This window comes from Rhinolophus hipposideros (assembly GCF_964194185.1).
Source record: "Rhinolophus hipposideros genome assembly, chromosome: 19".
NCBI classification, from domain to species: Eukaryota; Metazoa; Chordata; class Mammalia; order Chiroptera; family Rhinolophidae; genus Rhinolophus; species Rhinolophus hipposideros.
In genome coordinates this window covers 27,614,022-27,686,110 of record NC_138065.1, presented here as the reverse complement: position 1 = coordinate 27,686,110, position 72,089 = coordinate 27,614,022, and positions in this window count along the sequence as shown.

Below are 72,089 nucleotides of genomic sequence, written 5' to 3'. Positions count from 1 at the left end.
TTTTATTCTGTTAACATGGTGTATCATGTTAATTGATCTGTGGATGTTGAATCAACCTTGCATACCAGGAATGAATTCCACTTGATTGTGGTGTATGATCTTTTTAATGTTTTGGTAAATCCGGTTTGCCTGTATTTTGTTGAGGATCTTTGCTTCTATGTTCATTAGAGATATCAGTCTGTGGTGTTTTTGTTTGTTTGTTTGTTTTTTATTTTGTAATGTCTTTGTCTGGTTTTGGGATCAGAGTAAGAGTGGCTTCCTAAAATGTGTTTGGGAGCCTTCCCTCTTTCTGGATTTTTTGGAATAGCTTGAGAAGAATAGGTGTTAATTCTTTTTTGAATGTTTTATAAAATTCACCTGTAACGCCATCTGTCCCAGGTCCTTTGCTTGTTGGGATCTTGTTGATTACTGATTCAATTTGTTTGGTAGTAATCAGTCTGTTCAGAGTTTCTGTTTCTTCTTGATTCATTCTTGGAAGATAGTATGCCTTTAGAAATCTATCCATTTCTTCCAGACTGTCTAATTTTTTGGCATATAGTTGCTCATATAGTATTTTCTTAATTTTTTTTTTTTTTTGTATTTCTGTGGTATGTGTTGTCAGTTTTCCTTTTTCATTTCTGATTTTATTAATTTGAGTCACCTCTCTCTTTTTCTTGGTGAGTCTGGCTAAAGGCTTGTCAATTTTGTTTATCTTTTCAAAAACCAGCCAGATCTTGGTTTCATTGATCTTCTGTATTTTTGTTTTGTTTTGGTTTTTTTTTTTGGTCTCTATTTCTTTTATTTCTGCTCTGATCTCCATCCTTGTGCTCCTTTTGAACTTGTTTTGGTGTTCATTTTCCCTTAGGTGTAAAACTAGCCTGTTGAGTTGAGATTTTTCTTGTTTCTTTAGGTAGGCCCGCATTGCTATGAATTTTCCTCTTAGGACTGCTTTTGCTTCATCCCATAGATGTTGGGTAGTTATATTTTCATTTTTGTTTGTCTCAAGGTATCTTTTGATTTCTTTTGTGATCTCATTATTGACCCACTCACTATTTAGTATCATGTTATTCAGTCTCCATTATATGTGCTTCTGGGTTTCTTCTTCTGGATTTCTTCTTATGATTAATTTTTAGTTTCACATCATTGTAGTCAGAGAAGATGCTTAATATGATTTCAATCTTAAATTTATTAAGACTTGTTTTGTCACCAGTATGTGGTCTATCTTGGAAAATGTTCCATGTGCACTTAAGAAGAATGTATATTCTGCTTCTTTGGAGTGAAATGCTCTAAAAATATCAGTTAAATCTAACTGGTCTAAAGTGTCACTTGAGGCTGCTGTTTCTGTGTTGACTTTCTATCTGGAGGATCTGTCCATTGGTGACAATGGGGTGTTAAAATCCCCTAGTATGATAGTGCTACTGTCGATCTCTGATTTTATATCAGTCATAAAGTGTTTTATACATTTAGGAGCTCCTATGTTGGGTGCACAGATGTTTACTAGAGTTATGTCCTCTTGTTGGATCGATCACTTTATAATTATGTAGTGCCCTTCTTTGTCTTTTATTTTAGTCTTTATTTTAAAGTCTATTTTGTCTGAAATAAGTATTGCTACCCCAGTTTTTTCTCATTTTCATTTGCATGAAATATCTTACTCCATCCCTTTACTTTCAGTCTCCGTGTGTCTTTTGATCTTAGATGAGTCTCTTGTAAACAGCATATGCATGGGTCCTGTTTTCTTATCCACTCAGCCACTCTATGTCTTTTGACTAGAACATTTAGCCCATTCACATTTAAAGTGATTATTGATAAGTACATATTTATTGCCATTTTGTTATTCATATTTCTGGTCTTCCTTTATTAGTTTGTTTTCCTTTTTCTTGTGTTTAGAAAAGCCCTTTTAACATTTCCTGCTATGTTGATTTGGTGGTAATGAATTCCTTTAGCTTATTCTTTTCTGAGAAGCTTTTTGTCTCTCCCTCAATTTTAAGTGATATCCTTGCTGGGTAGAGCAATCTTGGTTGTAGGCCTTCGTTTTTCATCACTTTGAATATTTCCTGCCACTCCCTTCTGGCCTGCAAAGCTTCTGTAGAAAAGTCAGCTGATAGTCTTATAGGAGTTACCTTGTATGTAACCCACTGTCTTTCTCTTACTGCTCTTAGGATTCTCTCTTTGTCTTTAACCTTTGCCATTTTAACTATAATGTGTCTTGGTGTGGGCCTGTTTGGGTTCATATTGTTTGGAACTCTCTGCACTTCCTGGGCTTGTATGTTGATTTCGTTCACCAGGCTGGGGAAGTTTTAAGTCATTATTTCTTCAAATATGTTCTCGATTTCTTGCTTTTTCTCTTCTCCTTCTGGTATTCCTATGTTGTGAATATTGTTGTGCTTGATGTTGTCCCACAGGTCTCTTAAACTATTTTATTGTTTATTATTCCTTTTGTTGTTCTGATTGGGTGATTTCTGTTATCTTGTCTTCTAAATCACTGACCCGATCTTCTGCTTCATCTAATCTACTGGTGATTACTTCGAGTGTGTTCTTCTTTCAGTTATTGTAGTCTTTATTTCTAACATGTTTTTTTTTATGATTTCTCTATCCTTCTTTATGTTCTAAGTTCCTTAAACATTCTTATCATCAGTGTTCTAAACGCTGTCTCTGATAGGTTGGATGCCTCTGTTTCATTTAGTTCCATTTCTAGAGATTTCTTCTGTTCTTTTATTTGGGACATATTTCTTTGTTTCCTTATTCTGGCTGTCACTCTATGATTGCTTCAATGTATTAGGTAGATCACCTATGTCTCTCAGTCATTGCTGGGTGGTCTTATGTAGTATGTGTCTTTTATATTCAGATTACACAGTCTCCCTATTCTCCTATCCCAGGTGTTTCAGAAGTGTTGATTTAGTTGGTCTTTAATGCTTTTGGCTTGTCAAAGGGTGGGACTGACTCTCAGGCTGATCAGTTGGGTGTATTAGCTCTGTTCATAGTGTATGAGCTGCTGTGTGGAGGTTGACCCCCTCAGAGGAGGTATGGTCCTTGTGGGCTCTTGTGCCTGTGGAAAATTTCCTTTGAGGGTGCTGCTTGTAGGTTCAATCAGGTAGTGCTTTGGTTTGGTCTGACACTGGCCTCTGGGTGTATTGGTTCTTGTGTCTCTTGGGTGGGGCTCCTTAGGGCCATTTCAGCCCTGTCTGTTACTGGCCCATGGCTACCTAGTAAGTGCCTCATAGCTGTATGCAGTTGGCTGCTGCCCATGCTAGACCTGGAGTCATGTGGGGGTGGTCTCTGTGAATTGAAGCTGGCTGCTACCAGTGTTGGTCCTGAGGCAGTTTAGCAAAAGGTCCAGAGCCTCCTAGGCCTATTGCCACCTGACAGTTGCCTGTGAGGCCCAACTATTGAAAGAGGCTCTTTAGGAGTGTGTGTCTGGCTATTTGACCCAGTGTTGAGGGTGCTCTTGGTGATGTAGCACTAACTGGGCAGGATTGAGTTCAAGTGAGTTACGAGACGTGATTGGTGGTTTTTAAGACATTAATGCAGATTCAGATCTTACACCAATACCTGACCCCCTTGTACAGTATCCCAAAGGCACTACAGCCAGCTTCCACCTCAAGCTCACAAACTCCTGAGAGCTGCTCCAGAGTGGGTGTGGTGCAGGTTTGGGGTCACTGAACACCACGAAGATGCCCCCAGGGCTCTGTGGACTGTTTGCTGTTGCTAAAAACCTTTTTCACAGTTTGTGGGTGTGGGTTCAATCACCCAGGCACCCAGAGTGCCCCTGGCAATGCAGCTATAAGTGGGCGAGGTGGTGTTACAAATGGGTAATGGTTGTGGTCAGTAGTTTCTACAAATTCAGTGTAGTCTGAGCTGGACAAGTGCTAGGCCCACATCCACTTCAAAAAACAAAAACAAAGCAGGGCAAACCAACAACACCAAAAAACAAATACACCCCCACAAAAACACAATAAACAATGATCAGACAGGAGAAACAAAAATATATAAAGGAGACAAAAACAGCAGAACAAGACAGAAAAACAGTAACCAAAGCAATAACAAGACAAACAAACCTGGGAAAACGACAACAAAAAGAAAACAGACGAAAGAAAATGAAGAAAAAGGAACAAAAAGATGAAAGACAAAGAAAAGAAAAAAAGGATAAAAAGAAAAAGGAAAAAACAGTAATAATAATTTTAAAAGGGTGGGGGAAAGAAAAAAGAGAAGGACTAAAAGAAAAGAACTTCCCTCCCCCCAAAAAGCCTCTCCACCCGCTTTAATGTGCAGGACGCTTTCTCAGCAATAGTCTCCAAGCGACTCTGCACCAACTGTGTTGAGGGGAAGATCTCAGCACGTTGCGAGTCCGCCTCCCTCTCAGACTCGCAGTGAGCTGCCTGAAATTGACTGCCATGGGCTCTGGGGTTGTGCTCACCACCAAAAATTCCCACAGGTTGTTGTGGGCTGTCCTCTGCTGCAAAACCCCTTTGTGGCCTGTGGAGGTGGGGGCCGGGCACTGGAGGCCCAGGGTGCCCCAAACAATGCAGCTCTAGGTGGGCAAGGCACCACCCCAGTGCACCACGAGGTGTGGTCATTGGCTCCCACCAAGTTCAAGCAGTGTGTGCTCCTGCACTGGCAACCAGTCAGCAAAAACATACCACGAATGCCTTGGCCAGATCGCACCGCCATGCAGCTCCCGGCCCAACACTATCAGCAAAACTCTCAGTCTCTGCCTGTCCCAATCAGCAGCTCACAGGCCACAAAGGGGTTTTGCAGCAGAGGACAGATCAGGCAGAGCAGCCTGACAGCCAGGCACCACCTTGGCAATGCTGCACACGCAGTGTATAGAGTGGGGACTCCAGGCAGCCAGCGTGCACGCGAGCCCGCGTGTCAATCAGCAGCCTGTCAGAGCCAGAGTGCGCCCAACATTCAGGCCACTCCCTGGCAATGGATCACAAGCCCTGTGCAGAGCCCAGACCCAAGGTAGCATGTGCATGCACACACGCATGCCTTTGCCGATTCCACCAAGCCAATGCGGTCCAAAACCTGACCCTCTCTGGGAGGGCTTAACCCTGAAAATATGATACCCTCCTGTACACCACTCTTATGTAAGCTCCACACAGGGAGGACAGTAGTCCCAAAACCTCCAGCTCTTGCGCCACAGGCACTCAGTTCAGTCCTTCCCCCAGGCTCCTGGGACCCCATCTGGGAGCCACTCCCTCCGCCAGGGACCTGGTGAGTGCTCGCCAGCGAGCAAGCCTGTGTGCTGGCTCCACAGGAGGGCAACTGAGTCTCTAGTCTCCTTCCGCCCCACTAAGTTGAACAAAGAGAGTCCTCACTGATTTCTACTGCCAGCTATCATGGAATTCCCCATCCCAGCAAAGGGACTCTGGGCTGGGGATCCCGGCATGGGGCCCGAGGGTCCCTCCCCCAACAGAGGAAGCCTCCACCACTGAGATGCCCCTCGCAGGGTTCACCCTCTCTCTATGGGCCCAGAGTCAGCCTGCCTCACATCTCTGCCTCTCCTACAATTCTCAAGGTGGTGGACTCTTCTTTAAATCCTTAGTTTAGAGGTTTTGTTCAGCTGGTGTTCAGATGAACTCCAAGGTTGAATGTTGTATAAATTATTTGTAATTTTGGTGTGATCCTTGGAGGCAGTTGGCACAGCACCCATCTATTTCACCATCTTAGCTCCCTGACCCAGTCGTTCGTTAAAAGTATGCTATTTAATCTCCATATATTTGTGTTTTTTTACTGCTTTCTTTTTGCAGTTGATATCCAATTTCAAAGCTTTTTGATCAGAGAATATGCTTGGTAAGAAGATTTCAATCTTTTTAAATTTGCTGAGGCTAGTTTTATGTCCCAATATATGGTCTATCCTTGAGAATGTTCCATGTACACTAGAAAAAATGTATAGTCTGGTGTTCTAGAATGAAGTGTTTTGTAAATGTCGGTCATGTCCATTTCGTCTGATGTGTCATTTAGGACTGATATTTTCTTATTTTCTGTTTGGATGATCTGTCCATAGCTGTCAATGATGTATTTAGGTCCCCTACTATAATTGTGTTTTGGTCAATTTCTCCCTTTAGTTCTGTTAGTTGTTGCTTTGTATATTTTTGTGCTCCCTGATTGGAGGCATACATATTGATGAATGCTATGTCTTCTTGTTGTACTGTTCCCTTTATCATGGTGAGGGCCCTCGCCATTTTACCTATGTTCATTAACCGCTATACTTATACTTATATCAAATAAGTTATACTTATTTATACTTATTTGATATAAGTATAACTACACCCACTTTTCTCTGGATACGATTAATTGGAGTATCCATTTTCACACTTTCACTTTGAGTCCATATTTGTCCTTGAGGCTGAGGTGCATCTCTTGGAAGCAGCTATGTAACAGCAAGGGCTATGTTTTATGTGTCCACAGAATTTGGATGTTGAATAAGCATTCACGATGCACACTGAGATGGAGTTGAGGCAGCAAAACACTATTTATTGAGGCAATATGTAAGATAGACAAAATGAAGTAAAGTAAGACAAACAGCAACAGTGAGTTCTCACCACCTGAAGAGTGTTTCCAAGGCGCTGGAGAACCAAGACGACGTCTTGGCTTCAGGTGTGTCTGTTGAGCATCCCTGTCGGAGAGAGTTCCGACTAGGGCTTCCCCAGGACACTAATTATATAGGTTTTTTTCCCGATAGGTTACCAGTCAGGAAAGAATGCTAGGCCATGATGATTGCAATCAGCAAGCATGGAGACAATGAATCACAAGTTTCAGGATAATTATATAGGGTAGAAGGCAGGGGACATGATTCTGGCAGTTTCACAATGTACATGAAGTTACTATGGCCACAGGGCAACCTATGTGATGCTATTCATGCGTTCCACCCGCGGGTCAGCTATTGTTCAACCAGGGAGGCTGGCGAGGCCTTCCCAAGTTTACTTCTGCTGATGGGGGAGTCAATGTCCAGGTGCCACCCGAACAGAGTGTTCCCCTGATGCAACAAGTGGAAGGCACAAAGGGGCACCTAACTCACATTATATTTACTTTACAGCATATGATTGAGTTTTGTTCTTTGATCCAATTTGCTACTCTGCCTTTTTATTGGTGAGTTCAGCCCATTTACATTTAAAGTGATTATTGATATATGAGGATTTCCTCTATCCATTTTTTCTTTTTTTGTATCTCAGTGTCTCCATTATTTCTTTGCCTTTTTCTTGCTGTCTGTTTTAGTGTGGTTGTGGGGACATAGTCCCAGAGAGCAGTTTCCAGGCTCTTGGCTCAAGTGGCAAGATGCCAGCTCGGGTGGTAGATGGCCATCAGCTGTAACCAGTTAGCCAATTGGCCACTGATGTAACTACCATGACTATGTTGGTTGTTTGGTTGGCAGGCAGAGAAGCGGACAGCGGATTTTGCATCGTGTGGCTCCTACTTCATGTGTCTTGCCCAGCCGCCAGTGAGACTGGGGTACAGGAAGACACCTTGTTAGGGTACTGGTGGATGTTTTCTCCCTGTGTCTCAATCAGCTGCCATCGAGAATATAGTGGTATGATTCCCCTATCTATGGCTCCATTGGCGTTCCTTTTGGCCTCACCATATCCTGCGTTCTTGTACCACCAGAGACCCTGCGTGACAGTGGTGGTATTCTATGATTTTTCCCTCTGTTTCTTCTCTTTTTTCCCCCCCTTCTTTCACCTACCCACCCTATGGGGACAGTTTCCAGGCTCTTGGCCTCACGTGGAGGTGTGCTGGCTTGGGTAGTAGATGGCCGTCAACTGTGGCTAGTTGGCCGTCAGCTGTAACCATTGAGCCACTGGCCACTGATATAACTGCCACCGCTGCATTGGGGAATCGAGGAGAGTTGAGGGAAGTCAGAGGGTTGGTCGATTGGCAGAAAAGTGGACAGCAGTTTGCACGTCGTGTGAATCCAGCCTCCAGTGAGACTATAGTGGTATGATTCCCCTAACTATGGCTCCGTGGGTGTTCCTTTTTGGCCTCACCATATCCTGTGTTCTTGTGTGGAGAGCGGGAGCTGAGACCCCCGCAGGTCGCCCCACATGACCGGAGCTCTTTCACTTTGCTGGTGTGCCCTTTTGACATACTCCTAACATTGTGGGTTATTATTTATTTATTTTTGAGCATTTCCTTAGTTTCTAGATTCCATTGGCTTTTAAGAAATAGAAACCTACTCCATTTACCTCAAGTTTGAGTGGGAAGATTAAATTCTATGTTAGAAAGTACATAAAGATTTAGTCTCCTTTTCTCAGCTAATGAAATGTGATGGCTAACTTTGCTTGACCTCTTAAACCTCTAAGGTAGCAACACCTCTGCATGTCCTGTCTATTTCTCTGAATTATGCTTAAAAAAACTTTATTAAATCACTATTAATTTTGTCTATTACCTTTTAGAAGTATCTGTGTAACCTGATATATGTAGAAAGGTTTAGAAAAATTTGAATATTAATTTACCTTTGTTAATATCATATTTTAATAACATACATTTATTCTATACTTTTTGTGGGGAATTAAAAAATCCTAGCTCTGGAGATTTAACTCAGTTTATGGAAATTATCCACTATATAACCTAATGTTGGTAAGCTACTGATTATCATGCCAGGACAACAGGCATGCACAGTGACTGCCCTGGGTGAACAGAGATATATATTTACATTTTTTAATGAGTAAAACCAATATTCATTGTCAAACCAATCAGTCAAATCAACTTGTTTTCTGTCATAAAAAGTCTGGCTTCATATTCAATCCAAATAAACATGTTATGATGCATTCCATGACAACCAGCTAACTTGTGAACACAATGACTTGCTAGGGATGAGATGATCCCATTTCCTCACATATCAGTTTAAAGAGATGCAAGTTTAACTCCCTTGGTTTAATAGTATTTGTAATTTAAATGGCAACATTCAAGAGTACGTATAAGGCAGAACTCTACTTTTTACAACCAATGCTTGCTTAGTAATAAAATTATATTCCCAAGCTAAAGCAAGTTTTAATGCACAGATAAAGAAATCAAACTTAATTTCTGCATAGTCATTGTGACAATCAGGACTGGTTACATAATTTTCAGGGTCCAGTGGAAAATGAAAATGTAGGGTCCCTTGTTAAAATATTAAGTGTTTCAAGATGGCATCATCAGAGCCTTAAAATCAATGCAGGCCCTTCTAAGAGCAGAGCTCTGTGTGATTACACAGGTCATGCACCCATGATGCTGGCCCAGACAGCAATTTTGTTTTGAGAGATCCTTATGTGCCATTCTTAGTAAAAGCCAAATATGAGTAAATGTGAATAAAATTTCAAAATTTTAAAAATAACATCACTCTTTGCATGTCTTTTCTATAAATGTGGACATAATTTATTAACTGGAAACATCTGAGGATTTGCCTGTCTGTATAGCATAGGAAATTTATCTACCAAAATCTTTACTGTAATCTGGTGAACGATTTCTCTGTGCCTCAGATTCCTTATCTGTAAAATGGGGATAACGTACTTATCCTGAACTGTAAGAACTAATTGAGTTAATTTGGGAATGCCCTTAGAACAGTGTCTGGTATATGAGTGCTATAAAATTGTTTGCTGTTACCATTATTATTATCATTACTATTATTATTCCGTCATTTATTATACAAACTACAATAATATTAGAATAAGGAATTGATTTAATGTCAGTGACAGCCTTGGCATGTAAAATCTTTTTTCTATTAACAGTGTACCAGGTGTCATAACCCTTTCAACATTTATGTCAGATTTCCTGTTTTTCACTAGAAAAATAGTGACACTAGTGAGCAATGCTAATTCTTATAAGGCTCTCTAAACCAACCCTGATAACAGTTTCAATGTTAGTTTACTGGTAATTTTACCAGTGCCCTTACCTTTCCTCACAAAGAATTAATTGATTTAATTTTAGAGTCTGAATGTTCTGTAAATAAATTATTGTACACTGAATAAGAAAATTTTTCATACTATTGTTTGACAATGTTTTATGATGACGGTCTAAAAGCAGAATTGTTGTTAGAGACCCCACTCCACACCCAAGGATGGCTTCTGACAACTGTGTTTCTATTATATTCTATCAAATCACTGAATATACTTAATTTGGTCCAATGATGATCTCCTAACTTAATCTGGACTGGGTGTATTATTCCTCTATTTATACTTTTGAATTAAGACTGAGAAATTCTCTTTCAGTTTGAGCAGAGTTGAAAGATGCTTGGATTCTTGGTTCTAGTTCTTGATGAAGCAAAAATCCTTTCAGATTTATGCTACCTGCTACTGGAAAAGTTTTTACTGATGACTCCTACACAATGTTTCTTCTTAGTATTGTCCCATCAACAGACTTAAATTAGCAGGTTTCAGGTGAAAAACTGTATTTGTTGATTCCCTCCCCTGTACTATAGTTTCTGCATTGTCAGAATTGGCCTAAGTGTTTGCCCCAATTTTTTTAAATTAAAATTTATTGGGGTGACAATAGTTAGTAAAATTACATAGGTTTCAACTGTACAATTCTGTAATACATTTTCTATATATCACATTGTATGTTCACCACCCAAAGTCAATTCTCCTTCCATCACTATATATTTGACCCCCTTTACCTTCTACCACACACCCCCTTTACCCTCTGGTACCACTAAACTATTGTTTCTGTTATGAGTTTTTGATTGTTTGTTCCTTCATGAGTAAAAGGTTCTCAACTTTTTCTGTCTGACTTATTTTGCTTAGTATCTACAGATCCATCCATGTTGTCACAAATGGCAGTATTTCATCTTTTCTTATGGCACAGTAATATTACTTTGTACCACATCTTCCTTATCTAATCATCTATCAAGGGACACTTTCATTGTTTCCATGTCTTGGCCACAATGAATAATGAATGAACATAGGGGTACATATATCTTTATAGATAAATTTTTTTCAGATATTTAGGGTAGATACCCAAAAGAGGAATTGCTGAGTCATATGGTAATTCTATTCTTAATTTTTTGAGGAACCTCCAAACTGTTTTCCATAGTAGCTATACCCATTTACATTCCCACCAACAGGATATGAGGGTTCTTTTTTCTCCAGAAGTTCTCCAACACTTGTTATTACTTGCCTTGTTGATAATAGCTATTCTAACAGTTGTGAGGTGATATCTCATTGTGGTTCTGATTTGCATTCCCCTAACAGCTAGTGAAGTTGAGCTTTTTTTTTTTTTTTTTTTTTTTTTTCCTGTATCTGTTGGCCATTTGTCTTTTTGGGACAAGTGTCTATTTAGGTCCTATTCCCATGTTTTAATTGGATTGTTGTTGTTGAGTTTTGTGAGTTCTTTATATATTTTGGATATTAACCCCTTATCATAGGTGTTGTTTGCAAATATCTTCTCCCATTCAGTTGGTTGCCTCTTTGTTTTGCTGATGGTTTGTAGAAGCTTTTTAGTATGATATAGTCAAACTCATTTATTTTAGCTTTTACTTCCCTTTGAGGTCAAATTCATAAAATCCTCTTTGAACCCAAGGTCCATAAGTTTAGTACCTATGCTTTCTTCCATACAGTTTATTGTTTCAGGTCTTTTGTTTAGGTCTTTGATCCATTTTGAATTAATTTTGGTACATGGTGACAGCATTCTGATTTTCTTTATTTTTTCTTTTTTAAAACTTTATTGGGGTGACAATTATTAGTGAAATTACATAGATTTCAGGTGTACAATTCTGTATTACATCATCTATAAATGCCATATTCTTTATCATGTGGCTTTCCAATATTCCCAGCACCATTTATTGAAGAGGCTTTTTTTCTCCTTTGTATGTTTTTGGTCCCTTTGTCGAAAATTATCAACCCATATGTATGTGGGTTTATTTCTGGGTTCTTTTTCCTTTTATTTTTTTATTTTTATTTTTAAAAAAAATTATTGGAGAAGGGGAACATGACTTTTATTGGGGAACAGTGTGTACTTCTAGGACTTTTTTTTTTCAAGTCAATTTGTTGTCCTTTCAATCTTAGTTGTGGAGGGTACACCTCAGCTCCAGATCTAGTTGCTGTTGCTAGTTACAGGGGACGCAGCCCACCATTCCTTGTGGGAGTCGAACCAGCATCCTTGTGGTTGAGAGAACACGCTCCAACCAACTGAGCCATCTGGGAGCTCAGCGGCAGCTCAGCTCAAGGTGCCCTGTTCAATCTTAGTTTCAGGGGGCGCTGGCCACCATCCCTTGCAGGACTCGAGGAATCGAACTGGCAACCTTGTGGTTGAGAGCCCACTGGCCCATGTGGGAATCGAACCGGCAGTCTTGGGAGTTAGGAGCATGGAGATCCAACTGCCTGAGCCACCGGACTGGCCCTATTTATTGGTTCTTAATTGTATTTCATCTGTGTGTGTGTCTGTGTGTCTGTTTTACTGCCAATACCATGCTGTTTTGATTATTCTTGCCCTGCAGTACAAGCTAAAGTCAGGGAGTGTGATACCTCCAGTATTGTTCTTTTTTCTTAAGATTGCTTTCGCTATTCAGGGTCTTTTGTGGTTCCAGACAAATCTGATGATTTTTTGTTCTATTTCTTTAAAAAATGCCATTGAGATTTTGATGGGGATCGCATTAAATCTGTATATTGCTTTGGGTAATACGACCATTTTAACTATGTTGATTCTTCCAACCCATGAGCACAAATGTCTTTCCATTTCTTTGTGTCTTCTTCAATTTCTTTCAAAAATGTCCTATAGTTTTCAGCATATAGTTCTTTCACATCCTTGGTTAAGTTTATTCCTAGGTATTTTATTATGTTTGCTGCAATTGCAAAAGGAATTGTTTTTTTATTTCTTTTTCTGAGATTTCATTGTTAGCATATAGGAATGCAATGGACTTTTGCTTGGTGATTTTGTAGCCGGCAACTTTACTGTATTCATTGTTTCTAATAGCTTTTTGGTGGAGTCTTTAAGGTTTTCTATATATAGCATCATGTCATCTGCAAAGAGTGACAATTTAACTTTTCCATTCCCAATTTGGATGCCTTTTATTTTTTTCTCTTGCCTGATTGCTCTGGCGAGGACTTCCAACACTATATTCAAAAGCAGAGGAGATAGGGGACAGCTCTGTCGTGTTCCTGAACGTAGAGCAAAGGGCTTCAGTTTTTCACCGTTAATTATGAGATTAGCTGAGGACTTGTCATATATGGCCTTTATTATGTTATTTTCCTACTATACCTATTGTATTAAGTGTTTTAATCATAAATGGATGTTGTATCTTGTCAAATGCCTTTTCTGCATCAATTGATATAAGCATATGATTTTTGTTCTTTATTTTGTTTATGTGATGTATCACATTGATGGATTTGCGGATGTTGCACCATCCTTGTTCCCCTGGCATGAACCCCACTTGGTCGTGATGAATAATCTTTTTAATGCATTGTTGCATTCAATTTGCTAGAATTTTGTTTAGGATTTTTGCATCTGTGTTCATCAGAGATATTGGTCTGTAGTTTTCTTTTTTTGTGTTGTTCTTACCAGGTTTTGGTATCAGGGTGATGTTGGCCTCATAAAATAAGTTATGGAGTACTGTTTCTTCTTCCATTTTTTGGAAGAGTTTGAGCAGGATTGGTATTAGATCCCCTTTGAAGGTTTGGTAGAATTCACTAGTGAAGCCATCTTGTCCTGGACTTTTGCTTATGGGAAGGTTTTGGATGACTAATTCAATTTCGTTACTGGTGATCAGTCTTTTTAGATTTTCCAGTTCTTCATGGTTCATCCTAGGAAGGCTATATGTTTCTAAGAACTTGTCCATTTCTTCTAGGTTATTGAATTTGGTGGCATATAGTTCTTCACAGTATTCTAGTTGATCCTTTGTATTTCTGTGGCATCAGTGATAACTTTCCCTTTTTCATTTCTGATTTTGTTTATTAGTGTCTTCTCTCTTTTTATCTTAGTGAGTCTAGCCAAGGGTTCGTCAATTTTGTTAATCTTTTCAAAGAACCAGCTTTTTGTCACATTAATTTTTTTCTATTGTCTTTCTGTTCTCTATTTCATTTAGTTCTGCTCTGATTTTTATTATTTCCTTTTTTTCTGCTGACATTGAGTTTCATTTGTTCTTCCTTTTCTAGTTCTTTAAGGTGTAACATGAGGTTATTTATTTGGGATTTTTTTTGTTTCTTGAGATAGACCTGTAATTATATAAATTTCCCTCTTAAAACTGCTTTTGTTGCATCCCAAAAAGTTTGGAAGGATGTGTTTTCATCCTCATTTGTTTCTATGTGTCTTTTCATCTCTCCTCCAATTTCTTCTTTGACCCGGTGGTTCTTTAAAAGTATGTTGTTTAATCTCTAGGTGTTTGTGGTTTTTCCTGCTTTCTTTTGCAGTTGATATCCAATTTCAAAGTTTTGTGATCAGAGAATATGCTTGGTATGAATTCAATCTTCTTAAATTTTCTGAAGCTAGTTTTATGTCCCAATATATGGTGAATCCTTAAAAATGTTCCATGTACACAAGAAAAAAATGTATAGGATAATGCTTTATAAATGTCAATTATGTCCATTTCATCTAATGTGTCATTTGGTTCTGCTTTTTCTTTATTTATTTTCTGTTTGGATGATCTATCCATAGCTGTCAATGATGTATTTAGGTCCCCTAGTATAATTGTGTTTTGGTCAATTTCTCCCTTTAGTTCTGTTAGTAGTTGCTTGGTATATTTCTGTGCTCCCTGATTTGGGGCCTAAATATTGATGACTGTTATGTCTTCTTGTTGTATAGTCCTTGTTGCTATTATGAAATGTCCATCTTTGTCTCTTGTTACCTTTCCGCCCTGAAGTCTGTTTCATCTGATATCAGTATGGATATACCTGATTTTCTCTTGATACCATTTGCTTGGAGTGTCAATTTCCACCCTTTCACTTTGAGCCTATGGTTGTCCTTGTAGCTGAGATGTGTCTCTTGGAGACAGCATATGGTTGGGTTTAGTTTTTCGATCCAGTCTTCTACTCTGTGCCTTTTTATTGGTGAGTTCATTTCATTTACACTTAGTATGATTATTGATATGTGAGGATTTCCTATCATTCTATCGTTAGTTTTCTGGTAAGACTGTCTCCATTGTTTCTTTGCCTTTTTGTTGTTGTCTATTATTTCTGTGTGGTGGTATTCTATGATTTTTCCCCTCTGTTTCTTTTTTTATTACAGTATATATTTTGGTTCTGGATTTTTTTTTGAGTGTTTACCATTAAGTTTATGTAAAAGAAAGTTTGATATTTAGAGTATTCCAGTTTCTTCAGCATGCTTACTTTCTCCATTCCCATATTCAGGTTCAGGGCATCTTTTGATATGACCATATGACTTTTAATTTTTTTATGTGGTGTATCACATTATTTGATTTGCAGATATTGAACCAATTTTGCATACTAGGAATGAATTCTGTTGATCGTGGTGTATGATCCTTTTAATATATTGCTGAATTCAGTTTGCTAATATTTTGCTGAGGATTTTTGCATCTATGTTCATTTGAGATATTGGCCTATAGTTTTCTTTTCTTGTAATATCTTTGTATAGTTTTGAAATCAGGGTAATTGTGGCCTCATAAAATGAGCTTGGGAGCCTTCCCTTTTTCTGGATTTTTTTGTATAGTTTGAGAAGAATAGGCGATATTTCTTTTTTGAATTTTTGGTAAAATTCTCCTGTAAAGCCATCTGGTCCAGGGCTTTTGTTTTTTTTGGAGCTTGTTGATTATTGATTTAATTTTGTTGTTAGTTATGGTCTGTTCAGATTTTCTGTATCCCCTTGATTCAGCCGTGGAAGATGTATGCTGCTAGGAATTTATCCATTTCTCCCAGATTATCTAATTTGTTGGTGTACATTTGCTCATAGTATTTTCTTAAATTTTTTTGTATTTCTGTGGTGTCTGTTGTCACTTCTCTTTCATTTCTGATTTTATTAATTTGGGTCCTCACTCTTTTTTTCTTGATGAGTTTGGTTAAATATTTGTCAATTTTATTTATGGTTTTAAAAAGCCAATTCTTGTTTTCATGATTCTTTTTATTGTTTTTTCAGTCTTTAGATTTTTTATTTCCACTCTGATCTTTATTGTTTCCTTCCTTGTACTCACTCTGGGCTTCATTTGCTATTCTTTTTCCAGTTCCCTTAGGTGTAAAGTTACACTGATTATTTTCTTGTTTCTTTAGGTAGGCCATTGCTATGAATTTCCCTCTGAGGACTGCTTTCACTGTGTCCCATAGGTATTGGGTTGTTTTGTTTTCATTTTCATTTGTCTCAAGTTATCTTTTGATTTCTTTCTTGATCTTATTGCTGACATATTCATTACTTAGTAGCATGTTATTTAGTCTCCTTGAGTTTGTGTGTTTTTCAGTTTTTTTTATAATTGATTTCTAGTTTAATTCCATTGCAGTCAGAAGAGAATCTTGATATGATTTCAATCTTCTTAAATATAAAACCTTGTTTTGTGGTGTATCATGTGGTCTATCATGTAAAATGTTCTGTGTGTACTTGAAAGAATCTATATTCTGCTGCTTTGGAGTGAGATACTCTAAAAATCTCAATTAAATACATCTGGTCTAGTATGTTATTTAAGGCTGCTGTTTCCACGTTGAATTTCTGTCTGGAAGATTTGCCCATTGATGTCAGTGGGGTGCTGAAGTCCTGTATTATGATTGTGTTACTTTTGACCTCTGCCTTCATGTTAGTCAATATTTTCTTTCTATATTTAGATGCTCCTATGTTGGGTGCATAGATGTCTATTTACTAGGGTGATGTTCCCTTATTGGAGTGTTCCCTTTACTATGATGCAATGTTCTTCTTTGTCTTTTATTATAGTATTTGTTTTAAAGTGTACTTTTCCAATATAAGTATTGCTAAATCAGCTTTTGTCTCATTTCCATTTGTGTGAAACATCTTTTTTCTTCCTTTTACTTTCAGTCTGTGTGTGTCTTCCAATATGACATGGGTCTCTTGTAAACAGCATTTGCATGGGTCTTGTTTTCTTATCTACTCAGCTACCCTATGTCTTCTGATTGGAGCATTTAATCCATTTACACTTAAAGTGATTATTGATAGGTATATAGTTATTGCTATTTATTATTCACTTAAAAAATCTTTTGTTCATATTCTCCTTTCTTCTGCTTAAAGAAGTTCTTTTAACATTTCTTGTAATGGCTTGGTGGAGATGAATTTTTTTACGTTTTTATTGTCTGGGAAACTCTATATCTCTTCTTCAATCTTAAATGATAGTCTTGCTGGGTACAGTTGCCTTGGTTGTAGACTCTTGTTTTTTGTTTTTTTATTACTTTGAATATTTTTCCCCACTCCCATCTGACCTGTAAAGTTTCTGTTGAGAAACCAGCTGATAGTGTTATGGGAGCTCCCTTGTACGTAACTAGTTGTGTTCCTTTATCTTTTTTTTTTTTAAATTAAAGTTTATTGGGGGTGTCAATGGTTAATAATTTACATAGGTTTCAAGTGTACAATTCTGTAATACATCATCTCCATATCACATTGTGTGTTCATCATCCAGAGTCAGTTCTCCATCCATTACCATATATTTGATACCGTTTAACCTCATCTATCACCCACCTCCTCCCTTATGTGCTGGTAACCAATAAACTATTGTCGATATCTATGAGTTTTTGTTTCTTTGTTTGTTTGTCTTGTTCCTTTGTTGCTTTCAGTTTTACATCCCACATATCAGTGAAATCATACGATTCTCGACTTTATCTATCTGACTTATTTCACTTAGCATTATAATCTCAGAGTCCATCCAGGTTGTTGCGAATGGCAATATTTCATCTTTTCTTATGGCAGAATAGTATTCCATTGTGTATACCACATCTTCTGTATCTAATCATCTATGGAAGGACACTGTGTTTGTTTTCATGTTTTGGCCACTGTAAATAAAGCTGCAGTGAACATTAGAGCACACATATCTTTATGGATAAATGTTTTCAGATTTTTTTGGGAGATACCCCAGAGTGGGATTGCTGGGTCATATGATAATTCCATGTGTAATATTTTGAGGAACCTCCACACTGCCTTCCATAGTGGCTGCACCAATCTGCATTCCCACCAATAGTGTATGAAGGTTCCTTTTTCTCCACAGACTCTCCAACACTTGTTATTTGTCTTGTTGATGACAGTCATTCTAACTTGTATTAGGTGGAATCTCATTGTGGAGTTCATTTGCATTTCTCTGATAATTAGTGACATTGAACATTTTTTTATATATCTGTTTGCCATTTGTGTGTCCTCTTATAATATATAAGGAGCAACAATAATTTCACTTGACTTTTAGTCAGAAACAATGGAGACCAGAGAACAATTGAATGACATTTTTAATGTTAAGTCAGAACTCTGTATCCAGCAAAAATGTCATCCAAAAATGAAACTGAAATAAAGATATTGTCAGATAAGTGAAAATTGAGATAATTTTTGCACAGTCAGAAATGCTAAAGGAAGTTCTTCATGAAGAGATATGATACCGGATGCAAGCTATAGACTTACAGAAAGAAATAAAGGTCTCTAGAAATGGTAAATATGTGAGTATATATAAAAAGGTATTTTGTTTTTCTCCTATCAATTATTTTAAGTAATATATATCATTAAAAATTTATTATGACATCATGTTATTAAGCTTATAATGTATGTAGATGTCATATGTATGACAACTATAGCACAAAAAGAGGTAAACATAACTATACTGTTATTAGATGTCCATTTAACAAGAGATGGTACAACTTTAAATCTAAGAAATATTATAAGTTAAGAAGGCATATATTAACTCATAGAGCAATATCAGTAAAATAATGCAATAAGGTATAGCTAAGGCAATAGACAATTAAAATAAAATATTTTTAAAGAATGTTTAATACAAAAGAAATAACAAAAAGAGGAACAGAGTGACGTCATAGGAATGGCGGCAGCGGGGCACATTTTCTGAGTTCTCCTCCGGATTTTATTACAAACGGGACATATAACCCATCAAACAACTCTTCTCTCATCACGCAGAACAGCTAAGAGACTCCTAAGAGACTCGTGTAAGGATTACTTGAAGGTGCGCAAATTGGGCGAGCAGGGGAAGAAAGAAGGGAGCGGAGAGGAAACGTGCGGTCGCGCGGTGGAATCAAGCCGGCGGCGGCGGCGGCGGCGGTAAACTGCAGCTCTAAAGACACAGGGAGATATAGAACACGCAGAACAGCGGGGAGACTCGTGGAGGAATTACCTGAAGGTGAGCGCGGATTGCAAGCAGGGGAAGAGGCAGGACAGCGAAGTGGAAGCGCGCCCCCCCACCCCCACCCCCGCGGAGCCGAGGCCAGTGGCGCCAGGACGACGGAGCGCAGACTCGTGGAAGGTTTGCTTTGGAGTGCGCTAGTTAGGCAAGCGGGGGAGGAGAGAGGGGCACGAAGTGAAAACACTAACGCCCCCGCAGCAGAGCACAGGCCGTACAGCAACAGCTGCGCTGCTTGGCTCCCAGGTCGGAACGGAGGCTCGTGGAAGGTTTGCTTTGAGGTGCACTAGGTGGGCGAGCAGGGGAGGAGCGTGCCCACAGGAGCAGCGGAAGGCAGCACCCGGGGCTCTAGAGTCCCACGGGAGCCCAGGGTGTGGCGGAGAGCGTAGGGTCCAGGAGGTGGGCTCTTTCCCTGCGTCCCACAGCTGATCGCTCCCGCCGGGATGGGCAGCTTGTGGGCCCTAGGGCAGACAAAGAACTCAGACGCCACACCTGGGCCCCTCACCGCGCTTTTCGAATCCTCCCCCCGCCCTTCCAGAGACTTAAACTACCCCTAAACTGAGGAGTAGTGTCAGATTACAGAGGGGCGTCTGCGCTCAGGCGCTGGGAAGATTGGCAGCCGGCTCTGACCTTCGGAAGAGGCTGGGAGGAGGGGATTTTCGCTGGACGAGGAGAGAGGAGACTCCCACACCCCAAGCCACCACCTTTTCAGGCCTGCGGGAGGAGTGTGAGTGGCTGGCCTGGGAGGGAGGAGACCCCTCCATCCTCAGGCCCCACCCTTTCTGGCTGGCCTGGGGCGGGGCAAGGGCAACCGCGGAAGCAATCCCTGAGTTCAGCAGTAAGCGGCAGACGCAGCTCCCGGCTTTCAGCAGCTTAGAGATCTCCCACCCGCCGCCTCCCACTCACCCATGGAAGGAGGGCCCTAAGACTCAGGAGTACTGGGCACAGGGCTGGTGGAGCTACTCTCAGCGTGCATTTGTGCAGGAAAGGACAGAAACTGCATGGTCTCTCTGAAAACTGTCATCCAGACCCCTCAGCCCCTCGCATTTAAATCTACACTCCCAAATTCACTCTGGGCACCAGGTGACTAGCGATGCCTGCGCACTAGGCAGGGAACTCTTTGGCACAGCGGAGGACAACCTGGAGATCACCTGGTGGGCTTAAGCCAAGACTGGTGCTGCTTTCTGTTTTGCTTTGCTTGGTGATTTTTTTTTTGTTTGTTTGTTTTGTTTTGTTTTGTTTTTGTTTTTTTTTTGTTTTGTTTGTTTTTTTTTGCTTTTGTTTTTGTTTTTGTTTTGTTTTGTGTTGTTTTGCTTTGTTTTTCTCTTTTTTCCTTTCTTTTCTTTTTCTTTTTTTTCTTTCTTTCTCTTCTTCTTTTTTTCTTTTTTCTGCTTGTTGTGATTTGCTTTGTTCTGTCTTTATTTCTTTGATATCTTTGCCTATGTTGAGTGGGGATTGTCGGTTGTATTTTACATGTGAATGTACTTGATTTGTTTTCTTTGTTGTTGTTGTTGTTGTTGTTGTACTTGGTAACTTTATTTGTGCTGAAAACTGCCCTACCAGGGCCCAGCTTAAGAGGCACAAGATTCAACATATCCAGAAGCCAACTCTGGACCAAACCAGAGTACTACCGGGTTTGACCTACAAGTCACCCATGGAAGGAGGGCCCTAAGACTCAGGAGTACTGAACACAGGGCTGGTGGAGCTACTCTCAGCGTGCATTTGTGCAGGAAAGGACAGAAACTGCATGGTCTCTCTGAAAACTGTCATCCAGACCCCTCGGCCCCTCGCATTTAAATCTACACTCCCAAATTCACTCTGGGCACCAGGTGAGCAGCGCTGCCTGCGCAATAGGCAGGGAACTCTTTGGCACAGCGGAGGACAACCTGGAGATTACTTGGTGGGCTTAAGCCAAGACTGGTGCTGCTTTCTGTTTTGCTTTGCTTGGTGTTTTTTTTTTTTCCTGCTTGTTGTGATTTGCTTTGTTCTGTCATTATTTCTTTGATATCTTTGCCTATGTTGAGGGGGGATTGTTGGTTGTATTTTACATGTGAATGTACTTGATTTGTTTTCTTTGTTGTTGTTGTTGTTGTTGTTGTTGTACTTGGTAACTTGATTTGCGCTGAAACTGCCCTACCAGGGCCCAGCTTAAGAGGCACAAGATTCAACATACCCAGAAGCCAACTCTGGACCAAACCAGAGTACTACCGGGTTTGACCTACAAGTCACACACCCAGAGGGAATCCTCTGAAGGCACAAGAGCCCATAGAGGCCAAACCTCATTTAAGTGGCCAACCCTCACCCAGCAGAACACCCTGTGGTGAGCAGAGCCAAGTTTCACAACTAGACGGCCTAGGAGTTAAACCCACCTACTCACTAGCAAAAAGCAATTAAAGTTCTTCTTGAACAGGACGATATACTAAACACACGAGCCACCTGTGGAGCACATGCAGAGAAGAACGAAGTAGTCCAAGTCAAATATAAAGGACACATACTACATAAGATAACCCAGCAAGAACTAAGAGCTCTAGGGGATCTTCCTAATACATCAAAGCAAACACAGAGAGTCAGTCAGAATGGGGAGACAAAGAAACATGTCCACAATAAAAGAACAGAAGAAACCTCCACAACTGGAACCAAATGAAGCAGAGGTAACCAACATGTCAGAGACAGAGTTCAGAACACTGGTGATAAGAATGTTTAAGGAGCTTAGAGAAGACATAAAGAAGGATATAGAAATCATAAAGAACAACCAGTTAGAGCTAAAAAAGGATGTAGAAATCTTAACGAACAACCAGCTAGAACTAAAGAACACAATTACCGAAATTAAGAACTCACTTGAAGGAATGACCAGCAGGTTAGATGAAGCAGAGGATCGAATCAGCGACTTAGAAGACAAGTTAGCAGAGATCACTCAAACTGAACAACAGAAAGAAAAAAGAATAAAAAACAATGAAGATGGGTTAAGAGACCTCTGGGATAACATCAAGCGCAACAACATGCGCATCATAGGAATACCAGAAGGCGAAGAGAAGAAGCAAGGGATTGAGAACATATTTGAGGTAATAATGTCCGAAAACTTTCCTAATCTGATGAAGGAAACCAACATACAAGCCCAGGAAGTGCAGAGAGTTCCAACCAGGATAAACCCAAACAGGCCCACACCAAGACACATTATAGTTAAAATGGCAAAGCTTAAAGACAAAGAGAGAATCTTGAAAGCAGCAAGAGAAAGGCAGAAGGTCACATACAAGGGAACTCCCATAAGACTATCAAATGACTTTTCTACAGAAACATTGAAGGCAAGGAGGGAGTGGCAGGAGATACTCAAAGTGATGGAACACAAAGGCCTACAACCTAGATTGCTTTATCCAGCAAGGCTATCATTTAAAGTTGATGGAGAGATAAAGAGCTTCCCAGAAAAGAACAAACTGAAAGAATTTATGACAACCAAGCCAGCATTGCAAGAAATACTAAAAGGACTTCTGTAAATAGAAGAAAGATGAAAACAATTTACTACAAATCTAAAAATGGCAATAACTATGTACCTATCAATAATCACTTTAAATGTAAATGGATTAAACGCTCCAATCAAGAGACATAGGGTGGCTGAGTGGATAAGGAAGCAAGACCCTTGTATATGCTGTATACAAGAGACTCACCTCAGATCAAAAGACACACACAGGCTGAAAGTGAAGGGTTGGAGTAACATATTTCATGCAAATGGAAGCAAAAAAAAAGCTGGAGTTGCAATACTTATATCTGACAAAATAGACTTTAAAATGAAAAACATATTAAAAGACAAAGATGGGCACTATATAATAATAAAGGGATCAATCCGACAAGAGGACATAACCCTAGCAAACATCTATGCACCTAACATAGGAGCACCTAAATATATAAAACAGGTACTGATGGACATAAAGACAGAGATCAACAGCAACACTATCATAGTAGGGGACTTCAACACACCTCTGACAACAAGGGACAGGTCCTCCAGACAGAAAATCAATATGGAAACAACAGCCTTAAATGATACTTTGGAGCAGTTGGATTTAATTGATATTTTCAGAGCATTTCACCCCAATGCTGCAGAATACACGTTCTTCTCAAGTGCACATGGAACATTTTCTAAGATAGATCATATGTTAGGAAACAAGACAAGCCTTGATAAATTTAAGAAAATTGAAATCATACCAATTGTCTTCTCTGACCACAGTGCTATGAAATTAGAAATGAACTACAGGGGAAAAAAACCAGGAAGATACACCAATTCATGGAGGCTGAATAACATGTTGCTAAATAATGAATGGGTCAAGCAGCAGATCAAAGAAGAAATCAAAAGATATCTTGAGACAAATGAGAATGAGAACACGACGACCCAAAATCTATGGGAGGCTGAGAAAGCAGTCCTAAGAGGGAAGTTCATAGCACTGAAGGCCTACCTAAAGAAACAAGAAACATCACTAATAGACAGTTTATCTTCACACTTAAAGGATCTGGAAAAAGAACAGCAAAATAAACCCAAGGGGCGCACAAGGAAGGAGATAATAAGGATCAGAGCAGAAATAAATGAAATAGAAACCAGAAAAACAATACAAAAGATCAATGAATCCAAGAGTTGGTTCTTAGAGAAGATAAACAAAATTGACAAACCTTTAGCCAGACTCATTAAAAAAAGGAGAGAGAGGACCCAAATTAATAAAATCAGAAATGAAAGAGGAGAAGTGACAACAGACACCACAGAAATACAAAAAATTTTAAGAAATTACTATCAGCAACTATATGGCAACAAATTTGACAACCTTGAAGAAATGGACAATTTTCTAGAGGCGCACAACCTTCCAAGGCTAACTCAAGAAGAAACAGAAAGCCTGAACAGTCTGATTACCACCAGGGAAATTGAATCAGTAATCAACAATCTTTCAACAAACAAAAGCCCTGAACCAGATGGCTTTACAGGTGAATTTTTCAAAACGTTCAAAAAAGAATTATCACCTATTCTCCTCAAGCTCTTCCAAAAAATCCAGAAGGAAGGAAGACTTCCAAACACTTTTTACGAAGCCACTATCACCCTGATCCCAAAAGCAGACAAAGACACCACAAAGAAAGAAAACTACAGGCCGATATCTCTAATGAACATAGATGCAAAAATTCTCAACAAATTATTAGCAAACAGAATTCAGCAATACATTAAAAAGAATATACACCATGATCAAGTGGGATTCATCCCTGGTATGCAGGGGTGGTTCAAATCCGCAAATCAATTAATGTGATACACCACATTAACATAATGAAAAATAAAAATCACGTGATCATATCAATAGATGCAGAAAAAGTATTTGATAAAATACAGCAACCTTTTATGATAAAAACCCTTAAGAAAGTGGGAATAGAGGGATCATATCTTAACATAATAAAGGCCATATATGACAAACCCACAGCTAACATCATACTCAATGGGGAAAAGCTAAAACCATTCCCCCTAAGATCAGGAACAAGACAAGGTTGCCCACTTTCTCCACTTCTATTCAACATAGTGCTGGAAGTTCTAGCCACAGCAATCAGACAAGAGAAAGAAATAAAAGGCATCCAAATTGGTAAGGAGGAAGTAAAATTATCATTATATGCAGATGATATGATACTATATATAGAGAACCCTAAAGACTCCACCAAAAACTATTAGAACTGATAGATGAATTTAGTAGAGTAGCAGGATATAAAATTAATATTCGGAAATCAGTTGCATTTGTATATACCAATGATAAAATAGCAGAAGGAGAAATTAAAAAAACAATTCCATTTACAATTGCTCCAAAGACTATAAAATATCTGGGAATAAATCTAACCAAAGATGTAAAGGATCTGTACTCAGAAAATTATAAGACACTGAAGAAAGAAATGAAAGAAGACATAAATAGATGGAAACACATTCCATGTTCATGGATAGGAAGAATTAATATAGTTAAAATGTCCATACTGCCTAAGGCAATATACATATTCAACGCAATTCCTATCAAACTACCAACGATGGTTTTCACAGAAATAGAACATATAATCCTAAAATTTATATGGGACCATAAAAGACCCCGGATAGCCTCAGCAATCTTGAGAAATAAGAACAAAGTGGGAGGTATAACGATACCTGATTTCAAACTATACTACAAGGCTGCAGTAATCAAAACAACATGGTACTGGCATAAAAATAGATACATAGATCAATGGAACAGAATAGAGAGTCCAGACGTAAATCCATGCCTATATGCCCATCTAATCTACGACAATGGAAGCAAGAATGTACGATGGGGTAAAGACAGTCTGTTCAATAAGTGGTGTTGGGAAACCTGGACGGACACATGCAAGAAAATGAAGCTGGACCACCTCCTTACACCATATACAAAAACAAATTCAAAATGGCTTAAAGACTTAAATGTAAGATCTGAAACCATAAAATATCTAGAAGAAAATATAGGAAGAAACTTCATGGACATTACCCGGAGTAAGATTTTCACTGATATATCCCCTCGCGCGAGCGAAGTAAGAGAAAAAATAAACATGTGGGAGTAAATCAAACTAAAAAGTTTTTTCACAGCAAAGGAAACCATCAATAAAACAAAAAGGGATCCTACTGTATGGGAAAAGATATTTGCCAATGATATATCTGATAAGGGATTAATATCACAAATCTATAAAAAACTTACTCAACTCAACTCCAAAAAAACAAACAACCCAATTAAAAAATGGGCAGAGGACTTGAAGAGACATTTCTCTAAAAAGGACATACAGAAGGCAAGAAGACATATGAAGAAATGCTCAACCTCACTAACCATCAGAGAAATGCAAATAAAAACCACAATGAGATACCACCTCACTCCAGTCAAAATGGCTATTATCAATAAATCAACAAACAACATATGCTGGCGTGGATGTGGAGAAAAGGGAATGCTAGTGCACTGTTGGTGGGACTGCAGATTAGTGCAGCCACTATGGAAAACAGTATGGAGTTATCTCAGGAATCTGAAAATGGAACTACCCTATGATCCAGTAATTCCACTCCTAGGCATCTACCCAGAGAAATACAAAACTCCAATTCAAAAATCTGTATGCACCCCTATGTTTATTGCAGCACTTTACACAATAGCCAAGATATGGAAACAACCGAAATGCCCATCGGTAGATGACTGGATTAAGAAGCTGTGGTACATTTATACAATGGAGTATTACGCAGCCATAAAGAAGAAATCTTACCATTTGCAACAACATGGATGGACCTAGAGAACATTATGTTAAGTGAAATAAGTCAGACAGAGAAAGACAAGTACCATATGATCTCACTTATATGTGGAATCTAAAGAAAAGAATAAGTGAATGAAGTAATCAGAAATAGTTTTGGAGACAAAGAGGAAAAACCGATGGTTGCTAGATGGGTGGGGGTGTGGGGATGAGGGGGAAGGTGAGGGGATTAGAAAACAGTCAGTAACCACAAGATGGCCACAGGGTTTTTTTGAAAATTAATTTGGGGAAGGTATTTAATAATGTTGTAAAGATTTTGTTGGGTATCCGATGGACATGCGTCCTATTTGGGAGACCACCTCAGGGATACTGTGGATACCTGATCATGGCATTGTACACCAGAAGCTAAACATTAATGAATGCCAACTATAATTTTATATATATAATGTGATGGTTCAGTGTGAGGTCGGAGGGATAGTGGATGGTGGGAGGGGGGTTCACAGTATGAGGGATATAAATGATGAACGTCTAAGTATTACCTTATTTTGTACACCTGAAACTAATAAATAAATAAATTAATTTAAAAAAATAAATAAATAAAAAAAAGAGGAACAAATAACAAATGGAGCAAATAATAAATAAGAACAAACAGTAGACTTAACCCAGCAATATTAATAACTGTATTTTACCTACATATATTAAACATGTTAATGAAAAGACAGACACTGTCAGATTTGTTTTACCTTCATTTAAATATTAATGTCATATAAATTAGGTATCAAAACGAGGAATATTACCATAAAGAGGGAGATTTTATTAAAATAAATGGCTTTAGTAAGACATAACAATCTTCAATGTGCATGCTCCTAATGATACAGCTCCAAAATTATTAAAATAAAATCTAAGTTAAAGAGAGAAATAGACACATCTACAATTCAGATTGGAAATTTCAATATTCTCTCAGTGATTGATTGAGTAGACAGAAAATAAGCATAAAGAACAGCTGTTCCAGTTTCAATCAACTTGACCTATTGATATTTATAGAACATTCCAACCAACAACAGCACTTTCTTTTCAAGTGCACATGGAATCATGAGAGCCCATGTAATTAATCATAAAACAAGATTCAATAAGCTTATAAGGATTGAAGCCATAAAACTATATTCTCTAACTTAATGTAATTCAATTATAAGTCAAACAAAAAAATCTGGAAAAAGAATCCCTAAAATTTTGAAAATCAAGCAACACACAGCCTGATAACTGATGAGTTAAAGAATAAATTATAAGAAAAATTCAAACATCTTTTAAATTGAATAGAAATGAAAACATATTAAAGGTTGTGAAATTAAGCTGAAGCAGTACTTAGAAAATTATAGTTGAATGATTAGTGTAGAAAGAAGTATATCAGTTATGGTTCATTCAGGAGACAGAAATCACACAGTAATTTGAACAATGTCAGTTTAATACAAAGAATTAATTGTAACAAAGGATAACCTGTTGGTTTAGTGACACATTCAGCTAAAAAAGGCCAGTTGGTAATCTCACTTTCTAATTAAGTAGACTATTTTTGTTGTAGTTCCTGGTGGAAGTATTTTCCCCTGGGACAGAAATAAAAATTTTACAAGTGAATTATTAGTTTTAATAGGAGTGAAAGAAACCACTTCCACTTTCACCCCTTAACTCTTGGACCCATGAATCCTGGATATATAATTGTCTGCTTCAAAACATACACTGCTTGCTTTAAAACGAAACCCTATCATTTCAAGATATCAGTCAAATGGTGACGTAACTGAGTCATTTCAACCTTGGTAAGGGGAAGTCCATATTGTTGAGCTCATGTATAGTCACCATCCTTCCCAACATGGCCACTTTATCTATAAGACCTTTGAACAAACTGAGGTATTTGGGGTACCTCATATCATTTTGTCCATATGACCACTATAAGCCCTAATTTTGATTGACTGCCACTGTGAGAATTTTTTAGTCAGTTCAGAGCCAATGCCAAGTAATCCTTGGAATGTCTGAACATTTTCTCATCCTCAATGCAGGCACTCTAGTATATAGACACAAGTCCCTTTGGGGAAGGTTTGTTGGAAGATTTACAGTGTGCGTTTACATTAATGATGTAGGGTACTTCTTCAAGGAGCCTTGGCCTCCTTTTCAATTAAGGTCTCTGGATCTGTGAATTGACATAAGTTTGGAAACAGGTTGAGAGTCTGTGATGCTCTACTGTGTTGACTCAAGTCAGATGATAGATGGTAGTATTAGCTCAGTTCTGACCCACAGTACATCAGTTGGTTCAAGGACTCACCCTGTGGTCATTTCCTTAGTTCTTGAATGTAAAATAAGAATAGATATCTGAGGTCAGACAATTAAGTTCATGAACTCATCCTAGAAGAAGTGCCACATATCTAATTGCTGAATATCACTATGGTCACCTTCAAAGTACTCCCCTTGGGAAGCTATGCATCAATGCCAGTTCCTACTCCACCATTCAAAGCAATTTTGGGACTCTTTTTTTTGGAATGGCCATCAGAGCTGTCATTGTATTAACCTTGATATCCTGAATGTCATCAAAATATCTTCCTTTCACTACTTTCTATCTTTGGGTAAAGAAAGAAGTCATTGGGGGCCAGATCATGTGAGTATGAAGAGTGTTCCAAAATAGTTATTTGTTTACTGGCTAAAATCTCCCTCACAGAGAGTGCCATGTGAGCTGGTGCATTATCATGATACAAGAGCTATACATTTTTGGCAAAAAGTTTAAGTCCCCTAACTTTTTCATGCAGCCTTTTTAGCACTTCCTAATAGCAAACTTGGTTAACTGTCTGGCCAGTTGGTATAAATTCATAATGAATAATCCCTCTGATATCAAAAAAGGTTAGCAATATCATTGCAACAAGTTTGCGAACTTAATTGTCAGAACTCATATATGAATGAGAGGGTAACTTTTAGTTCTACAACAGTCAGAGTCCAATTATAAAACAAAAACAGTAAACCACACAGTAATTTGAATAGAGAGTTTAATATAAAGATTTATGAAATACAGTAAAGAGGGGCCGGCCCGGTGGCTCAGGCGCTTAGAGCTCCATGCTCCTAACTCCGAAGGCTGCCGGTTCGATTCCCACACGGGCCAGTGGGTTCTCAACCACAAGGTTGCCAGTTCAATTCCTCCAGTCCTGCAAGGGATGGTGGGCAGCGCCCCTTGCAACTAGAAATGGCAACTGGACCTGGAGCTGAGCTGTGCCCTCCACAACTAAGACTGAAAGGACAACAACTTGAAGCTGAAAGGCACCCTCCACAACTAAGATTGAAAGGATAACAACTTGACTTGGAAAAAAAAAGAAGGCTTGGAAGTACACACTGTTCCCCAATAAAGTCCTGTTCCCCTTCCCCAATAAAATCTTTTAAAAAAATACAGTGAAGAACTGTAGCAATGAGGTATTAGATAACAATTAGTAAAGGTAATTTTAAGAATATAGGAATAAAAGCTATAAGGAATGGCCACTATCCCTAGGGCTAAAATCTAGTAGTATGGGAAAATAATATTCTCTGGATTTTTCAGTTTTCCTATAAAAACCTGTCTCCTGAGCCATGGAAATGTATACACTATAAGACTATGTCTGCTTTCATTTCTTTTTTTTTTTTTTTTTAATTAATTTTATTGGGGTGACAATTGTTAGTAAATTTACATAGATTTCAGGTGTACAATTCTGTATTACATCGTCTATAAATCCCATTGTGTGTTCACCACCCAGAGTCAGTTCTCCTTCCATCACCATATATTTGATCCCCTTTACCCTCATCACCCACCCCCCACCCCCTTACCCTCTGGTAACCACTAAATTATTGTCTGTGTCTATGAGTTTTTGTTTCTCATTTGTTTGTCTTGTTCTTTTTGGTTTATATACCACATATCAGTGAAATCATAGGGTTCTCTGCTTTTTCTGTCTGACTTGTTTCACTTAGCATTATTCTCTCGAGATCCATCCATGTTGTCACAAATGTTCCTATATCATCTTTCCTTAACGCCGAATAGTATTCCATTGTGTATATGTACCACAACTTCTTTATCCATTCATCTATCGAAGGACATTTTGGTTGTTTCCATGTCTTGGCCACCGTAAACAAAGCTGCAATGAACATTGGCGTACACGTGTCTCTATAGAGAAATGCTTTTATATTTTTGGGGTAGATACCCAAAAGAGCGATTGCTGGGTCATATGGTAATTCTATTCGTAATTTCTTGAGGAACCTCCATACTGCCTTCCATAGCGGCTGCACCAGTCTGCATTCCCACCAACAGTGTATGAGAGTTCTTTTTCTCCACAGCCTCTCCAACAATTGTTACTATTTGTTTTGTTGATGAAAGCCATTCTGACTGGGGTGAGGTGATATCTCATTGTGGTTTTCATTTGCATTTCTCTGATGATTAGCGATGTTGAGCATTTTTTCATATGTCTATTTGCCATTTGTATATCCTCTTTGGAGAAATGTCTCTTCAGGTCCTCTGTCCATTTTTCAATTGGGTTGTTTGTTTTTTTGTTGTTGAGTTTCATGAGTTCCTTGTATATTTTGGATATTAGCCCCTTATCAGAGGAACTGTTTGCGAAAATCTTCTCCCATTCAGTTGGTTGCCTCATTATTTTGTCAATAGTTTCTTTTGCTGTGCAGAAGCTTTTCAGTTTCATATAATCCCATTTGTTTATTTTAGTTTTTACTTCCATTGCCTTTGGAGTCAGATTCATAAAATGCTCTTTGAACCCAAGGTCCATAAGTTTAGTACCTATGTTTTCTTCAATGCAGTTTATTGTGTCAGGTCTTATGCTTAAGTCTTTGATCCATTTTGAATTAATTTTGGTACATGGTGACAGATAGCAGTCCAGTTTCATTCTTTTGCACGTAGCTATCCAATTCTGCCAGCACCATTTATTGAAGAGGCTGTCTTTTCTCCATTGTATGTTTTTAGCTTCTTTGTCAAAAATTATCTGTCCATATTTATGTGGTTTTATTTCTGGGTTCTCAATTCTATTCCATTGGTCTATGTGTCTGTTTTTCCGCCAATACCAAGCTGTTTTGATTATTGTAGCCCTGTAGTACAAGGAAAAATCAGGGAGTGTGATACCTCCAGTATTGTTCTTTTTTTTTAATATTGCTTTGGCTATTCGGGGTCTTTTGTGGTTCCAAACAAATCTGATGATTTTTTGTTCTATTTCTTTAAAAAATGCCATTGGGATTTTAATGGGGATTGCATTAAATCTGTATATGGCTTTGGGTAATATGGCCATTTTAACTATGTTGATTCTTCCAATCCATGAGCACAGAATGTCTTTCCATTTCTTTGTGTCTTCTTCAATTACTTTCAAAAATGTCTTATAGTTTTCAGCATATAAATCCTTCACATCCTTGGTTAAGTTTATTCCTAGGTATTTTATTCTTTTTGCTGCAATTGCAAAAGGAATTGTTTTTTCTATCTCTTTTTCTGAGATTTCATTGTTGGTATATAGGAAAGCACTGGACTTTTGTACGTTGATTTTGTAGCCAGCAACTTTACTATATTCATTGATTGTTTCTAATAGCTGTTTGGTGGAGTCTTTAAGGTTTTCTATGTATAGCATCATGTCATCTGCAAAGAGTGACAATTTAACTTCTTCATTCCCAATTTGGATGCCTTTTATTTCTTTCTCTTGCCTGATAGCTCTGGCGAGGACTTCCAACACTATGTTGAAAAGCAGAGGTGATAGGGGACAACCTTGTCGTGTTCCTGAACGTAGAGCAAAGGGCTTCAGCTTTTCACCATTAATTATGAGGTTAGCTGAGGGCTTGTCGTATATGGCCTTTATTATGTTGAGGTATTTTCCTTCTATACCAATTTTAGTAAGTGTTTTAATCATAAATGGATGTTGTATCTTATCAAATGCTTTTTCTGCATCAATTGATAGAATCATATGAATTTTGTCCTTTATTTTGTTTATGTGATGTATCACATTGATGGATTTGCGAATGTTGAACCATCCTTGTGCCCCGGGGATGAACCCCACTTGGTCGTGATGAATAATCTTTTTAATGCATTGTTGTATTCGATTTGCTAGAATTTTGTTTAGGATTTTAGCATCTGTATTCATCAGAGATATAGGTCTGTAGTTTTCTTTTTTTGTGTTGTCCTTACCAGGTTTTGGTATCAGGGTAATGTTGGCCTCATAAAATGAGTTAGGGAGTACTGACTCTTCTTCAATTTTTTGGAAGAGTTTGAGCAGGATTGGTATTAGATCCTCTTTGAAGGTTTGGTAGAATTCACTGGTGAAGCCATCTGGTCCAGGACTTTTGATTTTGGGAAGGTTTTTGATGACTGATTCAATTTCGTTACTGGTGATCGGCCTGTTAAGATTTTCCAGTTCTTCATGATTCAGCCTTGGAAGGCTATATGTTTCTAAGAACTTGTCCATTTCTTCTAAGTTATTAAATTTGGTGGCATATAGTCCTTCATAGTATTCTTGGATAATCCTTTGTATTTCTGTGGTGTCCGTGATAACTTCCCCTTTTTCATTTCTGATTTTGTTAATTAGTGTCTTCTCTCTTTTTATCTTAGTGAGTCTAGCCAAGGGATGGTCGATTTTGTTAACCTTTTCAAAGAACCAGCTTTTTGTCACATTAATTTTTTCTATTGTCTTTTTGTTCTCTATTTCATTTAGTTCTGCTCTGATTTTTGTTATTTCCTTTCTTCTGCTGACCTTGGGTTTCGCTTGTTCTTCTTTTTCTAGTTTTTTAAGGTGTAACATGAGGTTATTTATTTGGGATTTTTCTTGTTTCTTGAGATAGGCCTGTAATGATATAAATTTCCCTCTTAAAACTGCTTTCGCGGCATCCCAAAAATTTTGGTAGGATGTATTTTCATTGTCATTTGTTTCTATGTATCTTTTGAGCTCTCCTCTAATTTCTTCTTTGACCCAGTCGTTCTTTAAAAGTATGTTGTTTAATCTCCATGTATTTGTGTTTTTTCCTGCTTTCTTTTTGCAGTTGATATCCAATTTCAAAGCTTTGTGATCAGAGAATATGCTTGGTATGATTTCAATCTTCTTAAATTTGCTGAGGCTGATTTTGTGTCCCAATATATGGTCTATCCTTGAGAATGTTCCATGTACACTAGAAAAGAATGTATAGTCTGATGTTTTAGGATGAAGTGCTCTATATATGTCAATTATGTCCAATTCCTCTAATGTGTCATTTAGGGCTGTGATTTCGTTATTTATCTTCTGTTTGGATGATCTATCCATAGCTGTCAATGATGTATTTAAGTCCCCTAGTATAATTGTGTTTTGGTCAATTTCTCCCTTTAGTTCTGTTAGTAGTTGCTTGGTATATTTCGGTGCTCCCTGATTGGGGGCATAAATATTGATGACTGTTATGTCTTCTTGTTGTATAGTCCCCTTTACCATTATGAAATGTCCATCTTTGTCTCTTGTTATCTTTTTCACCCTGAAGTCTGTTTCATCGGAAATCATTATGGCTACACCTGATTTTTTCTGGGTACCATTTGCTTGAAGTGTCAATTTCCACCCTTTCACTTTGAGTCTATGCTTGTCCTTGTAGCTGAGATGTGTCTCTTGTAGGCAGCATATGGTTGGGTTTAGTTTTTTGATCCAATCTGCTACTCTGTGTCTCTTTATTGGTGAGTTCAGTCCATTTACATTCAGGGTGATTATTGATATGTGAGGATTTCCTGTCATTCTGTCTTTAGTTTTCTGGTAAGGCTGTGTCTCCATTGTTTCTTTGCCTTTTTGTTGTTGTCTGTTATTTCTGTGTGGTGGTATTCTATGATGTTTCCCTCTGTTTCTTCTTTTATTACAGTATATATTTCAGTTCTGGATGTTTTTTGAGTGGTTACCCTTAAGTTTATGTAAAAGAAAGTTTGATATTTAGAGTATTCCAGTTTCTTCAGTACGCTTACTTTCTCTATTCCCATATTCCATTTCAGGCCATTACTCTCCCCCTTTTTATGTTTTGGGTACCACAAGTTGTCCCTGTTGATGGTGGTCTAATAGCCTCCTTTAGTATTTCTGGTAGTGCAGGTCGTGTATTAGAAAATTCCCTCAGCTTCTGGATGTTTGAACCAGCACCTTTCTATGTGAGGCCAAGAGCCTGGAAACTGATCTCCGGGACTCTGTCCCCACAGCCCCTATACGAGGAAAAATAGATTTTGGTTAAACAGTTAAAAGTGTTGGCCCAAGAAGCACGACCGAAAGCCATCAACACAAGTTGGCTGTGTGATAGAAATTCTTTTTAGCTTCATGGAGCCTGTGGTCTTCTCCTCTGGTTAATCTGGTTATTCAGGTGGTGGTGTTCACCCAAGAGCTGAGCCTGGAATGGCCTTGAGCAGGGGGCACAGGACTCCCTATGATTCAGGCTAGGAAAAAGCTGATTTGAAAGGTGATTATGATCAGGAATTATGGAGCTAAGAAACTGGGGGAAAGGAAACTTAAGGGAACGGAAACTTTAAATCCCTATAGGAAAGAAAACTTAAAAGTTTTTCGGGGGGGAGGGGCTATTCGCTTGGCCCTTATCATTATCACACATTTAGTTCATGGCATAGCTAACTCAGGAAGCCAGCTCTCTTTACTCAGGCCTTTGCTCTTGAAATATCTCAAAACTAAAGGAAAACATTCTATCTCAGCTGAGATACTGATACATGTAACACTGATACAGAGAAGTTGATAAGCCTTCTTTAGGAAGATACTTAAAAAAAGAGGAAATCACTGTATCTTGTTCTGGGGAATTTGACGTCTTCATGAAGAAGCAGAGACAAGGACTTGATAAGTATTACCCAATTTCCTTTTAGTTCCTAACAGCTATTAACATCTGTTAGGAGGGCAAGGGCTCAGAGGCAAATGATGTTTCCCTTATTTGTTTTTGCCTGCTGCAAGTCTAGCATCTATCTGTCTACAATCTCCAGTTCCAGCCCAATTTACATCCACACCTCACACACGCATGCACACATGCATGCGCATTCACACAAAAACACACGTACACATGGATTATTAAAAACATCTTTTTCTGGCAGTAATGATCTGGATGCCCCCATGTTATAATGCCGAATGGGATCAGGGTAAAGAACCTGACCCTGAATTGAGCATAATAAGTAGGAGGAATCACAGTAGCATGTAGACCTCAAAAGCAGATAGAATAATAAAGTTGTACCTTACGTTCTGAATATCTGAGGTAGTTAGAAATCAAAATGCAGAAATTAACATTTGGTTAAAATATACTATATGCTAGCCTACTAAGACAAGCTACATATTTTAAAGTTTAGTAATTACCCTATAAGGAAATAAAATACTCCAGTTTTATAAGTGGAAAATTTGAGTCTCAGGAGGATAGGCTACTTGCCAGACTCACAAGTCTAGTAATTAGCAAAACTAGGTGTGAAACACAGGTAACTCAGACTCCAAATTTCACTAACTTTCATTGAATCAAAATCCTATTGAATGACTATTCAGGCATAAGGTTCAGGTTAGAGGGGAAAGAGACAACAGTTGTATGAAAATGCCTGACCCTCAGCCTTATTCACTCAAAAGATTCCATGGGCATCTGTGGTAGATGAAAACTCTGTGATTATAAAGGTTGTCTTATTTACTATCTATCCTTCATGATTTCAAACAGATCCTTCCATTATTTAAAAATGAAACCTATGAGAATACTCTGTTTCATTTTATAGGCACCTGGTCTCAATCAGCCATAATGGAAGATACAGGGAAAGTATGAAACTCTAATGTTCAAGAGAATTATAAGAAAATCAGAATGGGAAAGGAAAAAACGCAGAAAATTTAAAATCCATTCTCCTCTTTTTTTTTTCTACCAACAACCATTTACTTCTTGCAAAGTTGACAAAGGAGATGAAAGTAATTATCTGAATAGCTGGTGCATTTAAACTTAAAAAAGAAGAAGAAAAACAGAGATAGGACTCTCAACAAGAGGCCTATAAAAGAGAAACTGAAAACCCCAAGCTGGAAGGGTACCATATCTAGAGTGCTAAAAGGAAGCTCAGGGTGTGGTGATCAACTCAAGGTCCAGAGCATTAACTCCTCTGGTCTGAGAGGATTTTCCTGAAACCTCTTGAAACTCCCAATCCAGGAACTCTATCTGGTTTTTCCCCAGATCCATCTGATCTAGGATTCTAGGGACTTCTCTTTGAGACTCATTCCAGGACACAAATTGCAGCAAAGAAATAGCTGAGGCTCTTTCCCAGGGCCCTGATTAGGAACTTGGGTAATTAGTAGAACAAAACTCTACCTTTGGTTAGTTACTCCCAGAGTACCTCACTCTTCTTCTTGATTAGGTATCCTTGTGCAGTACACAGCCTACACACCAGGCAGTTTTCAAACAAATAATTTCACAAACAAACACATAATTACAAATGAAAACAAATACTACAAGGAAAAAACTAAGGATCTTGTGAGAGCACATGTATAATAATAGGGGGCAAGTTTTGCTAATCTGAGAAGTCTAAATATTTTCAGAGGGATGATGTTTGAGTTGGGATCTTTAAAATAAATATGAGTTAACTGGGTAAAGTTGGGCAAGAGAATTAAAAGCAGAGAGAAAAACATTAATGAATGCCAACTATAATTTTATATATATAATGTGATGGCTCAGTGTGAGGTCGGAGGGAAAGTGGATGGGGGGAGGAGGGTTCACAGTGTGAGGGATGTAAATGATGAACGTCTAAGTATTACCTTGTCTTGTACACCTGAAACCAGTAAATTTTAAAAAAATTTAAAAGCAGAGAGAAAAACATGAGTGAAAGACTTGATAGATTAATGATAACAATGTAACCAAGAACCGAAAGAAAGCCAAATTTCACAGAGAAGCCAAGGAGAGATAGAGTTAGGGGATGAAATTATGCAGCAATTTGTATCACTTTAAGCTTGTTGTAAGGCTGATGTGGAGCAAGCAACACTTTTAAAGAGGTGAACAGCACAATCAGATTTGTTTTTCAAAATGTCAGGTTGAAATGTGGAAAATGTTAGAGAAGAGCAAGTTTAGCAGCAGAAAGTTCAATTAAAATGCTACTGCAGTTCTCTTGTGGAAACCTGATAGGAGCTGGAACTAGGGTGGTGGACATGGAGATGATTTTGACTTGTTGAAACATGTAAGGACAATTCATGATAGATGTTGTGTCGTTGGAATTAACCCCTGGTCGTTTGCAAAAGGTGAAAAGAATTCACAGATTCAGCCTGAAATGAGGAGAGCAAGGAAGTAAGTTTATTCAAGATGCCAGTGTAGAAGTTGCTGAGGCAGGTGACTGCATCTAACTTTAGGTTAGCTTTTTCATATATAGGAAAGGGTAGGTAAATTTCCTTACAGCAAGAGATGTGATGTATAGACTGAGGTCATTTGATTGACATATGTTGGATATATAACTAGTTTCTTTCTGCACATGCTCTTACCCAGAATGCATACAGAAAAACCCACGCGGTGGGGGTGGGGGGCTCAGCCTTAATGTTCATTCCATTCTAATTGCATTATAATGAGGCTAGAGTTCAACAAAAAGACAGTTTTGGGCAGTTTGCGCCCTGTGCAAAGAACCTGTTAAAACCAGTCGGGTCTTATCACCCCTTTCTAGAGAGGTTTAGACATCTTAGAATGATTTGTAGGGGATGAGACTAGGAGGTTCCTGAGGAGGGGATGTAGGCCTGGGAAGTCCCCCGTTAGGGTCACTTTTACTAACCCCTTTTTTGTCTCATCAATAGACACCTAGACACATGGTCAAGTGCCTAACCTTTATCAGGACTCAGAAGGGATTTAGAAGTCATTTCTCAAAAGAATGCTTATGTGGAGAAATAATTTTTCTTTTTACAGAAATCCAAGGGTTCTACACTGTGATTCTCCTGTTGGGTCACGACAGAATCCTGAACTGATTCACCAAAATGGAGAATCATCACTGCCTCTCACCCAGTTCTCTGACTAGAGCCATTAAATGAAAGGGTGGCCATATCCCCCTCCGGACATATCCTGTGACATTACCACATATACATATTATAAACACATTATAAATCTCCATCTCTATAAAAAATTGGCTCTCTTTGAGTACATTGTATCTACAGGGCTTGCTATACAGGGGGTGAATGTCAGTTCAGAAGTAGTGTCCATCAAATGAATGCAGCTATTTTTAGAGAAGACTATAAAGAAAACTTATAATATGTATTTGTGGAAAAGCTATAGGATTCACCCTCAGTGGGATATGGCCATTCAAGGGGTTCTGGGAATGTAAACTGGCTCTAATCTAGAAATTGGGTGAGGGGCGATGATTCTCCATTATAGTGACTCAAGTCAGGATTATGTTCACCAGTCCTAGAGATTTTAAAAATGTATCATTACTATTATATAGATCCAGTTTCCATTCTATTTCAGTCTTAGAAACACCAGGATCAATTAGGTGCATCTCTGAAAGCAAGCAATTCTGATTACTGCTGTTACCCATTTCAGTAACCACATATCCTCTTTACATCTGACTCAATTAACTGGTTCTTATTCTCCTTAGTGAAATCAAGGAGACTTTCAATGGCACCATCTCACATCTTCAACCACAGGCTGCAGGGAGCAGACACTATTATGTTTTCCACTGTTGAGTCAATATTTTAATTAACCCACTGAGCAGACTATGAGAGCTATTCTCATCTTCTTGAGCAGATAAATTAAGTCCAAAATTGCTGGTTAAGTGCACACATCAATACATGTTCCCTATCTAGACGTTATATTTTTTTCTCCTCTAATAAATTTAAAATAAATTCCTATACACATTTTCCTGATTCCTGGTGTTATGAATTAGAGGTCTTCTGGGATATGTCACTAGTTAGCTCAGGGGGTAATGAGAGAAGTGGAGCAAACAGAACTTGTAGTTATGGTGGCAAGAGAAGGCCAACAAAAGTCCCTTCTGAAAAAAAAAAGTAGAAAACTGAATGATATATCATAAACAATGATTTCAGGGCACCAGAAATTTACTGAAAGCTCATAAATTAATAAACATCTATGCCCCAAAAATTGTTACAGATAAATAGTAAGAGTCTGTGGCCTTTTTGTCTTGGGATGCTCCCATCATTGTTCCCACCCCCAGTTCAGTGGGTAGGAACTTTAGTTTTATCTGCTCAGTGAAAACCAACAGTTTTTATGTCAAAGAAGTCAGTCTATATTTGCGGTGGAGGTTGGGCAAAACCAGCAGCTTTGTTGGCTCAATGAGGCAGGCTCAGTTAATGGATACAGAAAACCCACAGCTCTGCTACTCTGATGTTGTGGACTTGGTTCTGGGTGAGCAACAAATAAGGCATGAATTTAACTGGGAGATCCTGAAAATAAGAGGGCTATAGAAAGTTTACCCACACATCTCTGGCTGGATAGAAACTAAGAATACATAAGGAAGACCTGAGAAAAACTCACTAAAATTGAAAGCTAAGTAAGACCTGAAAAATTGTTGGAACTTTGAAGGTATTCCACAATCTGCATACAGGTGGATCAGCATAGGGTAGAGCCTTATGGGCTCTAGATGTTTGCATACAATCTCTGCCCAAATCATTGGCTAACCACTCAGCTATGTAGTCACAGGGAAACTCCTAAGGAAACAGGCTAAAAAGTAATACTACTACTACTACTACTAATAATAATAATAATAGAAACTGAGCAGACATTAATATCTATGCACAGCACTTTCTGCATTTAAGTTAAAGCAATTCAAAAAGGACAAGAACAATAATAACATTTGAAAATATAACTTTCCCAGAGTTGCTATAATATAGCAAATATTGAAAGTCATGTGACGAAACAAAATTGTGACCCAAACTCAGAAAAAAAGTAATTAATAGAAGTTGGTGCTGAATGGGCTGAATATTGGATTTGGCAAACAGAGTTGTGATAGTAGATTTTATACATATATACAAAGAATAAAAGGAAACTCTTCAAAGAATTAACAGGAAAACATGATGGCATTGATCCCCAAAATAGAAACTCTCAAAAGAGAAATAGAAACTATAAAAAAGAAGCAAAAATAAATTATTGAACTCAAAACTATAATAGCTGAAATGGTGATATGAATGGAAGATTTGAGATGGCAGAAGAAAGCATCAGTGAACTTAAAAATCAATCAATAGAAATTGTCCAGTCTGAAGAATAGAGAAACAAAAGAATGAACAAAGTGAAGACTCTCAGCGACCTGTAGGACAAAGTAAATACTTCAACACAGGTACAGTGGGGTTCCCAGGAAGAGGCATAAAAGGGTAGAAAAAAAATATTTGAATAAATAATGGCTGAAAAGTTTCCAAATTTGATGAAAAATATTAACTTAATAGATTCAAGAAGCTCAACAAATCTTGAGTAGGATAAATGCAAAGAGAACCATATGTAGACACACCAGGCTCAAACTGCTAAAAGCCAAATACAAAGACAAAATCTTGAAAACAACCAGAGAAAAGTGACTTACCATGTCCAAGGAAAAAAACAATATGATTAACAGCTAAGTTCTTATCAGAAAGAAATTGAGGCCAGAAGACAGTGAAATGGCATTCAAATTACCAAAAGAAAATTAAAATGTTTTAACAAAAATTCTATATCCAGCAACAATATCTTTTTAAAATGAAGGCAAATAAAGGCGTACTCAGATAAACAAAGATTGAGACAATTTGTTGCTAGCTGACTTACCATACAGGAAATACAAGATGAAGTTCTTGAGGCTGAATAGAAATGACAACTGACAGTAACTCATACCCACAAGAAAGAATAAAGACAACCAAAAAATACTAGCTATGTAACATGTAGATAATTATAAAGGAGAGAGAGAGAGAGAGAGAGAGAGAGAGAGAGAGAGAGAGAGAGAGAGAGAGAGAATTTATATTTTCTTCCCTTAATTTTATTTGAAAATAAAAATCTTAACATCGTTTATTTAAAACAGTTATATAATTATAATACTAATACTGTAGTTTTGGATTTATAAAAAATGAAGATATAATATATATGACAACACTAACACAAAAGAGAGAGAGGAAGAAGTGGAGTCATATTGTGGTTAAGTTGTTGTATTTCATTGAAGTCATATCACTATAAACCTGAAATAGATTGTGATGATTTAAACATGCATAAAACAACTGCCAAAAAATTTGTCTATGCAATCAATAGAAGAATGAATATGGTAAAATAAAAGCATTTTTCAACAGAAAAGAAGGCAGGTAAAGGAGGACAGGGGAATGAAAAAGACATGAATCAGAAAACAAAGAGAAAAGTGGAAGATATTAATCAAATCATATAATTAACTACATTAAAAGTGAATGCATTAAATTTTCTAATCAAAAGAGAAAAATTGGAATGCTGGCTCAAGATCATAAATACTGTGCTTGTCTCCTCTAATGATCACATCAAAATTTTAAGTAACCCACAAAACAACCATCATGGAGAATCACCTGAAGTCTAGCTGAACAGAAGTCCTACAACTAAGGATACACAGAAGTCACCCCAAGACTGGTAGGAGAGGTAGATACTTGAAACAAGCTGGTATCATGCCTGCATATGGCAGTTAAAAATTGGGAGAGGGCTGGCCGGTTTGCTAAGTGGTTAGAGCATGAGGCTCATAACACCAAGGTCATCCATTTGATTCCCACATGGGCTAGTGAGCTGCAACCTCCACAACTAGATTGAAAACAAAGACTTGACATGGAGATGATGTGTCCTGAAAAAACACACTGTTCCCCAATAAAAAAAAATTGGGAGAGATGTCTCAGCTGTGGAGGTCCCCCCTGAGAAGCAAGGGGTCCCAGCTCCACACCAGGCTCCTCAGACTAGGGTTCCACTGTCAGGAAGAGAAGTCCCCATAACTTCTGGTTGTGAAAACCAGCTAAGATTGTGGCTGAGTAAGACAGAGAGCTGCTGTAGTCTCAGGAGCTCCTCTTAAAGGACCCACACATGGACTTACTCACTAATGGACTCGTTTGCTCTGAACTCCAGCTCTGGACAGCAGTGCTAAAAATGCCAGAGAAATAAGGAGAGGAACTGAATTGTCTGGCTTCTGGACAAGGGGTGGAGAGACAGCTTCCTCCCAACCATTGTTCCTTTGTTGAGCCCTGTTCTCATCCAGCATGCAGACACAGGTTGGCGCCATACCTCAGTCTCTATCAACCTGACTAAAACCACCTGCTTCACCCTGGTAATTCCCTAAGACCCTGCCCCACCCAACATATAGACCTACCCAAGCCACTTGCAGTGGCTTTTCCATCCAAACAGCCTGTTAGCTCAGGCTGCAAATTTTCCTAAATTCTCTCAAAAATGCACAAGCTCCAAACAAGCAGATCTGGCCTTGGCATGCCCTGTATCTCTTCCTAAGAAGCCCCAAGCCTGGCACTAGGAGCAGCTGGCCTCAGTTTGTAGCTTAGCCTCTCCCAGGCACCTCCAAGCCCAGCACAGGTGGCAACCATATACAGATCACTTTGTAGTTCATATCAAGTGGCCCTTGGGAAGGCACAGGCAGCAGCTGACCTTGGCCTGCACCCTTCGCAAGAGGTCCCAGAGCCAACACACCCAGAGGTTAGCTTCAGACCACACAACAGACCACCCAACCACCTCCACAATGGATACACCAAAAGGGAAGACTTGGCAGGCACCAGAGCCCTGCTAGGTCAGCCCACACACAATAGCCTTTCCACATAGTCATGGCTAGTTCTCACAACCAAATCAGCCTGAGAGTCAATCCATCTCATTGATGTACAAACCAAGGCTCAAATACAACAGGAGGGCACACACAACCTACACAAGAGACACTTCTGGAGCAGCCAGTTCAGATGACCATGGAAACTGCGCCACTGGGCCCCACAGAATACCTACTATATAAGGGCTCTTTGCTAAGACTAGGAGACATACCATCTCTACCTAGTTCACAGAAATAAACACAGGGAGGCAGCCAAAATGAGGAGATAAAAAAATAATCTATCAGACACAGAGTTCAAAACACTGATTATAAGGATTCTCAATGATCTCAGTGAGAACTTCAACATAAAGATAGAAAACATAAAAAAAAAGATAGAACACATAAAAAAAACAACCATTTAGAAATGAAGAATACAACAAATGAAATAAAGAATACATCAGAAGGAATCAACAGAAAATCAGATGAAGCAGAGGATCAAATAAGTGATTTGGAAGACAAAGTAGAAGAAAACACCCAATCAGTTTAAGAGGCCTTTGGGACATCAAGCATACCAACATTCACATCACAGGGGTACCAGAAGAAGAAGAGACAACAAGGAATTGAAAACTTATTTGAAGAAATAATGATGGAAAACTTTCCTAACATGGTGAAGGAAAGAGACATATATGCCTAGGATGTGTGGAGAGTCCCAAACATAATGAACCCAGAGAGGCCCACATCAATACACATCATAATTAAAATGCCAAAGAGAGACAAAAAAAAACACAAAAGACAAAGAGAGAACCTTAAAAGCAGCAAGAAAAAGGCAGTTAGTTACCATAAGACTGTCAGCTGATTTCTCAACAGAAAGTTTGCAGGCCAGAAGGGATTGGCACAAAATATTCAAAGTGATAAAAAGCAATGGAGGATCTAAAACCAAGATTACTCTACTCAGCAATGCTATCATTTAAAATTGAAGGAAAGATAAAGAGCTTCCCACACAAGAAAAAGTTCTGTAAAGGAGTTCATAACCACCAAACCAGTATTACAAGAAATGTTAAAGAGGAAGAAAAAAAATAGAAATATGAATATCAAAATAGCAATAACTACATATTTTCAAACAATTATTCTAAACGTAAATGGGTTAAATTTTCCAATCAAAAGACATAGTGTTGTTAAGTGGATAAGAAAACAAGGCTATTACATATGCTGTGTTCAAGAGATCCACTTCAAATCAAAAGACACACAGACTGAAAGTAAAAGGTTGGAAAAAAAATTTCATGCAAATGGAAATGAAAAAAAGCTGGGGTAGAAATACTTGTATCAGACAAGATAGACTTTAAAACAAAGTCTATAATAAGAGATAAAGTGGCACATTATAAACCTATATGCTCTGTACAGGACATATGCTTTAGAATCAAAGACACGCATACTTTGTTTCTTTTTTTATTTATTTTTTTCACTTACAGTTGACATGCAGTATTATTTTATATTAGTTTCAAGTATACAGCATAGTGATTAGACATTTATATAATTTATGCAGTGATCCCCATGGTTAGACTAGTATCCACCTGGCACTACACATACTAGTGGCAACATTATTGACTATATTCTCTATGCTGTACTTTATATCCCCATGAGTATTTTTTAACTACCAATTTGTATATCTTAATCCCATCACCTTTCACCCAGCTCCCTAACCCCTCTCTCTTCTAGCAACCATCCGTTTGTTCTCTATATTTATGAGTTTGTTTCTGTTTTGTTTATTTATTTTGTTCTTTAGATTCCACATGTAAGTGAGATCATATGTTATTTCTCTTTCTCAGTCTGACTTATTTCACTTAGCATGATATTTTCTAGGTCCATCCATGTTGTTGCAAAGGGTCATTAACTTTTATGGCCAAGTAATATTCCATTGTATATATATGTACCGCTTCTTCTTTATCCAATCGTCTATTGATGGGCACTTGAGTTGCCTCCATATCTTGGCTATTGAAAATAATACTGCAATGAATATAGAGTTGCACATATCTTTTCAAATTAGTGTTTTGAACTTCTTCAGATAAATACCCGGAAGAAAAATTGCTGAGTCATAAAGTAGTTCTATTTTTCAATTTATTAAGGAAACTCCAAACCATTTTCTGTACTGGCTGCACTACTTTTCAATCTCACCAACAGTGTATAAGAGTTATCTTCTCTCCACATCCTTGCCAGTGCTTGTTGTTTTTTGATTTATTGATGATAGCCATCTTGACAGGTGTGAGGTGAAATCTTATTGTGGTTTTAATTTACATTTCTCTAATGATTAGTGACATTGAGCATCTTTTCATGTCTATTGACCATGTGTATGTCTTTTTTGGAGAAACCTCAATACAGGTCTTCTGCCCATTTTTTAAATTGGATTGTTTGTTTTTTTGTGTGTTGGGTTGTATGTGTTCTTTATAACATCACATGTATCTTCTCCCATTCAGTAGAATGTCTCTTTTTGTTGTTGATGGTTTCCTTTGTTGTGCAAAAAATGTTTAGTTTGATGTAGTCCCATTTGTTTGTTTTTTCTTTTGTTTCCCTTGCCTAAGGAGATATATCAGAAAAAAATATCACTAAGAGCAGTATCAGAGAGTTTACTGCCTATGTTTCTTCCAGGAGTTTTATGGTTTTGTGTCCTACATCTAAGTCTTTCATCTATTTTCAGTTTATTATTGTATATGGTACAAGAAGGTAGTCCAGTTTCTTTCTTTTTTTTTCATGTATCTGTCCAGTTTTCTCAATACTGTTTATTGAATAGATTGTCTTTACCCCATTGTATATTCTCTCCTCCTTTGTCATAGATTAAATGACCTGATAGACATGGTTTATTTCTGGGTTCTCTATTGATCTATGTGTTCCATTGATCTATGCATCTGTTTTTGTGCCAATGCCATGCTGTACTGAGTGCTGCAGCTTTGTAGCATTGTTTGATATTAGGTAGTGTGATACCTCCAATTTTGTTCTTCTTTCTCAAGATTGTGTGGCTTTTCGGGTTCTTTGTGTTGTAGTTTGATACAAATTTTAAGATTATTTGTTCTAGTTCTATGAAAAATGCCATTGCTATTTTGACAGGGATTGCATTGAATCTATAGATTGATTTGGGTAGCATCGAAATTTTAACTATGTTAATTCTTCCTATCCATGAGCACGGTATATGCTACCATTTATTTGTATCTCCTTCAATTTCTTTTTTTAGTGTCTAATAGTTTTCTGAGTATAGATCTTTTATCTCCGTGGTTAAATTTATTTCTAGGTATTTTTTTGATGCAATTGTAAATGGAATTGTTTTTAAAATTTTTTTGCTGACAATTCATTTTTGGTGTATAAAATTTAACCAATTTCTGAATATTAATTTTGTATCCTGCTACTTTACTGAATTCATTTATCAGTTCTAATAGTTTTTGGTGGAATTTTTTGGGTTCTGTCTATATAGTATCATGTCATATGTAAATAATGATAGCTTTACTTCTTCCTTTCCCACATGGATACCATTTATTTATTTATTTATTTATTTATTTACTTACTTATTTATTTCTTGTCTGATTGCATTGGCTAGGATTACCAATACTTGTTGAATAAAAGTGGTGAAAGTTGGCATCCTTGTCTTGTTCCCTATCTTAAAGAGAATGATTTTAGCTTTTCACCATTTAGTATAATGTTAGCTATGGGTTTGTTGTATATGGCATTATTATGTTGAGGCATGTTTCCTCTGCTTTCACTTTGCTAAGAGTTTTTATCATAAATGGACACAGGATTTTGTCAAATGCTTTTTCTGCACCTGTAGATATGATCATATGATTTTCATCTTTCATTTTTTTATGTGGTGTATCATGTTAATTGATTTGTGGATATTGAACCAAATCCCAGGAATAAATCCCACTTGATCCTGAGGTATGATCTTTCTAATGTATTGCTGAATTCTGTTTGCTAGTATTTTTTTTAAGAAGTTTTGTATCTTTGTTCATCAGAAATATCAGCCTATAATTTGTTTTGATTTTTTTTTTGTAATGTCTTTGTGTGGTTTTGAAATCAAAATAATGGTGCCCTCATAAGAATGGGAGCTTTCCCTTCTCTTGAATTTCTCATGTTAGTTTGAGAAGGATAGGTGTAATTCTTTTTTGAATATTTGGTAAAATTTAACTGTGAAGCCATTAGGTCCAGGACTGTTGGTGGAATTTTTTTATTTCTTATTTGATTTTGTTAGCAGTAATCAATTAAGTTGGATTTTCTGTTTCTTCCTGATTCGGTCTTCCAAGATTGTATATTTCCAGAAATTTATTCATTTCTTCCAGATTGTCCAATTTGTTGGCATGTAATTACTGATATTACTGTTTCATAATCCTTTGTAATTCTGTGTTGTCAGTTGTCACTTCTCTTTTATTTCTGATTTTATTTATTTGAATCCTCTCTCTTTTTTTCTTGATGAGTGTGGTTAAAGGTTTGTCAGTATTGTTTATCTTTTCAAAGAACCAAGTTTTAGTTTCATTGATCTTTTGTGTTGGTTTTGTTGTTGTTTTAGATTCTATTTCGTTTATTTCTGCTCTAATCTCTATTATCTCATTTCTTCTACTTATACTGGGCTTTGTTTTCTGGTGTTTTTCTAGTTCCTTTAAATATAACGTTAGATTATTTATTTGAGATTTTACTTATTTTTTGAAGTAGGCCAGCATTGCTTGAATTTCCCCCTTAGGATTGCTTTGCTGTATCCCATAGATTTGGGGTCGTTGTGTTTTCATTTTCATTTGTCTCATGGTATCTTTTAATTTCTTCTTTGATCTCATTGTTGACCCATTCATTATTTAGTAATATGTTATTTATCCTCCATGTGTTAGTGTTTCTTCTCCTGTAATTTCTAGTTTAATACCATTGTGGTCAGAAAAAAATGCTTAATATGATTTCAATCTTCTTATATTTATTGAGAGTTGTTTTGTGGCCTAAGATGTGGTCTACCTTGGCAAATGTCCCATGTGCCCTTGAAAAGAATGTATATTCTTCTGCTTTGTTGTGAAATGCTCTAAAAATATCAACTAAAACCATCTGGTTTAGTGTGTCACTTAAGGACACTATTTCCTTGTTGATTTTCTGTCTAGAAGATCTATCCATTGGTGCCAATGGGATGTTAAAGTAGCCTACTATGATTGTATTACTATTACCCTTATAGCTGTCCATATTTGCTCTATATATTTAAGTGCTTCTGCATTGGGTGCATAAATGTTTACAAGGGTTGTATCCTCTTGTTGGACTGACCTCTTTATCATTATGTAACGTCCCTCTTTGTCTTTTGTTATAGCCTTTGTTTTAAAGTCTATTTTATCTGATATAAGTATTGCTACCCCAGATTTTTTTTTTTCCATTTTGGTGAAATATCGTTTTCCATCCACTTATTCTCAGTCTGTGTGTGTCTTTGGATGTGAAATGTGTCTCTTGTAGACCGCATATCTATGGGTCTTGTCTTCTTATCAATTCAGCTACTCTGTGTCATTTGTTTGGAGTATTTAATCGATGTATATTTAAAGTGATTATTGATAGGTACATAGTTATTACCATTTTGTCAATTATCTTTATGTTCTCCCCCTCCCCCTTTTTTCCTTCTTTTTAAAACAGTTATTTTAACATTTCTTGTAATATTAGTTTGGTTGTTATGAACTATTTTAGCCTTTTCTTGTGTGGGAAGCTCTTTATCACTTCTTCAATTTTATTTTTTAAAATTTATTTATTTCTTAAATTTATTGGGGTGACATTGGTTAGTAAAATTATATAGGCTTCAAGTGTACATTTATAAAAACATCATCTGTATATTGCAATGTGTGTTTACTAACAAGAGTCAGTTCTCCTTTCATTACCATGTATTTGATCCCTTTTTCCCTCTTCTAACACCTTCCCTCTCCCCTTACCCTCTGGTAACCACTAAACTGTTGTCTGTATCTATGAGTTTTTGTTTCTTTTTTGTTTATCTTGTTCCTTTGTTGCTTTCAGTTTCATATTCCACATATAAGTGAAATTATATGGTTCTTGACTTTTTTTGTCTGACTTATTTTGCTTAGCATGATAATCTCAAGATATATTCATGTTGTTGCAAATGGCAGTATTTCATTTTTTCTTATGGCCAAGCAACATTCCACTGTATAGTACCTTACTAGGTAGAGTACTCTTGGTTGTAGATCCCTGCTGTTTTCACTTTGAATATTTTGCATCAATCCCTTCTTGCCTGCAAAATTTCTGTTAAGAAATCATCTTATGGGAGTGCCTTGTAGTTAAGTAATTGCCTTTTTATGGATTCTTTTTTTTTCTTTTTCTTTTTTCTTTTTGCTGTTCTGATTGGGTGTTTTCTGCTTCCTTGTCTTCCAAATCATTGATTCAATCCTCTGTTTCATCTAGTCTGCTGATGATTCCTTCTGGTGCATTCTTCATTTCAGTTATTATATTCTTTATTTCTGACTGGTTCTTTTTAATGGTTTCTATGTCCTGTTTTTATGCTTGCTATCTGTTGTGGACATTCTTACTAAGTTCCTTGATCATCCTTATAACCATTTTTTGAACTCTGTCTATGGTAGGTTGCTTGCTTCCATTTTGTTTACTTTTCTTTTTTTGGAATTTTATCCTGTTCTTTCATTTGGGATATATTTCTTTGTTTCCTCATTTTGGTTGCCTCTCTGTTTCGTTTCTATATGTTAGGTAAATCTGTTATATCTCCCAGTCTTGGCTGGGTGGCCTTATGCAGTAGGTGCCCTGTGGGGCCCAGTGGCACAGTCTCCCTAGTCATCTGTGCCACGTGCTCTAGGAATGTTCCTTGTGGGTTTCTTTTTTTTGTCCTTCTCTTATAATTGAGCCTTGATTGCTATCAGCACATTAGTGGGTGCATTTGACCCCCAGGCTGACTGGATAGGGGATTTGGGCATGTTCACAGCTTATGGGCTTCTGCGGGGGGCGAGGACTTGTCCCATGGAGTAGAATTTGCCCCACTGGGTTCTGGTGTCGGCTCAAACTGCCCTTTGGATATGCCACTTGTGGGGTTAATTTGGTGGTGCTCTGCTGTGTTATGAAGCTGACCTCTGGTTATGTTGGTTCTGAGCCTTCTTGGGAGGGGCTCTGGGCAGCCCCAGGTCATCTACTGTGAGTAACTAGCATGGAATACTTGGTAGGAAGTACAAAGAGATCCATAATTGATTGCTACCTGTGCTGGACCTGGAGATGTATGTGGGAGGCCATGCTGTAAACTGAGGATGGCTGTCAACATTACTGGGCCTGGAGCAACTCCACAAAATGCTAAAAGCACCCCAAGGCTTGATGCTGCCTGCTGGCCCTCACAAGGATCAGCCAGTGATAGAGACTTATGTGGTGTGTGAGTTGCATGAGGTGGGCTCTCAGGGAATCACCAGAGTGGGACAAGTGTTGATCACCAGGTTAATGTAGATTCTGGTTTGGTGCCTGTGCTGGAACTATTCAGCAAATGTCTCAGAGCACACCAAGGTCAGCCACTGCCTGCCTGGGGCCCACAGACTCCTGAGAGTTGTCTAATAAAGAGTGGAAGCAGGGCTGGCTGCTCTTTGGCATTGGGCAATTTGAGTGGAGTTGGCTTCCAGGGACTCACTGGGGTAGAGCAAGTGGAATTTACCAGGCCAATTCAGATTCAGTCTTGGATGGGGGAGGGGGAAGGAGTTCAACACAGGAAAGATGATGCTCAACTCCCAGGTGCATGAGAGGAGGATGCCAAACAGGGAAAATAATGACTGTCTCTCCAACCCTCACCCTGAAGCTACACAACTCAGTCTCTCTCTCTCTATGTCTCTGATGGCCCTCAAGTCACTGTCTCTCTCATGTTGAGTGCCTGGGAGCGAGTGACTCTGTGTCTTTAAGAGATCATCTGGGTTTCCCACAGCCTTTCTTTCCACCTGGGTGATGGGAATCCCTACTGTTTTTGACAGCCAAATTTTGTGGGGACTTCTTTTCCTGGCACCAGTACTTGGGGCTGGGGAGCCAGGTGTGCGGCTGGGGTCCCTTGTTCTTCCAGAGGATGGGGGGGCCTCAGTGGCTAAGATATCCCTCCTAATTCTCTGCTGCCACAGCATGTGTGGGGCCTGCCCATTCCGCATCTCCACCCTTCCTACCTGTCACGATGTGGAGTCTTCATTATATTCTTAGTTATAAAACTTACGTTCTGCTAGATTTCAGATGATTTTCCAGGTTGATTGTTCTGTAATTTGGTTGTAATTTTAACGTGGTCACAGGAGTAGGTAAGCACAGCATTTATGTTCTCCACCATCTTGGATACTTTCAAAGATATAAATACTTTGAAAGTGAAAGTTTGTAAATAGATATTCCATGCAAACAGTACTCATAGAGAGCTGAAATGGCTATGTTAATATCAGACAAAACAGACTTTCAGACAAGAGACAGGGAAATATATTTAATTATGATAAAAAGTGTCAATATGTTAGGAAGATATAAAATTATAAATGCATATGCACCTGACAAAGGAGCCCCAAGATCAATGAAGTGAAAATTACAGAATTGAAAGGAGAAATTGAAAATTCAACTTATAATTTGAGTGCAATAAACAAGTTTATTTATGTAATTTATAGACACAACTAGACAGATTCTATAAGGATATAGAACACTTGAAATACACTATCAACCAATTTAACCTGATATTTATTGAAAACTACACACACACACACACACACACACACACACACACACACACAGAATACACATTCTTTTCAAGTATATATGGAATATTTCACAGGTTAGAATATGTCAGGTCACAAAATGGCCTCAATACATTTTTAAAAACTGAAATCTTCATCTGATATTAACATAAGACAATAACTTTCTTTTGGTTTGTGTTTGCATAATATAGTTTCCTACTCTTTTCTATATGCTGATAACTGACGTGTATCTGTTATAAACAAACTTTGTTTTCCTATTCAATCTGACAATCTTTGTCTACTAATTGGATTATTTTACATTTAATGAAATTTACATTTTAAATTTAGTGGAATTACTGATTTATTTCAGTTTAAATATATGATTAGAATTTAGTTTCTATTTTTTTTTTTATTTTATATGTGTGTACCCTTTCTTTCATGTTTTTCCTTTTTTCTGGAGTAATCAAATACTTTTATTATTCATTTTCATTTTTTACTTATACATCATTTAATGGTTATTTTAGAGTTACATTTTAAGGACCACACAAAGATTATATAAAACCTTAATTTATCTCATTTTAATGTTATTATGTATTTTAATTCTATAAATATTTTAAAACTTCATGAGGCATTTTATTATTGAACAACATTGTTTAAGTATAATTACTAATTTATACCTGCTCATGCATTTATTTTTTTCTTATTTTTTATTCATTTTGTTTATTTTTTATATTTTGTTTTCATCTAAGATGATTTTCCTTGTACCTTGAGAACTCCTTTTCATATTTATTTAATGCAGGATGGCTGGTGATTAATTCTTTTATTTTTTCCATTTCTGAAATGATTTTTGTTTTGCTTCTCTTAGTAAAGGATATTTTCCCTGAATATAGAAATTCTGCTTCGGTAGTTATTTTCTTTCATTCCATTGATTTCTGTTTTCCATTATTATCATTTAGAAGTCAGTTAAAAGTGTTCTTATTCCTTAAAAATAATGTATCTTTTTTCTCTAACTACTTTTAAGACTGTGTCTTTTTGTCTTTATTTTTTTGACATTTTATATTATATGCCTACAAGCATTTTGTTTGTGTATATATCCTGCTTGCAATTCAGAGTGATTTTTGAATCGTATCTTGATATTTTCTTCAGGTTTGGAAAACTTGTGGCCATTATTTCTTCGTATATTGCTTCTGATCCATTCTATTTCTCCTATCCATCTGGAATTCTAATTACACATATGGTAGACTTCTTCATTGGGGTCTATGTGCTCTTTTATATATAGTGCATTCTTTTATGCTCTTCATTTTTCAGTTGGATATTTTCTACTGACATGCTTCTAATTCACTGATTTTTATCTCTATTTGTTTTTAATATGCTGGTAAAACATTCTATTAAGTTCTTAGTTCCTGTTATTGTATTTTAAATTTTGATGTTTTTACTATGTTTTTAAAAAGAATACTTTCCAATTTGCTGTTGTGGTTCCACAATTTGCCATTTATTTTCTTCAATACAATGAAAATTGTATTAGTTTTCCATTACTTCATAAAAAATCACCAAAATTTTTTATATGTAACATATTTTCATTCATTTTTTTTTCATGTAGAGTAAATCACTACAAATTTAAAAGCTTAATACAATACACATTTATTATCTTACAATTTCCATGGGTTGGGTATTCTGGGCATGGCTTAACTAGGTTGTTTGCTTAGAGTCTCACAAATCTAAAATCAAAGTGTCAGCTGAGTTGTATCTCTTTCTGGAGCTTGGTGACCTCTTCCAATTTATGCAGTTGTTGGCAGAATTAGTTCCTTGTGTTTATAGGAATGAGGTTGCATTTTCTTACAGGTTGTCAACTAGATTGTTTTCAGTTACTAGAACTAGCTCACATTCCATGCCACATGGCCCTCTTACAAGCTCTCAAAGCATGTCAGCTTACTTCTTCAAAGCCAACAAGGGAGGAACTTTTGCAACTGTCTGCTGAGATGGATTTTTGTATAATGTAATGTAAGTATGGGAGTGATGTCCCATTACCTTGCTGTACTCTGTTGAGTAGAGGCAAGTCACAGTTCTGTCCACACTCAAGAGAAGAGAATGCTACATGAATATGACTCACTGAAGGTCACCTTTGTGTGCATACGCTACAATCTTTTTTTCATAAAGTTGTATTTGAAAACTTTTATACAAGAATTTTTGTATAGGTCAATTTCTATTGAGTGTTTCTTTTTCTTCTTGATTTTCAGCCCTTTGGTCTTTTCTCTTGGTATGTTTGGTGAATTGTATCCTGGATACTCTATATCAAGACTCCTCAAACTTTTCCTGAAGTGTGCTGGATATAATAATTTACCACTTATGGACCATACTATTGCGACCAATAAATTCTGCCATAGTATCATGACAGCAACCATAGGTAATAGATAAGTGAACAAGTGTTGTAATCAGATAAATAAACAAAAAAACAAAAACATTATTTAGGGTGATGTCATAGGAATGGCGGAAGCGGGGTGCACTTTCTGAGTTGTCCTCCAGATCTTGTTACAAACGGGACATATAATCCATCAAAGAACTCTTTACTCATCACTCAGAACAGCTAAGAGACTCGTGGAAAGATTACTTGAAGGACAATATACACAACACAAGAGTCACCTTTGGAGCACACGCAGAGGAGAAGAACGAAGTACTGTAAGTCAAATATAAAGGACACATACTACATAAGATAACCCAGCAAAAACTAAGAACTCTAGAGGATCTACCTAATACATCAAAGCAAACAAAAAGAGTCAGCCAGAATGAGGAAACAAAGAAACATGTCCCAAATAAAAGAACAGAAGAAACCTCCACAACTAGAACCAAATGAAGCAGAGGTCATCAACCTATCAGAGACAGAGTTCAGAACACTGGTGATAAGAATGTTTAAGGAGCTTAGAGAAGACATAAAGAAGGATGTAGAAATCATAATGAACAACCAGTTAGAACTAGAGAACATGATTACCAAAATTAAGAACTCACTTAAAGGAATTACCAGCAGGTTAGATGAAGCAGAGGTTCGAATCAGTGACTTAGAAGACAAATTAGCAGAGATCACCCAAACAGAAAAAAAGAAAGAAAAAAGAATAAAAAACAATGAAGATGGTTTAAGAGACCTCTCGGATAACATCAAGCGCAACAACATGCACATCATAGGAATACCAGAAGGTGAAGAGAGGAAGCAAGGGATTGAGAACATATTTGAAGTAATAATGTCCGAAAACTTCCTTAACATGATGAAGGAAACCAACATACAAGCCCAGGAAGTGCAGAGTTCCAACCAGGATAAACCCAAACAGGTCCACACCAAGACACATTATAGTTAAAATGGCAAAGCTTAAAGACAAAGAGAGAATCCTAAAAGCAGCAAGAGAAAGGCAGAGTGTTACATAAAAGGGAACTCCCATAAGACTATCAAATGACTTTTCTACAGAAACATTGCAGGCCAGGAGGGAGTGGCAGGAGATACTCAAAGTGATGGAAAACAAAGGCCTACAACCTAGATTACTTTATCCAGCAAGGATATCATTTTAAGTTGATGGAGAGGTAAAGAGCTTCCCAGAAAAGAATACGCTAAAGGAATTTATTACCACCAATCCAGCATTGCAAGAAATACTAAAAGGACTTCTGTAAAAAGAGGAAATATGAAAAAAATCTAACTACAAATTAAAAAATGGCAATAACTATGTACCTATCAAAAATCACTTTAAATGTAAACAGATTAAATGCTCCAATCAAGAGACATGGAGTGGCTGATTGGATAAGAAAGCAAGACTCTTGTATGTGCTGTATACAAGAGACTCATTTCAGATCAAAAGACACACACAGGCTGAAAGTGAAGGGTTGGAGTAAGATATTTCATGCCAATGGAAATGAGAAAAAAGCTGGAATTGCAATACTTATATCTGACAAAATAGACTTTAAAATGAAGAACATATTAAAAAATAAAGATGGACATTATATAATAATAAAGGGATCAATCCGACAAGAAGACATAACCCTAGTAAACATCTACGCACCCAACATAGGAGCACCTAAATATATAAAACAGGTACTGACTGACATAAAGACAGAGATCAACAGTAACACTATCATACTAGGGGACAAAACACCTCTGACAACAAGGGACAGGTCTTCCAGACAGAAAATCAATATGGAAACAATAGCCTTAAATGATACATTGGACCACTTGGATTTAATCGATATTTTCAGAGCATTTCACCCCAATGCTGCAAAATACACGTTTTTCTCAAGCGCACATCGACATTTTCCAAGACAGACCATATGTTAGGCCACAAAACAAGTCTTGATAAATTTAAGAAAATTGAAATCATACCAATTGTCTTCTCTGATCACAGTGCTATGATATTAGAAATGAACTACAGGAAATAAAATGGAAGACACACCAATTCATGGAGGCTGAATAACTTATTACTAAATGATGAATGGGTCAGGAGATCAAGAAAGAAATCAAAAGATATCTCGAGACAAACGAAAATGAAAACACGACAACCCAAAATCTATGGGATGCCTCAAAAGCAGTCCTAAGAGGGAAGTTCATAGCATTGCAGGCCTACCTAAAGAAACAAGAAAGATCACTAATCAACAGTTTATCTTCACACTTAAGGGATCTGGAAAAAGAGCAGCAAAATATGCCCAGAGGGAGCACAAGGAAGGAGATAATAAAGATCAGAGCAGAAAAAAATGAAATAGAAACCAGAAAAACAATACAAAAGATCAATGAATCCAAGAGTTGGTTCTTAGAGAAGATAAACAAAATTGACAAAGCTTTAGACAGACTCATTTAAAAAAGAGAGAGAGAGGACCCAAATTAATAAAATCAGGAATGAAAGAGGAGGAGTGACAACAAACACCGCAGAAATTCAAAAAAATGTAAGAAATTACTATGATCAACTATATGCTAACAAATTTGACAATCTGGAAGAAATGGACAATTTTCTAGAGGCGTACAACCTTCCAAGGCTAACTTAAGAAGAATAGACTGATTACCATCAGGAAATTGAATCAGTAATCAACAATCTCCCAACAAACAAAAGCCCTGTGAACCACGGCTTTTACAGGTGAATTTTACATAACGTTCAAAAAAGAATTATCACCTATTCTCAAGCTCTTCCAAAAAATCCAGAAGGAGGGAAGACTCCCAAATATTTTTTACGAAGCCACTATCACCCTGATCCCAAAATCAGAAAAAAACACCACAAAAAAAGAAAACTACAGGCCGATATGTCTAATGAACATAGATGCAAAAATCCTCAACAAAATATTAGCGAACAGAATTCAGCAATACATTAAAAAGATCATACACCATCATCAAGTAGGATTCATCCCTGGTATGCAAGGATGGTTCAACATCCGCAAATCAATTAATGTGATACACCACATTAACAAAATGAAAAATAAAAATCACATGATCATATCATTAGATGCAGAAAAAGCATTTGATAAAATACAGCAACCATTTATGATAAAAACCCTTAAGAAAGTGGGATTAGAGGGATCATATCTCAACATAATAAAGGCCATATATGATAAACCCACAGCTAACATCATACTCAATGTGGAATAGCTAAAATCATTCCCCCTAAGATCAGGAACAAGGCAAGGTTGCCCACTATCTCCAGTTTCATTCAACACAGTGCTGGAAGTTCTAGCTACAGCAATCACACAAGAAAAAGAAATAAAAGACATCCAAATTGGTAAGGAGGAAGTAAAATTATCATTGTATTCAGATGATATGATACTATATGTAGAGAACCCTAAAGACTCCACCGAGAAACTATTAGAACTGATGGATGAATTTAGTAAAGTAGCAGGATACAAAATTAATATTCAGAAATCAGTTGCATTTGTATATACCAATAATAAAACATCAGGAGGAGAAATTTTTAAAAAAATCCATTTACAATTGCTCCAAAGACTATAAATTACCTGGGCATAAATTTAATCAAAGAAGTAAAAGTTCTGTACTCAGAAAATTATAAGACACTGAAGAAAGAAATGAAAGAAGACATAAATAGATGGAAACACATTCCATGTTCATGCATAGGAAGAATTAATATAGTTAAAATGTCCATACGGCCTAAGGCAATATACATATTCAACGCAATTCCTATCAAACTACCAACGACGTTTTTCACAGAAATAGAACATATAATCCTAAAATTTATATGGGACCATAAAAGACCCCGGATAGCCTCAGCAATCTTGAGAAATAAGAACAAAGTGGGAGGTATAACAATACCTGACATCAAATTATATAAGAAGGCTACAGTAATCAAAACAGCATGGTACTGGCATAAAAACAGACACATAGATCAATGGAACAGTATAGAGAGTCCAGAAATAAATCCAAGCCTATATGGCCATTTAATCTACGACAATGGAAGCAAGAATGTACGATGGGGTAAAGACAGTCTATTCAATAAATGGTGCTGGGAAACCTGGACAGACACATGCAAAAAAATGAAGCTGGACCTTACACCATATACAAAAATAAATTCAAAATGGCTTAAAGACTTAAATGTAAGATCTGAAACCATAAAATACCTAGAAGAAAATATAGGAAGAAACTTCACAGACATTTCCCAGAGTAGGATTTTTACTGATATATCCCCTCGCCTGAGGGAAGTAAGAGAAAAAATAAACATGTGGGATTACATCAAACTAAAAAGTTTTTTCACAGCAAAGGAAATCATCAATAAAACAAAAAGGGATCCTACTGAATGGGAAAAGATATTTGCCCATGATATATCTGATAAGGGGTTAATATCACAAATCTATAAAAATCTCACTCAACTCAACTCCAAAAAAACAAATAACCCAATTGAAAAATGGGCAGAGGACTTGAAGAGACATTTTTCTAAAAAGGACATACAGATGGCAAAGAGACATATGAAGAAATACTCAACCTCACTAACCATCAGAGAAATGCAAATACAAACCACAATGACATACCATCTCACCTCAGTCAAAATGGCTATCATCAATAAATCAACAAACAACAAGTGCTGTCACGGATGTGGAGAAAGGGAATGCTTGTGCACTGTTGGTGGGATTGCAGATTGGTGCAGCCACTATGGAAAACAGTATGGAGGTATCTCAAGAATCTGAAAATGGAACTACCCTATGATCCAGCAATTCCACTCCTAGGCATCTACCCGGAGAAATCCAAAGCTCCAATTCAAAAATCTTTATGCACTCCTATGTTTATTGCAGCACTATATACAATAGCCACGACATGGAGACAACCGAAATGCCCATCGGTAGATGACTGGATTAAGAAGCTGTGGTACATTTATACAATGGAGTATTACGCAGCCATAAAGAAGAAAGAAATCTTACCATTTGCAACAATATGGATGGACCTAGAAAACATTATGGTAAGTGAAATAAGTCAGACAGAGAAAGACAAGTACCATATGATCTCACTTATATGTGGAATCTAAAGAAGAGTTTAAGTGAATGAACTAATCAGAAACAGTTTTGGAGACAAAGAGGAAAAACTGAGGGTTGTTAGATGGGTGGGGGGGTGGGGATAAGGGGGAAGGTGAGGGGATTAGAAAACAGTCGATAACCACAACATGGCCATGGGGTTTTGAAAATTAATTGGAGGAATGTAATCAATAATGTTGTAAAGATTTTGTAGGGTATCCGATGGACGCGTGTCCCATTTGGGAGACCACCTCACAGAAGATGTAGATGCCTGATCACTGCACTGTACACCTGAAGCTGAACAATAATGAATGCCAACTATAATTTTATATATATGTATATACATGTGTGTAAATACTTACAAGAATCAGAATACAGCTTTGGGAGTGGAGACAGTGGAAATTTGATGGCTCGGTGCGATGTCAGAGAGATAGTGGATGGGAGGAGGAGGGTCCACAGTGTGAGGGATATAAATGATAAACGTCTAAGTATTACTTTGTCTTGTGCACCTGAAACTAATAAAAAAATTCAAAAAAACAATAGCATTATTTATAGTCACTGAAATTTTAATTCATACAATTTTCATGTCATGAAATGTTGATTTTCTTTTGACTTTTTTAAGCATTTAAAAAATGTAAAAACCGGGCTGGCCCGGTGGCTCAGGTGGTTGGAGCACCATGCTCCTAACACCGAGGTCACTAGTTCGATTGCCACACGGGCCAGTGAACTGCACCCTCTACAGCTAAGATTGTGAACAATAGCTCTCCCTGGAGCTGGGCTGTCATAAGCAGCGAAAGGTTGGCGTGATCTGCTGAATGCTGCCGTGGGCTGCCATGGGCTGCTGTGTGCTGCTGCCATGGGTTGCTGTGTGCTGCTGCAGGCTGCTGTGTGCTGCCCTGGGCTACCAAGTGCTGTCATGTGTGGCTGGTGGCCAGCGGCCAGCATGAGTGGCCAGCAGCTGGCGAGACTGCTGTGAGCTGCTATGAATGGCCGACCAACGACTGGCAACTGACTGCCTCAGCCAGGGGAAGTGCAAGGCTCATAATACCAGCATGGGCCAGGGAGCTGTCCTACACAGCTAGGCTGAGAAACAATGGCTTGAACTGGAGTGGGTGGGTGGGGGGAGATGGGGGAGTCAGAAGAAAGTGGGGGAAATGTAAAAACCATTATACAGCTTTCAGGCTGTGCAAAAACTGGTGGTTGGCTCAGGCTATAGTTTGCCTACCCATGTTCTTTATTTAAAAAATTGTAAACATATATTGAAGTCCTACATTATATTATCTTCCTCTAGAGGAGATTTGATTTTACCACTTGGCATGTAGTTAGACTAGGGGCCAAGTCATATTAATACAAGGATGAATTGAGCTAAATAAAAGCTGGTTTCATCTATGTGAGGGTTAATTTATTTCTACTTTACCCTTTCACCTCCATCATAGCCCTCCATCATAGGGAACTGACAGATGCTCTGCTCATTTTTTTAGTCTTTTGACCAAAGACTACAAACAACAAATTACAATTTCTCAAGAAAACTGCAAAGAAGTGGGTGTCAGGCTAACATTTCTACATATATTTTCTTTCTGGAATCCTGGCCCCTCGACTATTCACTGACTTAGAAGCTATATCCACATCTCATAGTCTTTATAACATCATTGTAGAAATGGAGGGAAACTAATTCTACTCTTTGATTTTATAAGGATATGAAGAGTAACACAGTAAAAGTGTCACTTATTCCAGTTGTCTAAGTCCTAGCTTTTTTATTTGTAAAATTTCGATTAAAGGTATTTAAACATATATCTACTTCATCATGTTATTGTGAGATTACATAAAACAATATGAACAATGTAGACCGAGAGGCAAAATCTAGTTAGATGTTACTGACATTATCATCATCATCATCACTTTGTCATATCATTATTCATAGATGAATAAACAGAGATCCAGATAAGTGTCTATGCAAACATTAATCAAGTTAGTGACAGATATAGAAACTAATACCCGAGTAAACAGAATCACTAGTCTAATGCTTTTTTCACCATAACCAAGGTATCTCTTAGATTGCTATCACTAGCAGTACCACCATTGAACACAATTTCAGTAAATTCAATATAACCAATATTTATTGACAGTTATTTGGTGTCCAGAATTGTGCTATTATGATTTCTGAAGCTGAATTTCCTGGGTTTGAGATCTGGTTTCCCATTTATCAGCTCAATGTCCTAGGAAAAATTACATAATGTCTCGATGCCTATTTTCTCTTCTGAAAATGAACATAATAATGCCACATTTGTTGTTAGAATTAAATGAGTTAATATATGTACATTGCATAATTTGGTACCTAGCATAAAATAAGCACACATAATAAGTTTTAAGAATTATTTTTATTAGTAGTAGCAGCTATAGGAACAATGAGAACAATAGATAAATGAGAGTTCTTTATCTAAATACGCTTACAATTGAGTTAGGAAAATGAGACCTGACAATTAAGTTTGCGAACTTGCTACCATGCACTTACATTCACAGCACGGTACACACAGAGCAGTAAGGTTTTGTAACCTTGATATATTAATATCTCACAGCTGTGTTTGTGTCGATGTGTGGCAGTGTCTTGCTCAGTGGTGTTATTGTTGCGTGTTTTTGTGTGCTGTCATGAGAATGTCTGAGTTTGAATTAGAACAGCGAACAAACATTACATTTCTTGTTTAACTTGGCAAGATTGGAAGTGAAATCAGGGACATGTTAGTCAAAGTTTATGCAGGTAATGCCATGAAGAAAACAGCAGTGTACAAATGGATTAAATGTTTTTCTGAAGGGAGAGAATGTGTCACTGATGTAGAGTGATCAGGGCAGTCAGTAATGAGTGGAACTGACAAAAGCATTGCAAAAACTCATCAAATTGAGCATCCAAGTCATCAGCTGACTGTGAGAAGCATAGCAGACCAAGTAAACATTGATAGAAAAACAGTTAGGAAAATCTTAACTGAAAATCTTGTCATGAGAAAGTTGTGTGCAAAATGGTCCTGGAGTAGCTCACTGATGAACAAAAGCAAAGGAGACAGAAGTTTGCCAAGACCTTTTGGAGAGGCAAGAAAATGTTTTGGGCCTTGTTATCACTGGTGATGAAACATGGGTGTACCAATATGACGCTAAAACAAAGTGTCAAAGTGCACAATGGAAGTCAGCCAACTAACTCTCCATGACCAAAAATGTTCCATCAGTCCAGTCAAGAGTCAAAATGATGTTGCCAAAATTTTTTATATCAGAGGGGTTATTCATCATAAATTTGTACCAACTGACAGACAGTTAACCAAGTTTACTATTTGGAAGTGCTTAAAAGGCTGTGTCAAAAAATTAGATGAAAATGAGCTGAACTTTTCACCAACAATTCATGGCTCTTGCACCATGACCATGCACTAGCTCACACAGCACTGTCTGTGAGGGAGTTTTTAGCCAGTAAACAAATAAATAATTGTATTGGAACACCCTCCCAACTCACCTAATATAGCCCCCAATGACTTCTTTCTTTACCCGAAGATAAATAAAATATTGAAAGGAAGACATTTTGATGATATTTAGGACATCAAGGGTAATACGATGACAGCTCTGATGGCCATTTCAGAAAGAGTTCCAAAATTGCTTTGAAGGGTGGACTAGGCACTGGCATCAGTGCATAGCTTCCCTAGGGGAGTACTTCAAAGGTGACCATAGTGATATGTACATACCAATGAAGTATGTGGCACTTTTTCTAGGATGCATTCGTGAACTTAATTGTCAGACCTCATATAAGATCAATGCAAACAAAATGATTAAAGAGTTTAAAATATGTAACAACTGAATGCCAACTTTTACATATTTTAAGGTTATTGACATTCATTAACATCTATGCTGGCTATGGATAATAAGATTATGCACTACATGAAAGATGACCTGGCAAGGCTGAGGCCTTGTGTGGAACTGAGCTAGGGGATCTAAAATGATGTAGGTGTGTGATAAGCCTACTAGAGATATGAGAGATCAATTAAAAGTATGAAAGTTCTTACAACAAAATTCAGAGACTGGACTGATGAATCTACCCTGAGAATTTAAACTGGCTTCAAGATGTCAGAGTATCTGAAAGTGAGCCTTCTGTGTACCTGGCAGCAAGGGTCCGTGCTTAAATCCTACTTGGAAATTGTTGCTTCTCTTCTTGCATTTACAAAGTGTAATTCCATAAAGTCTTAAGCCCCCCTCCTTTGATGCCAGAGAAACAGACAGAAAATATGACATGTACCTTAGCAGGACCATGGCCCACCCTAACAAAGTTTGAAATCAACCTTTTCACTCCAGAGATTTCTCCTAATAGCCAGGAAAACGCTACCCTCCAAAATGTTAATCTCAGGATTAGGAAATGAGCTGCTTGAGTAATGAGGACTTCAGGCACTCTGCGTTTGGATTGTGTCTTATGTTGTTGATCACTTGGGACTCAGTGCTGTTTTGGGGAAGAGACCCAAGATCTGAGACAGATGATTTTGTACTTTGTTAAGAAACCTCAAGACAGAGTTACTGATTTGTGACCTAAAGAGGAGCTTCTTCTAGTGGGAGGGGCTGTGAGAATCTAGAGAAAATTAATGTGACTTTTTTGTGTCCTTCACTTCTAGTCTCAGGCACTGGAAGACTAGGATAGGCATTATTTCTTTTCTCTCTAATTCTCTTAGGTAATCACATTCTGGGTAATATGTAAAAATTTGTCACTCGGGGAGGTGGGGTTTATAAAACCGTAGCTCTGCTCAGTAAGATGTTAGACACCTCAGATAAGAAAATTTGTAGACTATAGAGGTAAACTCTTTGAAATAGTGTTATAAATGTAAGCACTTTAACTACAACTTCTGAAAATATTTATTAATAAGCAGAAGTCTGAAGCTTGACATAAATAAAAATAATTTTCCTAAGCCTGCAGAGGTTAATCTTCAGAAATTTCTTCTTAGAAAACAGTATGGAGGTATCTCAGGAATCTGAAAATGAAACTACCCTATGATCCAGTAATTCCACTCCTAGGCATCTACCCGGAGAAATCCAAAGCTCCAATTCAAAAATCTTTATGCACTCCTATGTTTATTGCAGCACTTTACACAATAGCCAAGATATGGAAACAACCGAAATGCCCATCAGTAGATGACTGGATTAAGAAGCTGTGGTACATTTATACAATGGAGTATTACGCAGCCATAAAGAAGAAAGAAATCTTATCATTTGCAGCAACATGGATGGATCTAGAGAACATTATGTTAAGTGAAATAAGTCAGAAAGAGAAAGACAAGTACCATATGATCTCACTTATATATGGAATCTAAAGAAAAGACTATGTGAATGAACTAATCAGAAACAGTTTTGGGGACACAAAGAAAAAACCGAGAGTTGTCAGATGGGTGTGTGGGGGAGTTGGGGATAAGGGGAAAGGTGAAGGGATTTGGAAGCAGCTGGTAACCACAAGATGGCCTCAGGGTTTTTTTTGAAAATTAATTTGGGGAAGGTATTCAATAATGTTGTAAAGATTTTGTTGGGTATCCGATGGACATGCGTCCTATTTGGGAGACCACCTCAGGGATACTGTGGATACCTGATCATGGCATTGTATACCAGAAGCTAAACATTAATGAATGCCAACTATAATTTTATATATATAATGTGATGGTTCAGTGTGACGTCGGAGGGATAGTGGATGGGGGGAGGGGGGTTCACAGTGTGAGGGATATAAATGATGAACGTCTAAGTATTACCTTGTCTCGTACACCTGAAACTAATAAATAAATAAATAAATAAATAATTTAAAAAAAAAAAGAAATTTCTTCTTAGATATTCCTAACTTAAAACATGAGGTGAGGGCCGGTAGCTCAGGCGGTTAGAGTTCCATGCTCCTAACTCTGAAGGCTGCCGGTTCGATTCCCACATGGGCCAGTGGGCTCTCAACTACAAGGTTGCCAGTTCAATTCCTCGACTCCTGCAAGGGATGGTGGGCAGCGCCCCCTGCAACTAAGATTGAACACGGCACCTTGAGCTGAGCTGCCACTGAGCTCCTGAATGGCTCAGTTGGTTGGAGCGCATCCTCTCAACCACAAGGTTGCGGGTTCAACTCCTGCAAGGGATGGTGGGCTGCGCCCCCTTGCAACTAGTAATGGCAACTGGACCTGGAGCTGAGCTGCACACTCCACAACTAAGACTGAAAGGGCAACTTGAAGCTGAACCGCACCCTCCACAACTAAGATTGAAAGAACAACAACTTGACTTGGAAAAAAGTCCTGGAAGTACACACTGTTCCCCAATAAAAGTCTTGTTCCCCTTCCCCAATAAAAAAAATCTTAAAAACAAAAACAAAAAACTTGAGGTGAAAACAGCATGTCATGTGTGAGCATCACAGAACATGTCTTGCAGTATGTCTTGGTGCAAGGAAAAATCCTCTCTCCCTGATCCTTCCACTCTGGTCTTCTATTTTGAGGAACACACATAACCTGAGCTTCAAACACTGCAGTCCACAGAATCCAGCTGATCCCAATTGGTGACCCTGCAGAAGCAAGATATCTCTGTGAGAGTGTCATGAAATCTGCTGGATGCTGAGGTTGGGACAAGTCAGTGGAAATTAACAAATCCTCTAAGTCAAGTTAACATGTCTCACTTTGCAAAAACCACTGGCATGTAAAATCTGACCAGAGATAAAAGGTATCTTTGTCTTTTGTCCAGAATTCTAGAAATGATAGAGCTAGTTCATTTCTGTGAAGATAGTAATAAAACAATTATAAAAACTGTTTTCCTTGGTAGTTCTGCTAAATCTAGATAAAGCTGTTTAGTAAAGGTCTGATGGCCAGTGGCACACTTTCTTTTGTTTCAAGTTATATTTAGTGGAGGCTGTTATACACTACTTGATTGTGCCCCTTCAGGACCCACATTCATTTACCCCAGCTGCTGGAAGTGTCTTGGATGGACAGCACTCACTTGAGTCCCTCTTCAGGAATTGCATTGCCCTTGCTGAAGAGCAGCCTCTTCCAAAGTCACCCCATCTTCCCAGAGCTTCCAATGACTGGTTTATTTCAGAGTATAAACACTGGCCCCCTTACCTCAATTTAAGATGATAATGAAGGACTCTCCCACCTCTAGGGCTCTCGTCTGTGAGATGGTTTGAGATTTTTGCTGCAGATACATCACTTTTCAACTTTTCCCTCTGCCCAGTTCTGCTTCCTTCACTCTCACAGAGGTGTTGATGCTGAGAAGTTCCCTAATAAATTTGTTGCATTCAATCCTTGGTTTCAGAATCTGTTTCCTGGGGAATCTCAATTTGCAACATTTTAGGATCCCATTTCTAGAACAAAGATTGGCAATTGGAGAAACTAAATTTTCTGCCTTGATATATTTTAAAGAACGCAAAAGACCAATGGCTCCTATATATTATTTTATTTTTTTAATTAAAATTTATTGGGGTGGCAGTGGTCAACATAACTACAAAGGTTTCAAGTGTATAATTCTGTAATACATCATCTATATATTGCATCATTTGTTCACCACCCAATCAGTTCTCCTTCCATCACCATACATTTGACCCCCTTTACTCTCTTTTACCGTCTCCCTGCCCCTCTTACCCCTGGTAACCACTAACTGCTGTCTGTGTCTAAGAGTTTTTATTTCTTTATTTGTTTGTTTTGTTCCTTTGTTGCCTTCAGTTTTATATCCCACATATGAGTAAAGTAATATGGTTCTCAACTTTTTCTGTCTGACTTATTTCGCTTAGCATAATAATCTCAAGATCCATCCATGTTGTTGCAAATGGCAGTGTTTCATCTTTTCTCATGGCAGAGTAGATTCCATTGTGCATATATATATATATATATATATATATATATATATATATATATATATATATATCACATCTTCTTTATTGAATCATCTATACAAGACACTTTGGTTGTTTCCACATCTTGGCCACCATAAATAATGCTACAATGAACATTAAAGTACATATATCTTTAGGAATAAATGTTTTCAGATTTTGGGGGTAGATACCCAGGAGAAGGATTGCTGGGTCATATGATAATTCTGTTCTTAATTTTTTGAGGAACGCCTATACCATTTTCCATTGCAGATGTACCAATTAACATTCCCATCAACAGTGAATGAAAATTTATTTTCCTCCTCAACCTCTGCAACACTTGTCATTATTTGCTTTGTTAATGATAGCCATTCTAACAAGTGTGAGAGGGTATCTCATTATAGTTTGGATTTGCACTTACCTAATAGCTAATGAAGATAAGCATTTTGTTGTACATCTGTTGGCCATTTGCTTGTCTTTCTGGAAGAAGTTTCTGTTCATGTCCTCTGCCCATGTTTTTACTTGAATTGTTTGTCTTTTTGTTGTTGAGTTGTATGAGTTCCTTATATATTTTGGATATTAGCCCCTTATTGGAGGTGTTGTTTGCAGAAATCTTCTCCCATCCAGTTGGTTGCTTCATTGTTTTGTTGATGTTTCCTTTTGCTGTGCAGAAGCTTTTTAATTTGATATAGCCCCATTCATTTATTTTAGCTTTTACTTCCATTGCCTTTGAGGTCAAATTCATAAAGTCCTCTTTGAACCCAAGGTCCGTAAGTTTAGTACCTATGCTTTATTCATTGCAGTTTATTGTTTTCAGTGTATAGGTCCTTCACATCCTTTGTTAAGTTTATTCCTAGGTACTTTATTCTTTTTGTTGCAATTTCAAAAAGAATTATTTTTTTATTTCTTTTTCTGAAATTTCATTTTTAGTATATAAGAATACAATGGATTATTGTTTTTGTTTCAAACAAAACAATTTGTCTTATGTTTAGGTCTTTGATCCATTTTGAGTTAATTTTAGTACATGGTGACAGCAGTCTTGTTTCATTCTTTTATATATGGGTTTCCAATTCTCCCAGCACCATTTATTGAGAGGCTTTCTTTTCTCCATTATATGTTTTTGGCTCCTTTGTCAAAAATTATCTGTCCGTATTTATGTGGGATTACTTCTGGGTTTCCAATTCTATTCCATTTGTTTGTATGTCTGCTTTTCTGCAAATACCATGCTGTTTTGATTACTGTTGCTCTATAGTACAAGCTGAAGTCAGGGATTGTGATGGTTTCAGCATTATTCTTTTTACTTACGATTGCTTTGGCTATTCAGGGTCTTTTGTAGTTCCATAAAAGTCTGATGATTTTTTTGTTCTATTTCTTTAAAAAGTGCCATTGGGATTTTGATGGAGATTGCATTAAATATGTATTTGCTTTGGATAATATGGCCATTTTAACTATGCTGAGTCATCCAGTCCATGAACATGGAATATCTTTTCATCTCTTTGTGTCCTTCAATTTCTTTTTTAAATGTCTAGTAGTTTTCAGTGTATAGGTTCTTCACATCCTTCGTTAAATTTAATTTAGTTTGATATAGTCTCATTCATTTATTTTAGCTTTTATTTCCATTGCCCTTGAGGTCAAATTCATAAAATCCACTTTGAACCCAAGGTCCATAAGTTTAGTACCTATGCTTTATTCATTGCAGTTTACTGTTTTCAGTATATAGGTCCTTCACATCCTTTGTTAAGTTTATTCCTAGGTACTTTATTCTTCTTGTTGCAATTTCAAAAAGAATTATTTTTTTAATTTCTTTTTCTGAAATTTCATTTTTAGCATATAAGAATACAATGGATTTTTGTATGTTGATTTTGTAGCAAGCAAATTTACTGGTTGTTTACTGTTTCTAATAGCTTTTTGGAGGAGTCTTTAGGGTTTTCTATACAAAGAATGATGTAATCTCCGAAAAAGTGACAATTTTAACTTCTTCCTTCCCAATTCAGATGACTTTTATTTCTTTCTCTTGCCTGATTGCTCTGACTAGGACTGTCAATACTATGCTGAATAACAGTGGTGATAGGAGGCAATCCTGGCTTGTTCCGGAATGTAGAGGAAAAGGCTTCAGTTTTTTACCATTAATTATTATATTAGCTGACAGTTTGTCATATATGTTCTTTATTATGTAAAGTATTTTCCTTCTATACCCATTTTACTAAGTGTTTTAATCATAAGTGGATATTGTATCTCGTCAAATGCTTTTTCTGCATCTATTGATATAATCATATGATTTTCACCTTTGGTTTATATGGTGTATCACATTGATTGCTTTGCATATGTTGAATGATCCTTGTGCCCCAGGGATGAACCCCACTTGATCTTGATGTATAATCTTGTTAATGCATTGTTGTGTTCAATTTGCTAGAATTGTGTTTATGATTTTTGCATCTGTGTTCATCAGAGATATTGGTCTGTAATTTTTGTTTTTTGTGTTATCCTTATCAGATTTTGGTATCAAGGTAATGTTAGCCTCATAAAATGAGTTTATCTTTTCTTCAATTTTTTGGAAGAGTTTGAGGAGGACAGGTATTAGATCCTCTTTGAATGTTTGGTAGAATTCACTAGTGAAGACATTTGGTCCTGGACTTTTGCTTTTGGGAAGGGTTAGGATGACCAATTCAATTTCTTTAATATTGAATCATCTATTTAGATGTTCCAGTTCTTAGTGGTTCATCTAGGAAGGCTAAATGTTTCTAAGAGCTTGTCCATTTCTTCTAGGTTATTGAATTCGGTGGCATATAGTCCTTCATAGCATTCTTGAATGATCCTTTGTATTTCTGTGATAATTTCCCCCTCTTTCATTTCTGATTTTGTTTATTTGTGTCTTTTCTCTTTTTATCTTAGTGAGTCTAGCCAAGTGTTTGTCAATTTTATTAATCTTTTCAAAGATTGTTGCATTAAATTTTTCTATCATCTTTTTGTTCTCTATTTCATTTAGTTCTGCTAGGATTTTTATTTTTTCCTTCCTTCTGCTGACTTTGGGTTTCATTTGTTCTTTTTTTTTCCTAGTTCTTTAAGGTGTAATGTGAGGTTGTTTATCTGGGATTTTTCTCCTTTCTTGAGATAGGCCTGTAATGATATAAATTTCTCTCTTCTTACTACTTTTGCTGTATTCCAATAATATTGATAGGGTGTATTTTCATTCTCATTTGTTTCCATGTATCTTTTGATCACTCCTCTTATTCCTTGTTTGACCCTTTCATTCCTTAAATCATGTTGCTTAATGTCCAAATATTTGTGGATCTTCCTGATTTTTTTTTCCAGTTGATATTGAATTTCAAAGCCTTGTGGTTAGAGAATATGCTTGCTATGATTTAAATCTTCTTAAATTTGTTGAGGTTAGTTTTATGTCCCAATGTATGGTCAATCCTTGAGTATGTTCCATGTATACTAGAAAGGAAAATATAATCTCATGTTCCAGGATGAAGTGCTCTATAAATGTCAATTATGTCCATTTCATTTAATGTATCATTTAGGGCTGCAATTTCTTTATTTATTTTCTGTTTGGATGATCTATCCGTGGCTGTCTATGATGTATTTAGGTCCCTTATTATAATTGTGTTTTGGTTAATTTCTCCCTTTAGTTGTTGCTTTTATAGTTCGCTACTCCCTGATTTGGACATATACAGAGAGTGCCAAAATTGTATACACATGTTAAGAAAGGAAAACTGTATTAAAATTTTATTACTCAATATATATCAATAACAAAAAGTGAGTACAAGTCACATTGGACTTCTGCAATTACAAGAGGTTCTCAAAGTGGTTACCATCAGCTTCCAGACACTTCTGATTACAGAGAACTACTGCTTGTACAACATTGATCAAGTGTCCATGTGTATATATGTTTTTGGCAGCCCCTGTATAAAGATGAGTGTTATATCTTCTTGTTGTATTGTCCTGTTTATCATTATGAGGTGTCCATCTTTCTCTCGTTACCTTTTTTATCCTGAAGTCTGTTTCATTTGATATAAGTATAAATACACCCGATTTCTCTCTGGCTATGATGCTTGGAGTATCCATTTCCACCCTTTTACACTGTGTCTATATTTGTCCTTGTAGCTGAGATGTGTCTCTTGTTTTTTGATCCAATCTGCTACTCTGTGCCTTTTCATTGGTAAGTTAAGTCCATTTACATTTAGGGTGAGTATTGATATATGAAGATTTCCTATCATTCTATCTTTTGTTTTCTGATAGGACGGTGTCTCTGTTGTTTCTCTGACTTTTTGTTATTGTCTGTTATTTCAGTGTAGTGTTATTCTATGATTTATCCCTCTGTTTCTTCTTTTTTAAAGTTATATACCTCAGTTCTGGATTTTTTTTTTTGAGTGATTAGCATCAAGTTTATGTAAAAGAAAGTCTCATATATACAGTGTCCTTTTTCTTTATCATGTTTCTAGTCTCCATTTCCCTTTGCAGGTTTCCGACCTTTACTCTCTCTCCTTTTATGTTTTTGTTGTTACAAGTTACCTCTATTTATGCTGTGAGTTGATTTCTGAGTTGCAGTAGCAAGTTGCTTTTTTCTTCATTTTTTTTCTTCCTTACCTTTTATGCTTTGTTAAATATACAAGTATAGTGCCCTATTTTGTGTAGGGGTTACCATTTCCTGCTTCTGTCTGTCTGTTTGTAATACTGCTCATGGTTTGTATTCTTTTGATTTTTTTCTCCCCTTCTTTCCCCTCCCCTGCCACTCTGGTTCAAGCTGTTGTTTCTCAGTCTAGTTGTGTAGGACACAGCTCCCTGGCCCATGCTGGTATTATGAGCCTTGCGCTCCCCTTGGCTGAGGCAGTCAGTCTTTGGTCATTGGTCCACCGCTCACAGCAGCTCTCGCTGGCTGCTGGCTGCTCACGATGGCTGCCAGCCACTCACAGCAGCACATGGTAGCCCATGGCAGCACTAACTATAGCCTTCGGCAGCACACAGCAGTCTGCGGCACCCCAGGGCACCCCATGGCAGCTCATGTGCATCTCTGGCTGCTCACGGCAGCCCAGCTACAGGGAGAGCCATTGTTTATAA